Below are 69429 nucleotides of genomic sequence, written 5' to 3'. Positions count from 1 at the left end.
GAGGATCTTACTATCTTTAGATTGCTTTCCCAAGGCCGGGGTTGAAAAGGGAGGAAAAGGACTGATTCAAAGGTTCTTCCCTTGTTCTCCTACTTAAAAAAGGGAAAACTCAATGATCATAGAGGCAGCCAGCCTGCAGGGTCCAAAACTGGATCCAATGGGTTTTTTCCCAGATAGAAGAGGAGAAGAGGACAGACTGAGAAGGTGGAATAAGGATCACATGCTACAGGATGGTATAACGGGAGGGAAAGCACAAGAGCATTGACACAGGAACATTCACATTTAACCACAGAAGGAGAGGGCTAGCACACGAGCTTGAGAAAAAATGAAATCAGTCCCCTATAGCGAAAGCTAAATAAAACGTCGTTTACATAAAGAACACTTAGGGAAAGAAGAAAAGCCTTAAAAGGTGAGAAAGGCGGGAGGAATTGGGGTAAAGTGGAAAGGACAGACTGCCTCTGCCCAAGGAAATAGCTGTGTGTTGCAATTAGCTAAATGGTACACGACTCCAGTGCTGTGATTTTGTTCTGAACTGCTCATTAGTTTACTGCTGTTTCTAATGGCAGCAGTGCTGAATAATAAAAGCTGTACTCTGGACTGCCAACAGGAATTTCCTTTAGGTTTTGGTGCTGAAGCTATATTTTAAATGAAAACTGCTAGCTTTTATTTCTGGAACAACAGTAACAGATAACTATAGCACAACCATGGGTTTATAGCAATGCTTTATGCGTGGGGATTGATCTTTTAGGCAGGATTTGCTCTCCTCTCCACAACCCCTCCTTGCTCACAGGAACATGTTCAGCATAGGAAAGATAAGCTGGGGGCAGGCAGTTCTTATGCAACGAGGCTCGTCAAGCTGAAGACAATGATTAAAAATGCCATCTCCTCTTATGAATATTATGTAGATACAACATCTTGCCTCCAAACAAAACAAAAGCCCTTCCTTAATGCCAGGGCAGCAGGGAATCTCGGTGCCTTCCCCGAGCATTTCAGTGGCTATGAGTGCCTCCCCGCTCACCAGCACTCAGGCTGCCAGCAACCAGGAGACACAAATCGATAGGGTTAAGTGGATTCCCTCTGTGCTTGCCTGCATATACACATCCTAACCTCCCCCTGCCTCCCCACCTGCCCCTTCTCTCTCCGGGGAACCACCATTTGCCTGCTTGTCCAGACAAGCTCCAGGGCTTGAAGTTGCAAGGGGGTGAAGAGGGAAGCCTTCCTGTTGATGATGGCGGGGTGTGAAGGGAGGCTTGCACCACGCTAAATACAGGGAATAGGAAGCAACTAATGCAATGCCATCTTCTGCTAGATGAGGTGGGACTACTGGCACTGTCTGGTGAGAGATCGTAATGATTCTCCGTCTTCTTAACCCACAGCAAACAAGTCCTGGGCAGTGAATGCTTCATGTAAATGTCTATGGGCCTGGAGACAGTGCAAGTGTCACACAAGGGCCTCCCATCGAAGGAGAGGAAACACAGTGTCATTTGGAGCGTTGCTTCTTTGGAATTGCAACCACTCAGGAGCACAAAAGGAATGAAGAGTAGGATTAATTCGTTTAGCTATTGATCTCAGACACACACCTATTCATTTAACATTATTAGAACAGACAGAGTCTCATGGCTCATAGCTGGTGGGCAGTACAGCAGAGACAACATTTGCAAGCCTTTTTCATCTCTTGCTGATGAGGTAAATCTTAGCAGCAGATTCCTTATGGTGAACCCCTGGGGAAAAGTCTCCATCTATATAAAAATAGCCCAATGTCTGGACTGGTGACTCTGATCCTGTTCTCTACATAGACACTCTCAGCAACTAATTGGTGGCCCAAATAACACAGGGATATACCTGTAGAAATCCTATCTAGAAAGTTGTCAGGGAGGGAAGGAAGAAAAAAGAATGGGCTTGATATAATTAGGTTTGGACATACATGCACACCCATGCACACAGCGTCTCAGCTAACCAGGTGAAAAGTTAACCGTGGGAAAAGTTGAAATACATCCTCTCTGTATCTCCATAAACATGAAGATCTATGGCAGTGGGGGAAGACAGAATATGGTGCAGGGAGGCATTAAGACATTTTTCAGTAGTTTCAGCACATGGAACATGAAGTCTGTACAGGGTCCTGAATAACTTCTTTGCCAAATTAATCTGCAAAGGACTTTCTCATAACTAGCTCTTACAAAACCACCCGGCCCATAAGCAGGTGGACACAAGGGCCAAAAATAAGTGTCAAAGGTGATGAAGATCATGCTGGGGTCTGTGGAGTCACCAGGTGACACCAGTAGAGATGCTGGCACCTTAGATGATCCCAAACTGGGCCAGCTCATGCAGTTCCAGATGGCTGAAGGCTTCCCATGGGCAAATCACTGTGATATCTGCAAAAGAGAGAGAATGAGAAATGGTTCCTGGTCACTTCACTTCTTGAGTTTCTTTGATATTAATAGAAAGGCTGATTTACTCAGGAAACATTAGGAGATGGGAAAAGCAAGAAGAATGAGACTCCACTTGAAGATTAAATGAGCAGATGAACTCTTCAAATCTGGTACTATCTACCAGACCGAACCACATCACTGTATTTTCTCCTGTGCCATCTTTGTCTGTGAGCCAGAACAAATCAGCATTTCCTATAGTCTCTTCAGTGACTATGTAGCCTGGTGTAACAATTAATTCTGGTTATGTGGTTTCTCCTGTTCTTATAAACTGCCTGTAGCCAAACTGTGATCTCCTTGATGACATGTGCAATCTTAAAGCAGATGCTGAATAATTTGGTCTACAACATTCAGGATCTCTAACTCTTTGGTAGGTGCAGTTGTTATTGATACCTAAGAAGTTCTGGCTGGTTACAGCTCATCCAGTGCATGTTTCTCAATCCCAGACGGGTGCATAATATTCTTAAAATTAGGATTCTGCTGATACACAAATACTTAACCAGCTGGGATTTAGTTCCTGTGATTTTTGGTATTAATAGCTTAGCATTTGGCATGTCTTTGAGAACCTCATTCTGCTGAAATTCTTAGCCAGAGTATTAGCAGAAAACAAAGACAAACAAGCACATTTGCAGCCAAATGAAAGTATTCAGAAATTGATGCATGCCTAAATAGCCTTTCTATCTCGCAGTGTATGTAAGCACAAGAACGAGTGTGGCAGCTTGCAGAGGGAGTACTAGCCTTCTCTGGTGACCCTGAGAGCTGCAGAGAGGGCAGGGAGAAAAGGAGCCCACCCCAGACAGTCCTCTCCTGTGCTGAAGCACGACTGTGCTCGTGTTAAAGCAGAGCATGGCAACACCATCCTGCAGCGCTTACCTGTGCCCAGTCCCTCCATGCCTGGGATGTCATCTCCAAATCTAGGGGAGAAAAGAACAGGCGAGGGGTGAGTCTGGGACAGCAGTACCCAGGAAAGGGCACCTGCCCCACAACCCCAGCCAGGGAAGAAGTGTGGGCAGGCAGCAGACGAAGAGGAGCAGCTCCAGGTGGGAGAGGTGACGGCACCAGGGGGCAAGGGGGAAGCCTCCTGGCTCCTTGCCCAAGGGAAGATGGTACCACAGGAGCCCAGCTTAGCGGTGGGGAGCCACTTGACTAGCATGGTTTCTTTTCTTTCCAAAATGCCCTTACCCTTTTACTCCTTTTTTAGGAGGCTTGCTCTTGAACTGCCTTGTCTGTCTCTGCTTGAACTTGGGAGGCCCCTTGCGTGGTGTAGTGGGACCGGTTGGAGCATCTCCAGTGTTGAGGTTGGTGGCTGGGTTCTCACTCATCGCTGGGCTGCTGTCAGTGGCTGGTGCACGCCTCTCTCAGATCCCTCGGTCTGCAAGATAATGGCAAGGATTGACGCAACACCCTGCTTATCATTTCTAGGTATCGGTAGTCAGGCAACAGAATTATGGGAAGTATAATTGTGACAGGATTAAAGATAAAGATATTAAACATAAAGAAAGATTGTAATGCATACAAACTAAGCAGGATAGCACTGCCTTTCATCCGGCATGCATGAATTAAGATGCCAGACAAAGGACACGCGAGCTAAGGGCTGGTTCAGGATATGACTACAAGGAGCCACAAAGACACACTGTCTTAGGGCTCAGAAAAATATCCTATCCTTGGGAATCATCATGCTGTACTTCACCTGTTCTTCTACTTGTGCCTAAGCAGTTCCTTTTGGGTACTGATGGAGATGGGATGCTGAGCTTGATGGGCCCTTAGTCTGGGTGCAACCACAAATAGGGCCTCATGTTTGTCAACACCAATCTTAAGGGAAATAGCACAGTGTCTTTAAAAAATTGTAAAGAAGGCTAAGGCAAAGCATTGGAGACTGTCTTTTAGACAGAAGTTAATTTCTCAGGATTTAGGAGAGCAAGGCCTATAACTTTCCCCAGGATATGTCCATTTTGGTATTTTTGAACATTATATTACATGCATATATTACCTCCTCTGCACCGCATTGCACAAGAGCCAAGCTCCACTTCAGAGGGACTGAATAGTTATCAGAGAGCAATTCTTGTGCAGGAGACATCTGCCTCGGAGGGCAGAACCACTGCACTCAGAGTCTTTTGCTTCCTTCTCAGAGAGAACAGCAGTAATTCTCACCAGTGCCCAAGGGGGAGCTTCCAGCCCTTCATCAAATTTTGTGCTAATTAGTATGCTAGAATGATTCGACCAAGTGCATTTATGGACCATAAATAATTGCCAACTTTTTCTCCCCTCCTTGGAGTCACATTCTTCCCCATGACCATTACATAACTCGTAACTCCTGTCTCCAGGTGTTCATCCCTGTGCAGCCAGGCGGATGGAATCGCTGATGGAATTAACTTCGGGATTTGGTACTAAAGACTAATCCCATTATGTCACCATAGTGCTCTGGACTAATCCCCAACATCACCTGCAGTGACACTCTGGACTTTTAATCTCAGAACTAGAAATGCCATCAAAGATGGGTAATTTTTTTTTTCCTTAGTCTGAAGACAGTTCCTGTCTTTGACAGTCCTGACATAGCCAGAGTGCCAGAAAAAGCCTGAGATGCAAGGAGAAAGACCATCCAGGCAATCCTCCTCTGTCACTTCCACGTCAGTGCAAGGAGAAGAGCTGTGTTTCTGTGTCTGTGGCAGTCTGGAAACACTTCACCCCTGACTTCTTTCCATCTGTGCTGGCAGTAGGATGGATCCCAATGATAGTACCTAGAGGCATGCTAGTTCTTCTGTCGCTTGCGGTCAAACTCCTGTCTCAGCTGTAATATCCCAAGCAGGAGGCTGGACGGGTTCCAGCAGCCCCAAATGGAGCAGCAGATGGTTGTGTCTGCAGCTGAAGTGGGCACAGATGCTATTCCCCCGCCTGTAACACAACGCTTCCTAAGCACACACTGTGCCCACAAACACAGGGATCAGCTCAAATCGTAGAAGTTACTTATTTGGCTGCGATCTCTGAAGCACCTGAACAATTACCCGGTATTTACAGCTTTATCCCCACAGCATGGTGGCAGGACACGCAAACACTGTCACCTTCATATTTTACGGAATGGGAATGGAAGTGCAGTGATTGGTATGACCTGGACTGCACATCTGGGAGGAATGACAAAATCTTTTGACTTACAGATTTTTAGGGCCAAACTGAGAGATGAAGGCAATTTGGCTCCAAACCAAAGAGAGAATTTGGTGTCTCACTGTTACTTGGGACCAGTGAGGAATTCAGATGGTGCTGCCCTACAGCAAAATGCTTTGCATTGGAAAACTGCTCCATGGCATCTCTGCTATGCCCCAAAGTACAGTATTATGCCTCCACTGCAGGAGCAGTTCTCATCAGCAGGTGTCTGTCTCAGTGCGAGGTAGCCCTCCTGAACTACGAGAGACACACGTGCACTTCTAAGCACCTTCACTTCATCTGACATACGGAGATACTTGGCACCCCTCTCAAGGGCTGCTCCTGAAAGTACAACAGAAGAAACGCACAGGCTAACAGATTTCCAACCCTTTGGCTTGACATCCAAAACTTGTAAAAGGCAGCTGAGCTCAGTCCCCAAGTGAATTCCCAGCACAGTACCTTAACCACAAAAACGTCTTTGAGGGTCAACTCCTCTTGGTTCCTTGAGCCCATGCCTTGCCCCTGGCCTTCACTCAATAGAGAAATAGCTAATGGGAAGACTCAGTCCTTGGAGTTTTCCTTTCCCCCATCTGAGGTAGTCATGTCCACCTGCCAGCTACTTGATATCTGAAATTTGGTAGGAAAAAGAATCTGCCCAAATCACACTTCATCCTCTCTCTCACCTGCATGAATTCAAGAAAGGGCACTCAATGAAACTAAAAGGAACAATTCTAACCTCTTCCTTACCACCCTCCCCCTACCTATTCTCCCATGCATCACCAAAAGAAAGAGCAGAGGATGGAAAGCAACCTTAATGCCACAGAACAGCCTCCATCTCACAGCAAGAATCAAGCTGTCCTCCCACCAGTGAGTTGGTGGGACTCACCCGCCATCACACACAGGTCTCCATTCATGCTGGAGAGGGCCCTGCCCCATAGCAAGGGAGCTGCCCCAGTTCCCACACGTCGGGAACCAGCTGCCCCTGCACACAGCCAGACATGGGTGGGCAGGCAGCCCTGGGATCACAGTTACGAAAGAAACACCCACAGAAGCTTCCCAGGGGAATTTCCCAGCTTTTCACCTTTCCATACCTGGGTCCTTGGATAGTCCTTGGTACCACACCAAACAGACGGCTTGACAAATGCTCAACAAGCCTGGGTCTCCTTCTCTCACCCTCTGCAAGTGCTATGCTGCCTCACCCCAGTGCTTCCCAGGCTGCCAGAGCTCTTCCGCTGCCGTTGTCACTGGGATGCAGCTCCTGGGGGAGAGATGATGGCCGTGGATGCAAAGGCTGTTGAGGAACAAGATGTTCTCCTGCACACTTCCTCTGCTCCCTTCTCTGACAAGGTGTTACCTAATTGTCCCTGACAGCGTTTCTGCTCAGTCCAGGGTTTAATCCTCTGGGCAAGAGCTTTGCTTGAGTTCAAATGCTAATTATACCTAATACACGGTAATGGGCTTATCTCAGTTGCGTCAGATATCCCACCTCTGGGTTGCTGGCCAGGTTAATCATCCTTCTTTTAGTTTTCTTTGAACTTAAAGAGGCTTGAATACTACTGACAAATGCTGGCTCTTTAATCTGCCCCCTCCTTAATCTTGGCTTCTCTATGGAAAATTTCCCTGACAGATAATGCAGATGCCTCACTTGACCTTCTTCAGACAGATTCAGTGTAGGATCTCATCTTCCCCTGTCTGAAACCTCCAAAAATACAGACTTCTCCATCTGCACTTGTCTTCATGGTGCCTCAGGGGAGTCAGAAACAGAACCCCCATGGGCCATGGCCCTCCAGGCAGTATATCACTGGGAGAAGATAGCATACGGGAGGAAATAGCCTCGTTTTTACGTTCCTTTTGGTGGGGTTCTGGCATGCTCAGCTCTTGACCTCAGGAGAGACACTAGCATCATCCTTGTAGCAAGGCTTTCATCAGGGAATATTGTACCCAGTGTAAGATGCCTGTGAGGAGTCTCACAGCTCCAGTCTCGGTTGCTTGAGCTGGCTAATCATAACGATGGAAAAAGTCCATGCAGGTTCATCCCTTTCTGATCCTGCGTTTTTACACAGGATCTCAGACCCTCCGTTCTAGCAGCACTTTTAAGACCAAGAACAAATGAAAGAGGACGCATTCTAAAAGACAGAAACTCATTTCAATCAGAACTATATTCCCACAACTGCTTCCCGGGTGGGGATCATTGGAAAGATTCCCCCAGTTGAAAGAAGGGATTCAGTAACTCCGAGGGTACCGCATTGCACGCTATAAACTCCCCATCGATGTGCCCTGCATGTACGGCTGGGCACCGGGGCAAGAAGCACCAGCTGCCTGTCCCCACCGCTCCTCAGGATCCCCGCGGCACTGCCCACACGCAGGCTCACCCAATCGAGGACACGAACCAAGGGGTGCCGGGGAACCCCCCGACCAAAGGGTGCCTGGCATGAGAAACCGAGCAGCCCCGCGAAGGGCATCACTGCTCGCAGCGCCGGGGAGCTTTGAGACAAACCACGGCTGCAGCACTCACCCTAATGTTAGAGGAAACAGAAAACGACCACCCAAGAACCACAACTCCCTCTCTCAGCTACTGGGTCTGTTCACGCTCTGCAAGCACAAACATCCAAATTTTTCCCCCATGGTGTTTTATCAGGACTTTTCTCTCCTCAGGGTTTAGCAGACAGTTCCTCTTTCACCCCCCTGCCACCCTCGCTATTGCTTTGAGCTCCTGGGAAATACTTACAGTGCCAAGGGCTCCTCTTGCAAATCATCCAACTCCCGTCCTTCAGCCTGCGTCGAAAGGGTCTCGAGGTGTCCTTTCTCCTCCAGATATACCCTGCCACCAGGTGACATCAGGCCGCCAATCGTGGGCGGGCCCCCGCACGGTGCAGGGGGGGACAGACATGTGGGCAGTGCTGTGACCCCAGTGCTCCGCAGGCACAGCTCCAGCGAGGTTTGGGGGTGCAGCAGAACCTCGACACGCTCTTGAGGGGTGAAGTGCCCCTTTCTGCAAGAAGAGGTTGTGCCTTCTCTGGAGCTCCTTGGGGGGAGATCTCTGGAACCAAAGAGAAATAAGGAAATCACCTGCCTTTTGAGTGATGCTGCTGCTCGTGGACACACACACACACACACACACACACATATGCCTGCACATGCAGGGAAGGGAGGAGTGGTCTTAATCATCCCAGATCCCTCCCATCTGCTGGTGAACTTATGGAGGGGCTTCCAGCAAACTTCTCAGCGGTGCTGCAGGGGGCAAGACACACCTGACAGAGCAGTGCACTTGGTCAGCCCGCTGCCAAGAGGGTTGAGTCCACTCAACGGAGTCATAGGGAACACTGCTGAGATGCTGCGCGGTGCCCCGGTGGATATTTAGCTGCATCCAGGAGATAAGATGGCAGGGGAAGAAGGGGTAACCTTTGTGTTTCACGCCGGTGGCCAGCCAGTGGGGTGGCCTGTCACCTCTGAGACCTGAGGCACCGGACTGAGGGTAACAGCTAGGTCTCATCTAGGTACTGGTGGCATTGCTACTGTGAGGTGCTGTCTGAGAAAGGGAAGAGCTGGTGCCCTCAGCCCAAACTCCAACGCAACAAGACTCCATGGATAGTAATGCACACTATTTTATCAGGGGCTTTGTATCTCTGATGCGTTTTAATAGCCTGTTGCGATCACCTGGGAGATCAGTGTCAGGCGTGTGGAAAAAGTGGATGGAGACTCAGGATGAAAAGAGAAAGTCCAGGGCCCTGCTAGAAGGTGCTGGAAGATCATCCTCAGCTGCAGCAGCACTTCAGTCATGGACTGTAGCTGTCTGGCTTGAGGAATAACCACAGGTTTAACAATCCCGTGGGGTCCATTGGCTCTGGTGGAGCACCGCTCACTTACCCTTGTTGAGCATCCAACTCACAAGAGACCAGGGCTGGCAGAGCCAAAAACACTCCCAGAGAAACCAGCTTCACTAGGAGCATCAGAGCAGTGCAGGGGCAGAAGGAAACCGAGGTGTGGGTTCGTGCAGGGATGGACGGGCTTCATCTTTGGGTGAGGCTGGAGGAGAGGGTTTGGAGCAGCCATGCCAGCCAGGGGTGTGACTGCGTGTGACGGAGAAAGGACAGGCTCTTTCTGACGTGACAGACCCTGGCAGTGGGGACCAGTCTGGTTCTGAGCGAGCACCCCACAGCGGAAGCCTTTCAGATGGCTGAAGTTAGATGAGATAAATCCCTCAGCAAGACTCTTAGCTTACATTTAAAAGATCTATAAGGTCGCAGCCCTTGAGTGAGTACAGAGAAGCTGGGAAGTAAATCCTAGATGCAGACAAGGGGCTTTCAATCTAGCAGAGTAGCAGCAAGCACACTTAGTGTTCCCACATGTTTGAGGACAATCACACAGCTTTCGGAGGCTCATGCGATGATTTCTGGGCACAGGAAAGAGGACGGGGGCAGCATCGTGTTGGCACCGTCTCTTCCCTGTGACGGCTAGATCTTGTACACAAACGCACAGAGACTGATTGCGCTCAGCGGCTCCTGACAGCAGAAGTGATTACTGTGGGCAGGGACCTGCTTGTGTGGATATAAAGAGGTGCAGCCTGCTGGCAGCAAAATCCGCTCCCATCCCTGCTGCTCATTCCTATGCCTCCATCTGCTGCAGACAGGTTTCCGGGGGCTCCCCCTCCCCTTCTGCCTTCTTCTATGTAGGTAGAGTTGCTGGGGAAATCGGCTCTACAGCTCTCTACTCCTCTTTTCTGAACCTTAAAAATTTACACTTTTTCAGGCTGTTTGTTTTCAAAACACCCCCTTTGTTTTCCTGTTTCCCAGTGAAATCTGGCTCATTTCTCTTTAACAAAAGTGGACATGTAGGCAAAAAATTTCCATGGTGTCACATGAAGCTATTTTATGGCCACTGAGAAAACGTGGCAGAAACTCCCTAACTGGCCCTGCTTATCACATTCTTTCTTATCTCCCATTATTATCAGGCCATTTCCCCTCTCTTCCTTTTTCTTCGTCCATCTCCCTTTCAAAATGGGTGACATTTGCTTTGTGGAGGTGCAGGTGCACGGCTCTGCAAGCAACAGGCACTAGCTTTGTATCGGTGCCCGGCTGCCATCCTGGATGGATGATGAGTTCTGCCCAGGGACTGAGTGGGACTGCCCCAGGAAAGCCTTTTGGGCCACATCAGTTGCCACCAATCCAGATCAGAGCTGCACCAGAACCCATGGGGGCCAAGCGGTAGCAGGAGTGTGGTCCCTGTGGCCCCAAAGGAAAACCCATGAGCTTTGTTACCTCTGGCCGGATTATTCCCTATTCCAAGGAATCACTTAAAAAACATCTCCAAGGTTTCTGACCCTATTTACGAGCTGGTGTAGCCATGGTAACTGCAGTTATACCAGAAATAGCAGCTCACTTGAATGACAAAGAAAACACAAGTTTATAAGACACTGCCTTTTCCAGGGGCTGGCTGAGCTCATGGGACTGTGGGAGGAAATCCCAGCCGAGGCGCAGACTCGGGGATGCAGCGGCTGAGGGCTGTGGCTGGCATGGGCCACAATAACTCTTTTGAAACATATCTCTACAAGCTTGTGCCAGGTGCTTGGGAGACTTTGTACCGTATTGATAGGGTTTTGTTTCTTGCCACACAGGCATACCTGACTGGAAACAAGCAGGGAATTTTCCAGGCACCTGCGGTTAAACCTTGGTTTCCCTCCTGCAGACAGGCAGCCTACCAAGTGCCTCTGAATCCCTGGCGAGGGAAGGACAGTGGTAGGACCTGGATCTGGAATGAGATGGTCTATTGGTCTTGTAAGAAGGTCAGTGAGGTTGTCATGTCAACAGCATTTTGGTGAGAAACTCAGTGTACCAAGGTGCCTGAAAAAGAAGATTCACATGCTGTAACCTTCCTTCCCCAATGGCCATCATGTTCCTAAGGTGTCTATTGTTTTGTGCAAGTGAAAAAAGAGAAACAGATATAAAGGATTGGGCTTTGCCTGGCACCGATATTTAGCTGATTGAATATATGCGAATGAGTCCATCAAAGACTCAGAGAAGAAGGCATCCTCGTGGAGTTTTGTCACTCTTCCTTCAGGAAATCATGTACCACTACTCTGGTGTCAGGATTAAGCATCTATAGCAGCCTGCAATAAATCGGACTTTAGGAATCTGTGCCTGCTGCTGGATACAACAGTTATGTTAAGTATCTCTAAGCTCAGCTTGCAAAAGAGCCTGGTCTTGATTCTCATTTCCACTTGTGCCCTGGAGGCTGCTCTGGCAATGGGGCAGAGATTAAAGAGGCTGAGGTCTGGTCTTCCACTGCCAGGACTCTAGAGAGAGATTTCCATGGTCAGTCTGGAGAAAAGGGTCCTTTGAGGAAACATAAATCAAACCATAAGACAGCAATGACCCTGTCCGTGTTAGAAACTAGGTGGCACTGGGGACATGACCAAGTCCACGAGCCAAATGGCCATTGCCAAGGCTTCTTCAGGAAAAATGAAGCCCCTGCTTTTCACATTTAGTCAAGGGTGCTCGATTTGTGCATGTCAGAACGTCATTAGAGGCCCCAGGCTTTCAGGCACCAATGCTTTAGGACATGCTGGGGCTTTTTATAGCAGATGATATAAACCCCATGTAGCCTGTCATACACTTCATTAGTTACCAGAGAGTTACATTTTCTTCCGAGTAGTGAATCTGGCCTTTCTTGGAACAAATAACCAACTCTTACCATCTAATACCACAAGACTGCTACGTTAGTGTGATTTTATTAACTTACATGAACTTTTCCCTAATTGGCATAAATAAAAGGAAAAACGGAATGAATCCTCTCTTTTTTAGGTAGCACTTTCCCCCCACAGATCTCAAAGCACAGAGACAAATTTTCATCATCCCTTATTTGTAAATATGGAAACCGATGTACAGAGAGTTCACAGAGCTGCAGATGAGACCCGGTTGTCCAGATACGTGCTGTGGGGACCGAGGTGCTTGGCCATGCAGCACGAAAAGCTCAGTACTTTGTAACTGCATTGCGATTCATTATCAAGAGCATCCTCCTGCTCGTTGCAGAGTTGTCCCATGAGAAAGCAGTAACATTAGTGAGCGTCCTTTCCCTGCGCTATCTTTGCATAATGTCTGCAGCCAGGCTGTTGGTAGTGCTGCAATGGAATTGAATCTGCTAGATCATTTTAAAAAGCTTCCTCTCTTTCCTCCTTTCACACTCCCACAATTAAAATACCTGCTTTTTCTTTTATAAGATTATTTTTCTCCTGAATGCCATTTACAGAACATACTCAACATTAATATAATGAACCACAGTCTAACATTTTTTCCCTATTTTTTTGATCAATCCCAGCTAGTTAATCTTGTTATCTGTGTGACTGCCAGAAAGCAGAGCATGTGGCTGCTCTTAAAGTGTACCTGAATAACAGTTTCCACTGTCTCAAGGGTCTTCCTTAGATTTTTGTTTTTCCATAATTGATTCCTTCTCTACGAATTACACGCCATATGCCTGTGAACAGTGATTAAACGATCCACTAGCACTCAATAAAATGATCACACTTTGAACTAAACAGACAAGTAATACTGCCTTGTTTAAAAAAAAAAAAGCGACTGAAGAGGGTGTTTTTATTTAAATGGAAATCAGATAATTCCAGAGCTTTATTTGGTTTAAAACAGTGAAGCAAGTGATTCAGTGTCACCGGGCTAAGAAGAAGAAACTGTACACAAGTCAGCTCCAGATGTCTTCTTTCCTGACAGCTTCTTTTCTCATCTTTTTTTTTGGTAAACGATCAATTCTTTCTCCTTGGCAACCAGCAGCCCAATAAAGAAAGGCTCTTCTAAAACATTTTGGTAAAATGTTTCTTTTTTTCTTCTTAAGGGGACACATCTCTTCCTATGTCTCTCACACCATGCTACAGACATACTCTTCCTCCCTCCTCCTACCGGATAAAAGCACCGCTGTGCAATCTCATTCAGCTCTTTGCCACCATTATTGCGATTTTTTTTCACGTAACAGCTGAGGCTTTCAAACTGAAATGATTGCTTCTGGGGAGCATCTCACACTCTCCTTGGGAACATTCAACTAATGGGCAGAGGAGGCAGCTCTTCCTGCTCCATTATCTTGTCTCTTGGGTGGCTGCTCCCCTCCCAGACACACGGATGCTAAATGCTCTAGCTGCCATGCGATAGCAGATCCCTGGTGGAAATAACTGTGGAAGGGGAAAAGCCAGGGGATGAAAAGGTGAATACATATTTTTTTTTTTAAATTTATTTTCTCCTTTTATTGCTCAAGTATTTTGCCAAGTACTAAGCCTTCTGTTCTCCCCTCAGGATCTTGCAAATGTGTAGGGTTTAATGTTTTAATGTGGGTTTTTTTTGTTGTGTTTTTTTTTTTTTTTTTTTAATTCACTAGCAGATTCTAACCTTTCATTTAATTTACAGCCTCTACACTCTTGCTTTCCAGTGGAGGTAGACACCTCTATAAAGTGAATTAGAGCCTCTTATTGGGATGCCCTGAGGGCTATTTCTGTGCCAAGAACCTGGAACTGCAGCCCACTTCTGGCATCCAGTCAAGCATCATAAAGACATCCTTAGGCTAAGTGAATTGTTTAGGAGCCATCACTGCATGCTGGGCGAACAAAGGGTGTTCTGTCAGTTTCGTATATGCGAAGATTTATTTGTGGGGTCTATAGCTGATGGCATGCTTTGGTTGTAATAGTGAAAGTTATTTCTAGACAAAAAATGAAAATAAAGGAAGAGAAGAAAGAGAGAGAAAAAAGGGAAATTTTCCCCAGGGGCCAGCTGGGAAGGGCAATGATGGGGTCCCATAAGAGCATCCTCCTCTGAGGTCTCTCTCCAGTGCAGCAGGTGATGACAATAAAAATGATGAGGAGGATAATTTCTTGGTGTGCTTTCTCTTAGCATTATATACTTTTATTCAGGACCCACTTAAACTCTCTATGTTTATCCCTGGTTGTGATTCTGTTAGCTCTGGGAGGAAAACGCTCATCACGTGCAGATGTTGCACATTCATATTGCGTGTTAAGCTTCTGTGAATATATATTACTGGATAATATTTATTGAGAATTTAAATAGCTGTTAGCTGCTTTGTTGAGCACCACATATTTTTTTTTATATACTAAAGTCTACAAAACAAGAGATGAAGAAGGAGAGGGAGGAGGAACAATTCTCACGCTGGTGCTTTCCACGAGAATCCGCCGCAATAACGCTGTGGGGGTTTGCAGAGGCAGGGCCGGGAGAGCAGTAAGATGGGAACAGCACAAGTGCAATAAAGCAAAAATGTTGCCACAGAGACGCTGATAATTACTGCCTCATGGCTTCAGAAGGTGGTTATGTGGCTGCAAGCAGCACGCCCTGAGCACCGCTAAGGCTAAAGCACCAAGGCACATAAGACACCTACGAGTTAGCAGGAGCCTGGACACAGCCTGACAAGGAGCCATGAATTCCAGTATAAAATCAAGGTCTCTGTCGAGAGGAGCGTTTAGCACAGGCAAGGCAGGGTGCAGCTGGCAAGGGAGACTTTTGTAAGGCTGGCAGAGGAGGAGAGGATGGCACAGCTCTCCTCCTAATTTAGTCCCAGCTTCAGTTCTGGCTGCTTTGGAAGAAAGTCACAATGCAAGGAGGAGTGCTTGGATAAATGCCTCCTAACACCCTGCCTGGTGATCAGCTTAGGGCTGAGATTTGATTACACTTGCTGAGATTTGACCTTACATAACCACGTGTTTTCTGAGAGGTCCTAAAATAATCCAGTCCTCTTCCAAATCCAGCTCTGGTGGGTGACTTCTCTCGGACACCACCCCCTGCAAGACACCGGCTCCTGCCACGACATCCACTGAGGGACAGAGAGCAAAAGCTGCTTTCCTTCATGCTGGGCTCTGGAGCGCAGGGGGTGCAGAGAAGACACCCCTGCTCCCTAGTGGCATGGACCTTCTTCCCCTTGCCTAGCCCTGTCCTCTCACTCTCCCCTTTCCACCTGTTTTCCTCTCCCTCTCCTTTACTGGGCTGCTCTGTTCATCCTCAGCCTCTCTCAGGTTAGCCTCTGGAGGAAACTGGCTCTGTTTTGCCCCTACTCTCTCATCCCCAACCAAATCCTTTTCCTTTCTCTGTCTTGCTGTTTGCCTTGCTCCCCCAGAGGAGTTGAGTCATCCAGAAGTGACATGTGAAGTCTTTGCGCACCTTCAAGCTGGAGATGGGGGTTATGGGATTAGCACGTTAAACGGCCTGAAAGCTGCTTAGACAAGCATTAAATCTCCAATCTTCTCTCCATCTTTCAAGGAAATCTCTTCTGGAAGAGCCGTAGAGATGGAGCACCCAGTCACGTTTTCTGGCGTCAGCTCTTTATCCAGCTGAGAGCCCTCAAGTCCTGTGGCTGGGTGGTTTGAAGGGATTGCCATTGGATCTGGGGGTGGGAAAGACAGCTAAATCCTTACCAGGGGTTCTGTGGCTGCACCCCCAATGTGCCTTCTTCCTCCTTGCTCTCCATGCTGAATATTGTCTCCCTTGCTGGCATTGTGTCTAGTCCCCATCTCTTTCCACCCCATCGGCTGCACTCTCCCTTGCAGCGCTTTAGGAGGAGTGAGTGGCACTGAGTAGGAAGAAGACGGGCACCACGTGTGGTAGGCACAGCAGGACCAACCTCAGGATGCTGCCTTTTAAAGCAAATCCTGGGACACCTTGTGCCTGCTGTTTATTCACATGCTTCACAGCCTGCATCCCCCTGTTTATCTTGCTTAACTGCGAGGTGGAGGAGGCAGTTTTGGGTTTACCAAGGAGCTGGGTGGCACCTCATGATGCAGTGAATGCCCCCTCGTATGGCAGGGAAAGGCCTCGTGTCTGAGCTCCCTGACCTGTCACCTTCGCCCATGCTCATCACCTCGTGACTGCCTCAGGCTCGGATTACCTCCTCCCATCTCTGGAGGAGAAAGGATCTCGATACCCTAGTGAGGGACACCACCTGGGGACATCCACCTGAGGGACACCCACGGCCAAACTGGCGCTTACCTTGCAGCAGCTGTTGACATGAATTTGCTGCGCCACGAGGGCGTCTTCCCAGCGTATCGCCTGTGGTCTTCCCAGAGATTGCAAAAAGCTTGAGGGGGAGGCAAAGCTCGTGACAGTGACAGGATTCGGCAACATTAGAGACTAATGTGAGTTAGTAACATTATGTACGGAGTTCAGTGCACGTGCAAATGAGTAGCTCCAAAACAAACCACTTTACAAGAGCAGTAGAAAGAAAAATAATGACACTATTTGGCCTCTTACAATTACAAAAATGGATTCCCTGCAGGACTAAAATATCTCTTTATTTTTCCCTGCCAGAGCTTCCAGCCTGGGAAATTTCACCTCCAAATTAGAAAGTTTTGGAATTAAAGAGCAGGTGAATGTAAAGGATTCTAACAGGTGATGGTTTCCTGAATTAATCGCTTCTAAAGGCCATAAAATAGTTATTTTCCTCAGTTATAATAGTTCTCATAAAATAGTTCTTGTTCTGCAGCCTCTTATTCTGCAGAACATGGAGGTGGCATTTAGAAGCACACACCAGCAATGTACCACCAATCTAGAAAATTCAAACCCAGAAATGCTGGACAGCTTATGGCAGCAATCTGAAAGCAAATAGAAAAAAAAATGCCATGCCTAATTTTTCTAATCTTACAATTTTTAAGAAATCTCAAGAATTTTTGGGTCCAATAAGGTGCTGCAGAAGACACGCAATGGTTGAGAGTAAAGGTTGTGTGGTTGAATGATATGCATTTAAAAATTTGCGCAAGCTTTTTGGCTATTTACTTGAAATAAGTTTAGATACTAGTGGCTGATTGCATGAATTAATGTTGTCAACTAATTGTACGACAAGTTGTAATCAGTGGGGAAAAAGTAAATCAGACCTAATAATAATAATAGTTTAAGTAGAAAATATTGTTTTCCAACTAAGGACATATTCGAAATATTACCATTTCCTTTGCAATAAGGCAGGTAGCTGCTGTCCTTGCCTCCTCCTTGTCACAGACATGAGAATTGGCTGGGGTTGCACAACGTCTGCCAAGAGACGATCTTCATTGCATGGCATCATTTTGTCAGAGATGAAATCCTCATTGGTAGGCATTTGCCTTCAGTGACATGCTGTGGTTCAAAACCTGCCTTTCTTCCAGCAGATCAGTGACGTGGTTCCCCAGTGGGATGTTGGATACGCTGACCCAAAGGATGATGCCTGGCTTCTAAGCTCCCATCTGCTCGGCATGATGCATATCCAACGTCTGCAGCTCCTTCTCGCCCCTCTTACCAACAGGAAGACGAAGCATAGAGCAATAACGTGATTTGCCCATGATTACATACTGGCTAATTTCTAAACTAGGAGGAAAATCTGTTTCTCCTGCGTGCTAGGCTGACGTGCCCATATAGGCTGAGTGACACGTCATATACCTATGGTGGCACACAGCTACGCATCTCTACACTTCTGTGAACATTTGTGGCTATATACTGGTCTTGATGTGTGCTCACACATGTTTAGAAATAGCGTGCAAACAGCTACACAAAGACACAGGCAGTCTGGTATTTATCTCTGACTTAAAAAAAAACAAAAGAGGGAAAGCTAAACCATACTCTCCTCCAGCAAAAATGATCATAATAACGCTAGAATTATCATTGCACTCGTGTCTTTGCACACAGCCGCTAAAACCAAGGAAATCTCAAGCCAAGCCATGGGCGAACAGTAACCTCAACTCACACACCCTGCCAGCCAAAAGGGTGTTCTGGTCTCCCAGTACAAATTAGGAAGTTTACTGAAATCAGAGAGTTAGTCCAGGCAGCGCAGGAACCAAGAAAAGAAGTTGATGTACAAGATGCAGGGGTTGCTCAACAAGACTGTTTCCTCAAAGCTCCTCCTAATTAACACATCTAACTCTTCACATCTTTTGCAGGCCAGGACTGTTCACATGGACAATTTGAGCCACCATAACGTGGCACTGTCATTGAAAGAATTTGCTCTGCCTGTTCCCCATCCCTATCCCACACAGCTCCTTCCCTTGTGCTGGCACAAGGGTTTAGCCACATTTGGCCATCATGAACAACCATCAGGAAGCCTGTCTGGGTTTAAAACTCATTGGTATATACTTACGCATTTGCTTACGTATTTTTTGTCAGGTATGTTTTAAACTCAGCTCAGTGCTGTATTCAGCTCCGTTATGCTGGCCCACAGGGAGGTTTAGCGTAGGAGTGAAAAAGAGCAGCAGAGAATAAAATAATTTCTCTTGGTGGTGAAGCTAATTCGTGGAGGTTTAAAATGTTTTGGAGGCTACAGCCCTTGCTAAATGGAAATCCACTGCTGGCCAGCCATATGCTCTTGTTTGTCCCTTGAAATGCTTGAGGTCAGGTCCAAAGTGCCACCCATGGCCTAATGAAAGCAATGGTAAGCTGGGAAAATCAGTCCCCCTCTTCTGAAATCTGTCCATCCCTGAAGGAGAGCCCTCTTACTCAGCTGTTTGAAACCTTTAAAAATTTGTGAACGATAAATGTTTTCTAATGGACCTGTAGATCCAGGACAGTTAATTTAAGCCCATTGACAATAGATTTGCTTTGCTTATTTTGCTTCTGCAAAGGCATTAAGAACAGTCTATCAGTCATTGCGATCCAGATTTGTTGGTTGCAAACCAATGATCTAATTTGTTCTTAAATTCTGTGCTGAGGATTGTGTGTGTGAAGGATTTATGTGACTGAAGAACTAAGCGGGCACTCCGTGAGTGGAGAAGAAAGAGAAAATCTTCTGGTATTTCAGAGCGGAAGTGGTGTAAAATCTTTCTGATCACTTAAGCATCTCTGGGAACCGAGAGCTGGTTCTTCCTGAGGCAGCCGATCTTTGAAACTGTTTGTGTGAAAATGGCTGGGAGTCGGGAACAATTAGCTGATTACGTGCAGCAGGTAGCATGTATTAACCAGGAAAAATGAGGTTCGTCGGTAAAGATTGCCATTTGCACACCCCCATATCCCCCCACGTAGGCAGGAATGCACTCAACCTGATTCTCCGCTTATTTTAATCGGTAGAAATCGGGGGCCAGCTTCTGAAATCGACCTTAATTACACCAAAGAAACAAAAACAGAAAAGAAACAAAATAAAAGCCAGGGATGAAAAACAAAGACACACCACCCCACCCCCCCCACCACCACCACTCCCCCCCATCTCGCAGGGACCGAGAGCCCGGGGCCGCGCAAGGGCAGCCCTCCCGCGGCCCCGGCCGGCCTCAAGACGCGCAGACAAAGCCCCTGCGCACCCTCTGCGCAAAAAGCGCGCAGACAAAGCGGGGCCGGCAGCCGGCGGTGCGCTGCAGCATGCGGGGCCGCGCAGGGCTTCCGCTGACAGTGGGCTGCTGGTGGCGGCGGCGGCGGCTTGCCTTTTTTTTTTTTGCGCGCGTGAGTGTTATTTTTTTATTTATTTATTTTTTTCACCCCCGCTCTCTCTCTCTCTCTCTCTCTCTTCACCAACTTCCTTCCTGCTCCAACTGCCAAAGCTCAAAGCTGAGCGCTGAGAGCGCAGGAGGACCCCGGCCGCAGGCGCCGCTCAGCCGGTGAGTACGAGCCCGGGCGAGGGGAAGACGCGGCGGGGGCCGGGGGGGGGGACGACGGACCCCCGGCTCCCTCCACCCCCCAACCCCCCCGGCGCCGCGCAACTTTGCGCCTTTGTTCCCGCTGGCCGGCTCCGTTACCCAGCCTTGCCCGGGGAGACGGGCAGGGCCCTGCCTGCATTCCGGAGGCTCTGCGGCGTGATGGGGTGGAGGGGGCAGAGGAAGGGGGAGGCAGCCCCCGCGCCCCCGGGGTGGCGAGAGGGCCCCCGGGGTGGCGTGGGGGGGGGGGGGGGTGTGACGGCGGGTTTATGTATCCCTGCGGGGTGGTAATCGGCGGTCCCCGGGGGTGGCTGGGCAATGGGTTCCCTTTCAGCCCTCGCACCCCAGGGGGGGTGGGATGAGGAGGCCGGGGCCGGGGGCGCTGGTGGGGCCGGTGTGTTACCCCCCACCCCCCACCCCATCGCGGAAAATTGCTTCCTCCCTGCCAAACCCGCATCCTGGAGATAAGCCCTCGATCAAGGGGTGGTTTAGGGGAGTGAATTTTGATGCAGAGAGGGAGGGCAGATAAAATAATGACCCTGTGACATCGTTCTTTGTGCCCAGTGGTCGCATGGTGGGGGTGGGGGGAGGAGGCAAGGAGGTGCCCACCATCCACCATATCTCCTGCCCCTATACCCTCTCCTGCTGCAGGTGCGAGCGCAGCCACCCACCCCCGGCACAGGCAGAGCTCAGCTGAGTGACGCTGGCACCCCTCGGCAGGGCATGATTCCTCCTTCGCCTGCTGCAGCCATCTCTCTCTCTGTCTGGGGGTCCCTAGCACCGCCCCTGCCCCTCTGTCTGCTGCTTTGTGGGTGCTGCCAGGCCTCAGGGGTGCAGGTGATGCACGACTGCGGGTTGGGGCCGCAGGGAAGCGAGAAAAATGTGGTGGGGCGAGGCAGAAGTCACACAGATTTCTCCTTGCGTAGAGCATTTATAGGGTTAATTTTCTCGTTTTTAATGAGGCTTTCAGGCCATAGGGGGTCTCCATCTTATCTCAGCCCTTGGCCTGGGCAGTGACACAGGAACCCAGGGACCCCGACAGCTGGGCACCGACATGTTCCCTCTGAGGAAGCACTGGTGCCTGAGCCCAGCAGCGTGTCTTAGCTTGCAGAGGGGACCAGTCCCTCAGCTGGAATGAGTAGAGGCAGGGGCAGCTGAGATGTGACCTTTTCTCTTGGTCACCTCCTGCCTGGGAATTTGGCAGGAAGGCAGGGTCAGGCCCACAACTTGGGCAGAAATGCCAGAATTGGGTCTGATCGTTACCATCCTGAGACACATGTGACCCAGGGGTTGTTCATCCCAGACAGCCTGGCTGGTGCTGTTCCTTGCGGGATCTCACTGTTGGAAGAGCACAGGTTGTCTGTCCACCTCTCTGGGAGGTTTTCAGAGCCTAAAAGCATCCACCCTCAAGTGAGCCACCCCATGGCACGGAAAGTCTCTGTGGCGTGTGTGATGCAGAGAGGTCTAAGGGATGGGGAGCAACCAGATGGTGCAGCCCTGACTCTCTGTTTTTTTCTCTGCATGTGGCCCGACATCTCTCTCTCCATTGCGTGGGTCTCTCCCTCTCCCATGATAAACCACAAAACCCCCCATGGTGGATAGGGGCAGGCAGGCAGCTCTGCTCTGTGGTTGTAGTGGTGGCAGATGCAGCCTGGTATCGCGAGAGAGCTCAGGAGAGTGGAAATGACTCAGATCTGCAGCTGGTGTCCAAGTGGAAGGCAAGACCTGGTGATGGCTGCCACAGCTCATCATGTCCTCTTCCTGTGCCGAATGTGGGATGGCACTGAGGGGATCGCAAAGTTTTGTAAGGTGACTGTGCTGGGGCTACAGAGCAGTGGGACACGAGCAATCATTACTTTCATGAGGGAGCTTCTGGTCTCCTTCCTCATGAGGACAAGCTCAAGGGCCTTTCCCATGGGACGTAGGTCCTTCTCACTCCCAGGGCTGAGCGTGAGCTCAGCCAAGGTTATTCAGCTGCTGGGACGTGCTTTCTTTCCTGTCTATTTGAGTTGGGATTCCCTTTTATTTCCCAGCTGCCCGCTTTGCACTAGTTCCTGACTCACCACAAAATGCCATTGCAAAGTAGTCTTGCCTCAGGGCCATCACCCATTAGCATGCCCGACTGAGTCTTCTTGTTCCTGCGCTGCTTGGTCCTACTCTGTCCCCTTGTAACATGCCAATATACCCCTCACTGATTTTTTTTTTTTTTTTTTCCTACTGGAATTGCACTGGGAGGTCTGCATGTTACTCACTGCTGCCTGATTCCACTTGCTGATTCACCCTCAACTGTTGCATGCGGGTTTGTTTTTTTTGTATTTCCTTTCTGTTTTAATGAATGAGAAACTATCCTGCTAGCTCCTAATTTAGCTTTTGGGAGCAGGGGCAAATGTTAAGGCCACAGCTGCAGGAAGGATAAAGGGCTTGCTGGGGAAATTGCGAGTAAGCAGGCAAAAGGGAAATTTTTAGTAGGGACTTGAAGAAGGAGTTAATACAAGGATAAATGAAAAAGAACTGAATAATCTGTGTAGTTTGACCAAATCCCCTTGCTGCCAAACAGCAAGGAATGCCTTGGCCACTCATGACAGACACAGCTGCACCAGGGCACTGCTTTTTTTTTTTTTCCCCAGCCTTTCTCTGAAGAGTGGGAAGGTGGTTTAGGACCATGCGGCTGGCTCCGCGAGGCAGGCGGCTGACTAAGGGGGGGACCTGGCACCGCACTGCTCCCCTCTCCTGCCTGTCTCCTGTTCCCCCATCCCCTGCCTTGGCTGCCATCAGTTCATCCATCTCTCCCCACTGTGGCTCCCATTTGGGATGCCACCCAAGCAGCTTCGCTGCTGTCCTGCACTCAGTGCTGCGTGTCCCAGCCGTGCTGGCTGAGGGCTCCAGGCGTCCCGAGTCTCCTTTCTGAGAAGCCCCACTGGTGCAGCACAGGTACGCATGGCTGCTCTGCGGCCAGGCTGGATGCGGTCACCGTCGTGCTTCCTTCCTTCCTTCAGCAGGAAGGAGACCCAATCGATGCCTGCAGTAAGCTGTTCCTGGGAGCAAGCGCGGGGAACGCCGGCAGATAGACTGTAGTGGGTGCGTTTCCTTGAGGGCTTCAGCTAACTTGCTAATATAAGGGAGTTACCATCAGGTATTCGATCTTTGTATGAAATGCTGCCTGCCCGTGGCTTTTAACCCATTATGAGAGGGTGAATGAAACTTCTGGCCTTGGCTTTATTCATGTCTCTCTGTGCCCTGGTGCGTGGCAGGGGCTCTTTGTGTGAGATAGCTGGCGAGTGCTGAAGCCTTGTACGGTGGCTTGTAATTGCAGGGTTGCCGGCCAGCAACCGCGCTGCAGAGTGGCTGTAAATCACTCTGGTTTCAGCCTCTGCTCCCGCACCTCCTCCCCGGGAGGGAAGAATGGTGTAGGTCTGCGTGTGCGCATGGTGCCTGCAGGGAGAGGAGCGGGGGCAGAGGGGGATTGTGTTCGAGCCAGAATATCAGCACAGCCGAGTTGGGATTGCAGCCGATCACCGTCGCCATTTGCCTGTAACGATCCTGCAGCGTTCGGCGCTGGGCGGATGCTTGCCTGCCCGGGGGACTGAGCCACGCCGTGCCCAGAGTGAGTGCCCCTGGGGACCTTACCCCGCTCCGGAGCAATCCCATTGACTGTCCCCTCCTTTGTTACCCAGACCAAGCGACCATGACTGAGAAGACCCAAGAACCTCACGTGGAGGAAGATGATGATGAGCTGGATGGGAAACTCAACTACAAGCCTCCTCCCCAGAAAACACTGCAGGAGCTGCAAGAGTTGGACAAGGACGATGAAAGCCTCGCTAAGTACAAGAAGTCCCTGCTGGGAGATGGACCTGTGGTAGTAGGTAGGCTGAGGCACGCTGACAGGAAGGGATGGGGGAGATGCGTAGCAGCAGTGTGGGGATGGGGTGAGGTGGCCTCATAGAAGAGGGAGCTTGTTTGACCAGGCACATGCGCTGCTTTTGCTGGAGGACAGGGGATGGACAGGTGGAACGGTGCATGGAAAGGAGGCAGGGAAAATTCCCTAAGCATTAGGTGTAAGATTGCTAGGGAGTGCTGGCATCAGATAGGGACTTGTGGTGGGAGGTGTGTGGACCTTGGAGGACTTGTGAGGGGTTAGAAACATGAGGGTACGAGCTGATGCTGAAAGCGGGCCTTAATGCTCAGAATGATCTTGAGAGAGGCGCCTCCTGGAGTGGAAAGATCTCCTCCAGGTATTCATATGGAGGCTGGAGGGATCCATGTTGAGTGACTGGGGTAGATGCGTGGTCCCATTGTGCTAAGAGAAGCCTGGCGTTACTGGGTGTTTCATGAAGTGCAGTTTCTGTGTGCGAAAGCAACCGTGTTTCTTCAGTGTCATTCCCCTCCCCCTGCATTTAATTTTGCAAGCTGACAGCTTCCCCCTGACTTTCCTACCTGCAGACCCAACAGCTCCCAATGTGGTGGTCACCCGACTCACCCTGGTATGTGACTCTGCTCCAGGACCGATCACTATGGACCTTACAGGTAGGCACAGACTCTGTCCTTGGGCATGCAGGGGAACAAGCAAAGGTACCTGGGATGTTTCAAATTGAAAGGGGGTTTGTCCTCAGGATGCTACAAGGGGTTTCAGAGGGACTCTGAGAGCATCTTAGCCTTGTTTCTTATTTTAAGGTATACATGTATGAAAAAGGAGTTGTAACAGAGGAAAGTGTTGAGGGTCTCTTTCTTCATCTAGACTGCTCTAGGAGCTCCTGGGTTTCTCCTGCCTTCTCTTCTTACTTCCTTTCAATGAGACCTCATGAGCCCAAGGGTTGTGCATGCGTCGGGGTAATGGGCTGTTTTGAAACTTCAGAATCGAGCAATACTGCAGTTCCGGCTCCTGGGGACATGGGGAGAGAACCAGGCTTCACCTTATATGGGCTTTTCTGCAGAGAGAGGAAGCTGGGCCCGGAGGAGCAGAGAAGCTTCCTGTTCAACCAAAACCACGCAGAGCCTTGCGGAGCCCGGGCAGCCTCACAAACTGGGCAGGAGCTGTGAAACACGCTCCGCTCACCCGAGCCAGGGCTGGGCATGAGTCAAGTACGCACACGCTCCTGCAGATGCCTAACGATGAGTCTGTGCATAAATATCTTTGTGTATGTGTGCCTAGACCCGTGTACGTTTAGGCATTATCTTCATAGATGCGGACACAGAGACCCAGGCGTTTCTGTGTACGTGCTCTCACAGTGCAACTGCTTACACAGACCTCCGCGTACTCATTTTGCAGGTGTGCCGTCTGTCAAAGGGATGCGCGCCTCCAACACCAATCCCAGCCCCATCCCACCGCATGTGGTCTCTTCCTGCTGTGACACCTCTAGCTAATGGCTTGATCCTCTCCTTACAGGTGACCTTGAAGCTCTCAAGAAAGAGACCTTTGTATTAAAGGAAGGAGTGGAATACAGAGTTAAGATCCACTTCAGAGTGAGTTGTTTTCCTTCCTGTTACTTCTCATCAGTTGCCGAGACCGGTCACTGGCAGTCTGTCAAGATAACTAGAGACAGGCAGCATGCCTGCCCGAATTCTGGGCCCTTGTAAAGCTCCCCTAGCTTCAGGTGTCGTTCTACCCAACAAGGGACCAGGTCTTTCCAGGGAATTGCTTCTGCTTGCTCGCCCCTTGAAAGAAGTGGCATTCTGTCCGCTCACAATGGTGAACAACAGGTGGTTTGGAAGCCAGATGGGTAGTTTTGGCTGAGTTTGGCTTGACCTTTTTAGGCACGAGAAAATCTTTAATTCCCACAAAGTGGGAATGGACAGGGAGGAGAGGAAATAATGGCTTTCCATGAAGTACTGGTTCAGTCTGCATTGCTGGGCTTCACGTATGCACAAAAAAGATTTAATATTGTAGCAGTTGGCTGACGATACTTGAGTTTTTATGGATCATGGTATACCCAAATGGTCTCATTTCTCCCCCTCTCCTATTAACCATTGTGTCAGCCATTTCTTCTCTTTCCAGCTGAAAATGAAACTTGGCCACACTGCAGTGTGGCTTCCAGCACTGAAGTGATCATCTCCACAAAGCTGGCTTTGGCAGAGAAGGCAAAAAGGGGTGGAGGATAGTTCTCCTGAAACAGTGGAGGGAAAGTGTTAATGTTGTAGGTTTTGTAGGAAAGATTTCCCTTCTTGTCTGGGGATTGCTTGCTGTCTCAGAGATGACTTTGTCCCCAGAGACACCTCCAGCTCTCTTTTGTGCTACGAAATATTTCCATCTGTATCTGAGCCCCGTTGACAGGAGATGCCTGGAGCCAGACAAGTTTTTCTAACTCTCCCCCTCAGTCCCAAGCCTGGTAAGAGCTGGCACCATGTGAAATCTCCCTTGGGACGTAAAAGGATCTGTCCATCTTGTTTCCAGATTGAGTAGTGCTGCGGCGAGGCATGCTGGAGGGGGACAGCAGGGGATACATCCAAGCTATCCATGGGAGATTTGAGGAAAGATTATGAACAAAACTGTGTCCCTCTGTCTCTTGAGAAGAAACTTGCCAGCTCCCCGCAGAGCTCAGAGGGCAGCTGGGAGTTCTCAGCTAATCTTGCCCACCCGTTTGTGCTGGAGAGGTGACTCTAGTCACCCGTCTCTGGCTTTTAGTATGGAAACTATTAACTGGGAACTCCCTGCTTCACTTTGTCCTCATCAGCCCATCCTGGGAAGCTCACTGATGTGCTCCAGTCACCCTCAAAGTCAGGGAAAGGATGGGGAAGGGCAGGAGATGCACGCAGGGTGCTGTAGGTCTCTTGGCGCCTATGGAGAAGTCATGTTAGGACTCACCACAATGTGCTCTGTGCTGAGCGTTTGAGAACAGTGGTGTAAGGAGCCAGGATGGCTCTCTCGGAAGGGAAAAACAGCAGAAACAGAACCAAAACCCTTCCTATGACACTTACTTTTGGTCACTTCTTGCAGGTAAACAGGGACATTGTGTCGGGACTGAAATACGTGCAGCACACCTACCGGACAGGGGTGAAGGGTGAGTAAGAGACCTTTGTGCCCTGCACACCAGTGCTCCTGCCACTGTGTTCCCTCTGCTCAAAGAAGTGTTCCTGCAGTTCTGGGCTGGGACAGAGCCTCCTTTAGCCCGGACGACCCCCCTGCACCACCACACAGGAGGCGAGACTTCTCAGCAGAGTGCGTTAGCCTGCACTCTGCATCACCCAGGCCAACTGTTTCCTGTTCCTGAGTGAACTCAATACGAGCCGGCTCTGGTATCTGTATGCTACACCACTGTCTGCAGCAGCAAAGTCCCCAGAGACACTGTTTAGACGGTCCTTGCCACAGATTTCCTTTCTAGACAGAGCTCTTCACCTTCCCCCACTGCCCCCTGTAGAGTGGCTCAGCTTGTGTGGAGCTTCTCACCCCCTGAAAGCTCTTCCAGATGCATTTAGTAAAATTCAGAGCTGCTCCACAAAGCTTCCTGCTGTCTGTAGAGCCCTGTGTTTGCCCATGACCTCTCTTCTTTGTGCAGCGCTGCCCTGCCTGGACATGGCAGAGGAACACCCCATTTTGCATACACACATCCCAGGTGCATTTTTGCATGCAGCCACCTCTAAGGCTTCAGTGTCCCGTTCAGCACACGCGAGTGGTGTCTTCTCACCAGAAAAAGAGAAGTAGCAGGGGATCAAGAGACATCTTGAGCCATATGCTGGTTGCACCCACTCCTTTCCAGCAGCACACAGATGTGAGAGGGTACAGACTGAGTTGCCTGTCCATCTACTTGTCCATCCATTTATCCTTCCATCCCTGTGCTTCAGTAGGCCACTTTTTCCACTGATTCTGTTCCCTTTGCTGACACGGACCGTCCCTTTCTCTCACCACTATCTCCTTTCTGTCTGTCATTTGTGCTAATGCTTATGGCTTCTTCTCTCCTTTATCATTCCCCACCTGAGGGGCTCATCCCTTGTGGATTGTTTTCTCCTAGTGGACAAAGCCACATTCATGGTTGGCAGCTACGGGCCACGGCCAGAGGAGTACGAGTTCCTGACGCCTATTGAGGAGGCTCCCAAGGGTATGCTGGCTCGAGGCACCTATCACAACAAGTCCTTCTTCACGGATGATGACAAGCATGACCATCTCACCTGGGAGTGGAACCTGTCCATCAAGAAGGAATGGACAGAATGAGTTCACCCAGTTTGCCATCCCCCTTCCCATCCCCTTGCCTCCTGCACCAGTCTCCAGGTGGGCCATGCCCACCACGCTGCTCCTTCCTGCCACCACGGCCGGCCACAGCCCTGGCAGCCCTTCCCGTGGGAGCCGGGGCTCTGTGCCATCCGCGGTCGATGCACAGGCCTGCAGGCGGCCTTTGCTGCTTCTTCTGATACACTGAAAATAACCCGCCCGTTCTCACCACTGCCCCATCATGACACATAATGGGTTAAATTGGGAAGCATCTCCCTCTCTCTCTCCCAGTACTTCCTCCTGCTGCCTCCATCTCTCCTGTACCAACTCTGGTCCCGGAAGTGCCTTTTCTAGGAAACAAGATCACCTGGCAGGGCGGACTGGTCCCTGGAAAATCCCTATCCGAGTTACACTTGCCATGTGCTCTGACTCATTGTAAATGGTTACTTACCTCCCGTGATGGTCTCCTGGTCTGTATCTGGTGCCCTACCCCGTTAAAATCCATCCTTGTGCAAGCAAAACCAGTCAGGGGGAATGCAGCTAGATGCTGTAACAAGACTTCAGTGTCCCAAGAATAAAACCAGTTTCTTCTTTTCTGCATGAGTGTCACATTCTTTTCTGGAGTATGGCTCTGGAGTGTGTTTTTCAGTGAGGTGGATGTGAAGAATGTGTGATAGGAAGGCTTAAAAGCATGTTTCAGAAGGGAAATAGCCCTCCTCTTCAAAACATCAGCCTAACTATAGGCAAATTATTTCAGAGCTGCTTCCTTTCAGTGTTTCATGAATCCTTACTTGAAGCCCAAAGTCTGGCCTGTGATGGAAGTAGACTCCAGGGGTAGTCAGCCCCTGCCTCATCCCAGGTGGCACCTGAATGAGCCATGGGGACTATAACATGGCCTTTTCATGTTTAATGCTTACCATAGCAGCTGTTCCCCATAGCCAGAGCCAATATAAGAGCTGCACGTCCCAGTGGCTGCGCCGCTTGCCAAGCACCAGGGAACATCGGCCCCTCTGGGACCCAGCACTTGGAGAAGTGCAGTGGCTCCTTCTGTATGGAGTCATGTTCTTACCCACAGGTAAGTCACACAGGTGCAGGGTGGCTGAGATGTCCCGTGCTGTGGGTGAGGATGTGCTGGTGGCAGTGTTGGTGAGGATCTCCAAGGCTGGTGCCTGCAGAGCAGGCAGGGGCTCTCTCCTGGCCAGGTTGTTATCTCTGGAGCTTCGCCCTGGGCCAGCTGCTCCCTTCCCACTGTCCCGGGAGTGACTGTGGGCCCCTGCAGCAGCTGACGTGTCTTTCGCTGAAGAAAGGACCAGAGCAGGGTGGCACGGCAAGGAGAAGTCAAGCTGACACCATGGCGACCTCCGTCTTCCTGTGCCTCTTCATCGTCCTGCTCACCGGGGGCTTCCCAACAGGGTGTGCTGGAGACGGTGGCTCTGCATCCCACAGTAAGTGAGCTTTCCTCCTGGCTCAGGGAAAAGGATGTATCTGCTGTGGGGAGTCCTCCTTATGCCAGGTCTCCTTACCTAGAGCGTGCTGTGCAAGCATGTTGAGCTTGCAGGAGAGGCGTGTGGGTGGGCATGTGAGGGGTGGGATGCTTGCGTGCGTGTTTGGGGAGCCCCTTTGAGCTGCTCTTTGTGTACCCTCTACCCGACCCTGACATCTCCTCTCCAGGCTCAGCTGGCACTGCAGAGAAGCCTGTCCTGTTGAGCAGCACCGCAGACGCCGAAGCCTTCATTGGCGGTGCGGAGGTGGCTGTCATTGGATTCTTCCAGGTGTGTTCATAGCACCTCCCCTGCCCCAGCTGTGAGCCCTATCCCACCCTGACAGGAGCATGGGGCTGGACGTGGCTTAAACACCTTCCAAAGGCAGCTTCTGTCCTGAAAGGTGCTGGGGCTCTGACAGGCACGTGGAGGGATTTGGTGACAGGCCACAAGGAGAATGCCAGCGATCTGGTCTGTGTGTAGAAAGGGAGATGAAGCAAGGGAGGAAGGTGAAGGAGGTCGTAGGAGCCCTGGAGCAGGAAAGAGGGAAGTGCTGCAGGGGAAGCAAAACAGGAACATGGGTGGCAGAGAAATGGTGCTGGTAAGGGGTGAGTGGGACCGTCAGTTGTTTGCTTCAGTCAGCAAAGACAGAGCAAGGCACTGCCTGCACAACAGGGCTGAGGAAACTGCATTTTATGGAGCAGCATTGGTGTGGGTCCTCTGAAGTCCAAGAGGATTTGGGCTCAAGCCGCAGCCTCCTCCCAGGGAAGGTATAGGCATGATCTCTCTGTCTTGCTGCTTCGTTCCCTGGAGTTGATATCCTTGGGATCTCTGCTCACTGTCTCTAAATTCAGTTGAATTCAGCCAAAGGTATTAGAGTGACTGATGGGTGTGTGCCGCTTGCCCCCCAGGCATGAGTATTTTTCCTTTGGAAACAAGACAAGAATATTTATTGAGTTAGAGCACCATAAAACAGAGGCCTCTTTAACAGGATCCTCATAATTTTTAAGGTTCCTGAGGTGCACCTTTTTCCCCCCTTTTCCTTGAGCTCCACCCTGGGCTTCTGCTGCCCACGCACTACCTCATGGCTTCTGTCAGAGAAGATGTCATCCTTTCAAAAACAACTCCTTTCTGCAAGCTCCTTCCTCCTCCTGCCCCGTGCCTGGGGATGGAGGGCAACCTAGAGGGGGCTTGGTGTAGGACCATGGCACATCGCAGCCAGCACAGAGCGAGGACCGATTCTTCTGCCTCTGCAGCACAAGCAGCAACAAGTGTGTGAGCGCTGGAGGCTTCTGCCCTGGGGGGCTTTTGCTAAGCACTGATCACAGAGCAGCAGCGGCCTTGACTTCGGCGCCTGCAGGCGTTCAGAGCTCCTCCGGGGTTGCTTTTTTTGCAGTGCTGCAGTCCTGCAAACCAGCCAGGCAATCTGCACACGTAGAACGAAAGTGCACAGACCAGAAGCCTCCTTCCCCTGGGGCAGCTGGCCTGGGTTTTGGCAGGGCTGTCCCCAGGGGCGTGGAGCCTCCTGCCCAGCTACAGGCAGGGGACCGTGGCTTCTTGCCGGGGGAAACAAAGTGAGGCCATAACCACTGGTGTCTTGTGCCACCGTGGCCTCCCTCCGGCTGCAGGATTTCATTCATCGGAGTCGAGAGGACGCGGGGTCCCGGGGCAGGGAGGGATGGCTGTGCCATCCTGCAGCGTGGGGACAGCCCCGGCTGCCAGGAGCGCGGGGCAGCCGCCAGCGACGTGTCAGGCATTCAGTGCCTGAAGCACGACAGGGCTGCATTTAAACGGTGGATAAAGACGTATGTGTGCCATGAGGGCTTGTCTTGGCTCTCTGCCTGAGAGTATATTCATCCAAATAATGTCCGTGTTCTCTGTTCCCCATAAATTATTTCTCTGCTGCAGCCTTTCAATTCACTGCAGAGCGCAGCTCGGCAAGCTCCCCGTCTAATGAGCACGGCCTCCCTGACTGGGAACAGCATGCCATGATGGAAAAACAGCACGCTGCTCCAGAAACCCTGTGTGTCTGCGAGAAAGGGCCATGCTTGGCCTGATTAAACCCCAGCTTTCCCAGGAATGCTCCAAAACTCAGTGAGGTTATTCCCACCGCAGGCTTTAGCGCTCTCACCAGAGCCATGTCAGTGTGCTGGCATTTCCAAAACAAGTCACAAGAGTTGTTTTTCTTTGAATGCAGGAAGAATTTTGTTTTCCATTCTCTCTGGGCTGAGCTGACGGTTCAAACCAAAAAGAAAAACAAACCAATTTCCAAGCAGAGACTGTGTCTTGAGAATTTAAACCCAATAAGTAGAAGCATCGAAAATACATCACTCAAAAGAAAAGTTGGGAATGGGAATTGCAAGGGAGGCTTTGGCACATGCTAGGGCTGTAGCTAATGCTCGCACTGCAAAAAAGAGAATGAACCTCAAATTACTGAGAAACTGCACATTTCTATCCTTCAATGTAGCTGCATTAGCTATTTTTCAAAGGATGTTTTAAGAAACCTTTTTAAAAGGAACGGGGATACTGTTAATGCAAGGTGTTTAAAAATTAGAAAGCCCTGACTCCAGAACCAGGGTTATTCTAAAAATTATGGGTTTATATATTTATTATACAGACAGAGACACGCATATATATGTGTGTGTATGTGTGTGTGTATACATGTATATATATTTAAGTGTGCTATGTGCGGATGCTGGGTTTCTCCCCTCTCTTTTAAGATCTCTAGGGCTTCGCATCATCACCTGCGTTACCTGTGAGCGTGGGGGCGAGAAGCGAGGCTTGGGAGAAATGGAAGGCGCGATTCCTGCCACAGCTACGTCGGCATCGCCGCCGGCTGACTCCCCCGATTTAGGGAGGAGAGCTGGTTGCGGGGCAGGGGGGCGAGGGCTGGGGCGGGGCGGGGGGGGAATCTCTGCAGCATCCCTCCACGCAGGCATGGTGACAACGGGGAGGGAAACACGCTTACCCCGGCGCCCCCATCCCCCCACCTCGGGCTCCCCCTCCCTTTGGCTGCCCCCGCGATCTCCCTGCCCTCCCCCCGCTCGCCCGCCGGGCCGCGGCGGGCGGGGGGGGAGTGGGGGCGGCTCCGCTGGGCGGCCGCTAGGTGTCGCCCTCGCACCACCTGCGGGCGGGCGGCGGCGGCGGGGGACGACGGGGGTGCCCGGGGGAGGCTCCGCTCCTCACCCCCCCTTCGCCCCCCTCCCCCCCCCATTTTTCTCTCCCTCCGCAGGAACCGGAGGGCCCCGAAGCGTCCCAGTTTCGCCTGGCGGCCGGCCGCATCCCGGAGGTGCCGTTCGGCCTCAGCAGCAGCCCCGCCGTCCTGTCCCACTACGGCGTGGCGGCCAACACCGTCACCATCTTCCGCAGGGTGCGTGGGGCCGCGGCCGTGGGAAGGGGGGTAGTGGGGGTGGTGGGGGTGCTGAGGGGGCTGGGGGTGCCGTGGGATCCGGGGAGCAGGTCCCTCCCCGGGAAACACGACGCCGTGCAGCAAAAGGCTGCGTCTGTAAAAATTAACGCGCTGGTTTAGGGGTTCCCCTGCCCCCTGGTTTTGGGGGAGGGGGGCTCTAGGGCAAGCGCTTAAAAACTGCCCACCGTCACAGTACAGAAGCGATGCAATCTCTGGGCAGTGGTGATAAAGAAGAAGATTAAAGCTGCTCATCTCACCTCAGAGCAAGCCACAAAAAAAAAAAAAAAGGCTTGTCATTGACAGTCACTCCGCCTGCCCACCTAAAGAACATGTCCTGCCCCAGAGATGTCTTTTGCTTTTCACTTGCAAAGTGCCCATCACTGTGACACGCAACACATATTACACCTGATAAGATTCTCCATTTTAAGATCTCCTGCGGATCTGGTCCAGCCCCCAGTGTTTTGCAAAAAAATGATGTTTGTGTTTCTGAGTGACCTGCCCGGAGCTCAGTGTTGCTTGGATGGGGTTTCCGTGGTTTTGGGAAGGCCCCTGAGACACATGAAAAGCATCTAAAGGCCACGTTACAATGGATCAACCCAGCAGGCTTGATACTGAATCTTGCCAAGTGTCACTTCAGGCAGGCAAAGCTGTCTCCCTGGGTGCACAGCTTTTCCATTGTGACTGAAACCAGATCCAGGCTGGGTCTCTGCAGTTACAGATGCTCTGCCAGCAAAAGAAATCCTAAACACTCTTTTCTGACTCCTATACCTTGGTGTTTAGAGTTATTCCCTAAATACGCTTTGGGCATGGGCCCATTAAAAATGTTACTTTGCAGTTTCTTGCGGACGAATGCCGTGCAAGATCAAATCTTTGTTGACTCCAGCCGTAAGTGCTGGTGCCTCACTGAATTTGAAGGTATATTGGGAAGGGCTGTGCAGTTGGCTCAAGAGTACCGACAAAAGCTAAGAGCAAGTATTCTACTGGTTATATCAAATTTCCTTGTGTTGCCCCTTCTCACACAAGTGTGGCACTCGAAAACCGGAGAGTGGGGTGTGTCTGAGGAGGAGAGGGGCCCTAGGTAGCACAAGATGTCCTAAAAGCCCATGAAGTGTTGTGTCGCCAGAGCTCTAAGCACACAGGGTGGGTGGGCAGGATGGAGACACACTAGGGAAACGAAAGGTGGCAGCTTGGCCAAGTTCTACATCCGGGTTGTACGAAGGTTGGACAAAGTCAGTTTGTTCCCCTTTCTCATCATTTCCTGCACCATGTTTACCACTGGCATTATCCAAATAATTCAAAGAGAATGATCTAAGAGTGAGCAATAGGTAGGCAGGTCCTTTTAGTTAACCTTTTATTTGCTATGTGCAGATGTTGCAATCTGAAGCAACACCCATCTCAGTTTTGGTTCTTAGTCATGGTGGTTTTCTTCCAAAAATGTTGAAAAGATCCTTTGTTTTTGCGCTGTGGCAGATAGTGAGGATGACTGCATTGGGAGGCTGCTTGATAAAAGAAAGTGTCTGGATTGTTCGAAGTTGGATTATATTGAATATTCTTTGTTCATAGTCCTGTTTTTGCAGCTGAACTCTTGTTTAATAGGAAAAAAAAAACGACCAAGAAACTAACACACTAGTCAGGTTCAAATGTGGTTGACAATTCACTTGTCTAATTGTCAGTTTTTCTTAAATTAAGTTATTCAGACACATTATTTTTCCTTTTATTCTGTGCTGAATACTGTGTAGGAGTAAGGGGTCAGAGATTAAAAGGAAAAGAAAAAAGAACTGACAGAGGAACTTGGAGTAAAATACCCATTTGAAGAATACAAAGATGCGTGACCAGGATAGCAGTGAATCAGAGGCATAAACTCATTTCTTCTTTGCTTTTGCAGAGTATGAAACATGTATAATGCTTAGATGTTTAAAAGATAATTACAGTAGTAGGAGGAGCTGCTGTCAACTGGTGAGACTTCTTTGCATATAGCAGAGGGAAACTGGTTTATTCTAGTGAGGAATCTGTCCTGATAGACCTAAAAAGAACATAATTAACAGATGCTAATAAGCTGATTATATAGTGTGATGAAGACATTTTGATCAGAGCTTCAACTATTAGATGTAGAATATTTTCCAGCCTTATTTTCTTGAAATCATAAAAGTTGAGCGCAGATTTAGGATATTATTATCTCAAAACGGATATCAAGTGTTTCCAAAAAGCCCATGAAAGTCAAGGAAAGACTTTCTGTGGAGTCTGGGGTGCTTTAGATTGGTTCCCAAGGCCTGTCTGATCTCACCCACCAAGGTGTTGCACTGCCCTGATCCCATTTACTTGAGCAGAGCTGCCCTTTCATTTTATGCAGGAGCAAATCCGTGAGAGGAATCAGGCAGCACAGTCCGAAAAGCACCAGTTTGGATTGCCACACAGGGCGCTGTGACCCCCTACCAGATCAAAGACCTTGCCCATGACCACAGAACAGCAAAAAGGGCTTCAGATGTCTGCACACCACTGGAAAAACTAACACAAGATCTTTCAGAGGTCGTACAGATGCAGAGAATAAAATCTAGGGTGTGCACGTGGACTTTTCCTCAGCCCCAAGAACCCATTCAACACGTGCATCAAAGGCCTTCAAATCTCAGACTTTGATCCTGTCGCTTGTCAGAGCCCAGCATCCCCATGGCTCAACTCAGTCATGTCCCATGGTGTCGCTGCACGGCAGCTCTGCTCCATCGGGTGGTTTAGCTACCATTCAATGGTGGCCTGCTTTTTCTCTGTTTCCCAGGTCAAGCAAACCTCAATAAAATCACATCGTTTAGGCAAGGGGGTGAAGTGTGGGGAGATGTGTGGCAGGATGGATTTTCCTCTAAAGCTAAAACGTGCTGGGATTGACTTTTTTTTTCTTTTTTTTTTTTTTCTGCTGTACTGAGAAAAAAATTACTCTTTTTATTGGAGAGATTTCCTGCTTGCACAATGTTTCCAGGAAATCCATACACGCCTATGCCAATGTTTATTACTTGTAGAAGAAATAGAACAAGCAGATGAAGATTTAAAAAAGCGATGTAAAGCCAAAATCGATGTGATGCAAAAGTTAGGCTATTTAATGATCTCTCCCCACAACGCCTAGAATAGTTTATCAGCTAATCCTCCCTGTCTCCAGTGCATCAGGAGCTGATACTGTAAGGATGTCTGGAGTCCTCAGTGATTTCTATTATGCCATGAGTTTGCCTTGTCCTTAGGAGACTGAAGGAGTGCGGAAGATCCTTATCTTGAAATGCAGGCTGATCTCTGTAGGTCGAATTGTTCTGGACGTCTAGAAATGGGAATTATGTGGTGAGAGGAAGGTGGTGTCCCAAGGGGTGGGTGTCTCCATGAGTGACTACCGTCAGCGCCTCTGGAGAAGTTGCTGAGAGGAGAGGACAGCTGTGACTGTAGGTGTCTTTGCATGTCTTCAGGTGGACAATGACCGGAGGGATATGGATATGAACGACAAAGATGTTGATGCTGAGAAGATGACTCGTTTCGTTCGGATGAATGAGCTCCGCCTGGTGACAGAGTACAACCCTGTGGTAATTACCAGCTCCCCACAGCCCTCACCCTGGCCCTTGACCTCCTCCTCATGGGTGTCCTCTGGACCAAAAGTTTGCATGCCCAGATGTGTGCAAGGGTTGTGGCAATGGTGTGGATGTGTTTGGGGAAGCCACACAACTCTTTGCTGCTACTCCATGTGTGAAGTGGGAGCAGATGTTGTGCTGGGGCATGCGAGTGGGGCATGGCAGTTGGGGGCGTAGGGAATGGAGGCATGGCGGTTCCTTTACACTTCCAATAAATCTGGGGTGTTGATGGGCAGAGAGTTCCACTTCTTACCACTCCTGATGGCAGCGTTACTTCCTCCCATGGGCATTTGCCATGTCATGGCGTGCCTGCAGACCCTGCTCAGACATGGTACCCTCTCTTTGGCTGAGAAACCTTGAGAAACATGGAAACTTGAGTGACCTACTCCCAGAAGGCAGGTTTTTATCACCCAGCACATAGGGCTCGACATAAGCCTGGCTATTTGAAGGCATATTCAAGAGACGGTTGGAAACTTCCCAAGCAAAATTTTTCCCATCGCCTCTATCCCTTACTCTAGAATTCATCAGTTCAACAACAACAACAACAACAACAAAAATCAGACATAGGATACTTCCATGTTGGCCATCTTCATTAGCTCACCCACCTGACTAGCAGTCACTAGGTGCCAGTGACTCTCCCCTGTAGAGGACGACCAAGGATTTAGTCTCCTGTGAAATCTCAGCAGTTCACTGGGCTCATTGCTGTGGAGCCAAAAGGTCTTAGAAGCTCAGATGGCCACAAGTCTGGGACTTTATCATGGCTGATGGGGTCTTTTGTGGAATTCTGAGTAGTTGCAGCAGTGCTGAACAAGCTCAATTTCATCAAACAAGAATGGCCCAACCTGTTTCAAAGCTATACTTTTTTAAAACGGTGCCAAGGATCAGCTAAGGGGGCGGCCACATTCCCCAGCTCAGGTGCAGCATGCCAGTTGAGAGAGCATTTTGTTGTGGAAGTGCAACATTTTGTTTCCAGAATGAAATACTGTAGGAGTTCTGTTTTTTTCTTTTTTCTTTGAAAAAAAAAAAGTGGATTTGTTTTTTTGTCTCGATAAGGGATGTGAAAAAAACATTTCAAAATCACGGAATATTTCTGGGGACAGAAAAGCTATATCCTGCCCCGTTGTCTTTACAGCCCTTTGAGAACACCCAAGTCATGTCAGCGGGGATGTTCTTGTTATCTTTATAGACGCCCAGGCCTTCTGAACCCTTGGAGCCTCCACTGCATTTTTTGGCAATTCGTTAGATCACGGCACTTTATTCTTGTATTTCTGCTGATGCTTTGGGCTCTCCCTCTATGGTGTCCTGTTCAGCAGCCAGGCTGTCTCCCTGACCGAGAAGTCCTGAGCTGTTCAGCTGGTCCCCTCCACCCTGACTATCAGTACACATGTTCCAGTTTTTTTCCCTGACACTCTGGAGTCCTATCAAGGTGCTGGAATTAACAGTGCCTCCTGCAGTCCCCAGCCTTCCCAGTTCCTCTAATAGAGCTTGGTTTTCCATAAATATTTATTCCCGGTGCATATGCTGTTTACATCTAAGCATGCTGCAGAGGCTGGGGTCACGCAGATCACATGGAGTGCTGCCAAGAGTTTTTCTCCCTGTCCTGGGGCCCTTACTGTTTCGCCCACATACTTTAGGCATTTTTAGGCAATGCTTTCCCTGTGTGCTTTCCAGGAGAGTCAGATGTGACCTAGCCGTGTTGATGAGTTCTGCTGATGGCTCTTGCACAAGGTTGCGTGGACAGGCACACCTTTGTGCGGAGCTGCTGGAGGAACTGTGGCTCCAGCCCTGCCTGCTCTCAGCCCAGCCTTGTTGTGGCCCTTGGTGCTGGCTGTCTTCACCCTCACCTTCAGCCCCGTCCTCTCCCATGAGGTCTTCTAATGCTCTACAGCCTTGGTTTGCACGCCCTCTACTTCCCTCTGCCCCCTCTGCCCACCAGAGCACTGCCCCACTTTCTCACCAGAGCAGCGAAGGGATGCAAAATGGCTGATAAACATTAGGCTAACGGCAGAGTCCCCGCTGCCAAAAATTAGATGCTTTGCAGTGCCTGGCTCTTGCCAACACGCACTCCCTGACCCCTTCCTTATTGCTCCTAGAGCGTGTGGAAACTTTCTTCTCCCGCTTGGCGGGGAGCTGCCCCGTCTGTGCCTCCGTGGTTTCGGTGGCAGAGGGGAGGCAGCAGGTCTGGCCCGGCTGCTGTTTGGTTTGAGGGAGAGGCTGCAGGAAGCGGGCAGGAGGAGAAGTGAGATGACGAGCGAGTGAGTGAGTGAGTGAGTGAGTGAGAGCCTGGAGATGGTGCGGCAGCTCCTTGGGCAGTGCCAGCCCCGTCTCCTCACAGAGGGGCCAGTGTGTGCTGCCTGCTTGGCCCTTGCTCAGGGGACGAGGGACAGCCACGTCCTCTCCCACTGCAGAGGCAGTTTTTACGCTCGGCACTCCGGAATGTCCAGGCCTTGGGGTTGCTGAAACTCATCCCCATCCTACACACAGCTAAATGCTAAAGAAAGGAAACAAGGGGAGACACCAACCCTAACACTATAAATCCTTCCCACTTTCTTGCTCCTATTTTGGCCGGGTGCTGGACCTCAGAAGGTCACCCTTACGTTCGGTGTTTGCTGGCTTTCCCTGTCCGTTTCCTTGCCCTCTAGACTTCTGCTTGCTGTATCCAGGCAGTCCACCTACCTGGACACTGACCGTCCCGAGGCAGGTGATGAACCTTTGTGGTCTTCAGACTCTTGTCTTGGAAGTAAGAAAACCAGGAGGTTAAATGCTTCCACAAAGAACCCAGATTGAATCAATCCTGCATTAAAGAAAGCTGTTCTGCTTGTGAGGCTGATTTGCAAAGAAATCTCAGCTGAAGCACGAGGATTGATGTCCCTCTGGCAGTGCATCCAATGCAGATGGAATGTTCTCAGACTCCTTGTCTCTGTGTGTTTCTCTCTCTGTCTGTGCTGGCCATGTTTTCGGCAGACGGCAATAGGTGTGATGCAGAGTTCACTCCAGCTTCACCTCCTCCTGATCACAGACAAGATGTCCCCAAAGCACCCTGAACGAATGCGCAAATATCGGGCTGCAGCGGAGCTCTTCAAGGGGAAGGTAAGTCCAAACAGAGAGGAAGGGGAGCCATTAGGGAGAAAAAAGGGAGAACACGATTTATGCCGTGGATGGGGAGGACAGAATCTCCTTCTCTGTGCATTAGGGGAGCAAAGGCCAAGTGCCAGGAAAAGAGGATCAGCTGCATAATTAAGTGGAGGGGTTGGATCTGTTCACCTTTTGCCAGTTTGCCTCCTCGTGGGGAAAATATCCTCTGTATCCCTGGAAGCGTTCAAGACAAGGCTGGATGGGGCTTTGAGCAACCTGGTCTAATGGGAGGTGTCCCTGCCCATGCCAAGAGGGTTAGAACTAGATGATCTTTAAGGTCGCTTCCAACCCAAACCACTCTGTGATTCTGTGAGTCTATGGTTCTATGATCCTGCTCCTCTGCACCCTCAGTGGGACATTATGTGCTTCCTTGCTTCTGGTCCAGAAGCACTGGGAGATGACAAGCAGCTGCTGCACTTCAATCTGGCGATGGTTGCCTTCCACTGGTGTGAGAGGTGATTTTGTATATACAGCCTGCAATATGCCAAGGAGCATTATATAAGTGACCAGACGGCAATTACTGTCATGGTGCTTCTTAACCCGTTGCCTTCTGGTTGGATCCTGGGGAAACAGCTATTTTAAAGGAGTCGCAAATGGGTTTGTCGGATTTTCCGCACTAAGGTGATGGGACAGATGGAGTCTTTCAGAGAAATTTCGCCTGGCTCCCACCCCTCTATGGGCAGGGCTCCCCAGATAATAAATCTTCCCATGGCTGATTCTCTGCCAGCAGCTGGATTACAGGGGAATTTGTGTCCAGGGAATAGAGGAAGGAACTGCCAAGCACAGGAGGATTGTGAACAACAGGAAGGCATTTGGGACAAGGGAGAAGAGCAGATGGGAGGGGGCAGAAGATCATAGCAGCGGGGAAGGCTGAGCTGAGAGGCAGTGGAAGAGATCTTCCTGGCAGAAGAGTGGAGCTGGAAAGAGTTGGGGTTTGAGAACAAGAACGTCCGCGTGCATCTGTTTGTGGTACTGAAGCGGCAGATTAAATGTCAACTATATCCTCATCTTCAAATGGAGGGGCCTCCTCAGATCCGTGCACCCTCAAAAGTCTTGAGACTTGTTTATGGCAGGACCACTTTGGACCTTGCCATCTTTCCCTCCCAGGCAGAAACCATGCATCAAAGTCAAAAGGTCTCTTCAAAAGTATTTTGCTTTGATGAATACATGAAGATAAAAGAAGACTCATTTATCTGAAAAATTCTAGCCCTCTCATGTGAGATGTGTGTTATAGTGACGCCATTACCACTGTCCTCCATGAGCAGCAGAGTCTGATTCACCTGAGCAGCTAACTATTCTAACACAGCACATTGCTGTTTAGCATCACTATCCTTTGCTGATGCAGCTGCAGTGAGTTTTTTCTTCATGTGACATGCCTAGATCTGTCAAAATGTGAATAATTTTCCTAGAAATACTTCACAAAACATTGGATAAAATGTTGTACTGAAGTCCAGACAATTTATGAATTGCCAGCAAGCCAAATCTAACTTTTTTTCATTTGTGCAGGCAAGTTTCCCACTGAATCAGTCTAGAGGTTTGCCAGAGTAAAATATAGAGATTAAAGATGTGGGATTTAACTAATTTTTTCCACTTTACTGGAGTGGTACTGCAGGACATGTAGGTGAAGGGACTTCAAAAAGGAGTCTAATAAATTGTTTTTCCCAAAGGAGTGGCACTCTGTGGAGTAAATCGTGATTTGGACTGCCCTCTTACAAAGCAGTAAGAGAGAGCTTGGATCCCTCTGTTTGGGTCTTAGATCTGGAGTAAGAAGAGCAATAAGACCACTTAGGTTTATCTCCATTGCTCTGTCATGTAGAAAGACATGAATTAGTTTGGGTATCAGAAGCAGCCACCGCACTATACCATGGAAATCTCTGCTGGCTCGTTTTCCTAAGAGGAGTTGTCTGTTGTCAGGACTACCGAGTTAACTAAGGTTTTCTTCAAAACAAGTAAAGTAATGAGTAGATTTTGCCTTTTTGTGGCCCGCAAATTGTCTGTGAATAAATGCAAGATTCTTGACGTGAGTTTTTTTCAGGATTACCAGCGAATAATTCACAACCTCTGGGCTGGTGATGAAAGGCTTGTTTGTACTGTGGGGTGAGGGCTGTCAGTGTTTTGAGCAAGGAATCATTGCTGTGCAGTGGAGAGGTGTTCAGGCTCCCTGAGAGCATGTACCACTGCGTCCAGCAGCGCTTCACAATGACTGCAGCATGCTGGAACAGTGTGGGGAGACTCAGCGTGTGTTGCATCTTCTCCACGATGCCAGTGCAGAACACAGACAGAGCCTCGAGAGCGTTCCCAAGCAGGAGAAGGGGTACTGATCCTTTCACATATCTCTGCTGCACTCTGAGGGAAGAGGAGTCCTTGTTATTGTCGTCACCAGGTGGAAGGAGAAGAAAAACTTGTTGCTTGGATTGATAGAGAGATGAAGGGGAACGGCTGCCGCTGAGCGACTGACCCCAAGAGTGAAGAAAATCATAGAATCATAGAATCATGTAAGTTGGAAAACACAACCTTAAGATCATCAAGTCCAACCATTAATGGATCATGAGGAGATTTCAGTTCCTGGATTATGGTCCATTCATCTCTGGTTTATGATCTTTTCATTTTTGCCCAAGAGGAAGCTGAGACTTTCAGCTGGAGGATCCATGAGGCTGTGTGGAGAGGACCATTATTTGAAAATGGCTTGAACTGCACCCTGAGCCGCAGTGAGTGTCTGAAGACAGTCTAGATTCCTCTAGATTTTATCGTGGAACCTGGGGGCTATAAAATGCTGGAGAAGAAAGTATGAATGTTAGATGATGCTAAGCCAGCAAGAGCTGACAAGAATAAGAAGAAATATGGTACTTTTACAGCAGACTTTAAGAAACAATTGTGGGTGGGTAACAGTGAACAGACAGGGCTCAGAGCACTGCAGCTGCAGGAGTGAATCCACCAGCCTTCTTGGAAGGATCCCACTGCAATCAAAGATGTGCTTATGTGAGAAAGCACTGCCAAGAGTCCAGGCTTTCTGCTGGAAAGGAAATGTCAGGGTTTGCGTTGCTGAGCCAAAATAGCATCAGCATCTTCAGTTTTCTTTCCACAGTATCAGAGCATAACATGACACACAGAGCTGGTGTACCTCCTGAGTGTTTGCTCAGGTTTCAAGAAGGTGATGCTGGGAATAACAAAAGCAGCTTTTGCTGCAACTGATATAACTGGTTTACAATGTCAAAATGATTTGGGTGGAGATATTTGGAAAGTCCCTTTTAATTCATATGTAGGCCCATTTAGAAATGGGTTCTGAGAAACTCCTGAGAGTCCTTCAGGAGTTCTTCCATGGAAATGAAAGGTGCACTTTCTCTTGCAGACAGTCATTCATACACTTTTTATTTTTCTTGTCAGGCATTAATGGCTCTAGAACTGAGAGAGGTAATATTTAGAGATGCCTCTTTTAGCCATAAACAGGGGAACCTGTAAATAAGGGTTGTCTACGTCACTTAACAGATATCTACAGTAAAATTGTTTTTGTAGCTTGCTTTTTTTTTTTAAATTCATGACTCATGTTTCCATTTTGCTTTGAGGTACTATGTAAGCTGTGTAAGAAATTACTCAAACTTCAGAATTTCATCTTTTTGCTTATACAGTCTCCTCAAAGAATGAAGGTTGCAGCTCCATGAAGTTCAAAGTCAAATGTTGGACATGAGGCTTGATCATCCTTCCTGTTTGTCTTCCTTAGAGGAGAAACTACGCAACATCAAGTTGGTTTCTACCACTGCAGTACTATTTTCAATTAACTTTAATTCCTTGGGCAATAACATCATTCCTTATCTTAGTATTTACTGGGAACTCGATGTTCTAAAAGCACTGGGCTAGGAATCAAGTTGTCAAGACACCAAGACAGCACCAGTGTAGAAAATTTTCTGAAAGAGAGCTTATTGCAGGTGACAGTGCACAAATGATATCACACTGGGTTCTGTGTTCTTGGACTATCATATGTGCTGGGAGTTCCTCATCCATGCAGCAAATCCGTCACTGGCTCTAGCAGCAGACCTCTGAAGGCAAGAAGATTGATACAAAATGAAAAGAATCGTTTCAGAAATGAAACAAACAGCTATCGTACAGCATAGTATAAAATAAAAATGAACTTTCTGTTTTGGATGGAACTTCCTGGTTTCCAGCAGTGGAAGAGTTGTCATCATAAGTGGGAGTTGTTTTGGTGAATTATAGCTTTGGTAAGTTGTCTGAGCTAAGGCTTTAGGCTCTTTTTAGTACTGGTAGAGAAGGACAGACATGTCCTTCCTCCTTTTGTAAAATAAGTGGAATCAAGTGCCATTTAGTGTACCAGTTATTGTAGAGGTTGCTTAGATGACTGGCTGAGAAAAGACTTAAGATCTAGATGGCAGAAATTAAGCAAGGCGAATCTTGTCTCGTGGTCAGTATAATTTTCCATGGTCACTGCATTCATTCTTTATGATTAGAGCTGTCTGGGAATCTCTGAACAAAATAAATTCTTTAGAAGAAAATGCCAGTTCCACTAGGTGGCACCTATCATGGAAATGTTCCTATTGAGAAACCTGCTTGGTTTCCAGCTGCTGAGGAGACCAGGCTTCCAGTGCTTGTGCTCTCAGTACTCTGTACCTTACAGACTGCCTCACAGGCGTGACTTTGAGGCCACACAAGCCTTGGGGGGGACCGCTGAAGCACATCCAGCATAGGATACATGGCCTGTCCTTTTGCTGAAGGAAGATTCATAGAATCATAGAATGGTTTGGGTTAGAAGGGAACTAAAAGATCATCAAGTTCCAACCTCCCTGCCATGGTCAGGGACACCTTCCACTAGACCAGGCTGCTCAAAGGCCCATCCAACTTGGTCTTGAACACTTCCAGGGATGGGGCAGCCACAACTTCTCTGGCACAACTTACTCTTTTATTCTTACCCTGTTCTTTGTATTAATGGATAAAATATGCACAGCTTTTTAGTTTCGGGAATTTTAACAAAGGCTGGAAGCTTGGTACATTGAAGAATGTTGACTAACGTTTATTTATATTACCATTTTAAAATGCTATTTATCTTTTTTAAAGGTGGAGGAGATTTTGTATAGAAAGTGACAACATTTAACAACCTAGGTATTCTAAATGCTTTGGTTTTTTTATTAATTTCTTGTTTAACTCTTGTTTAATAAAACATTTTTGTCTAATGAATCTTTCATAGAGAAAACCAAAAGCTGGTGAATGAACTGGTGAAAATGTAATACCATTTCCTGTACCAGTCCTTTGAAAGTGCTTCCCTCCAAACTGGCCTCTGTTTCCAGCTTGCTTGTTGGAAGGAGAGCCCTAAAATATAAATATTGCTGCTCCAGCTGAAAGCCTCTTAGATCAGGTCCTTAGACCTGTGACCCTTCTCTTGCTTGGTGTTTTATCCCGCAAAAGGATGAATTTAGCATTCTGGAAGGAGTTTCCCCCAATCTGCTCACTAGCGTGTTGCCCTTGGAGCACAGTTGACTTTCGGAAGAGAAATTGCAAGTGGTAAATATCACATATCCCGTGAAAGTGTTGTTCCTGTCTCTGTATCAAAGTGATTATCTGCAATTAAACCTTACACTAACCTAACTATCCCTCTGTCCCGTAGGCTGTTGCCTAGGAAAGTTTCCAGATATATTTCGGTTTTTTATAGAACATAAATTTAATAAAGAATTTGAGATTTACCAAGTTTATTTTTGGAGAAGAAAAAAGTTTTGAACTAACTTGAGTGTTCTTGATTGAAAAGGAAGAAAAACATGAGTCACAGCCTGGGAACTGGGCACATCATCTTCACATTGCATTACTTTTTTTAAACTCTTCTTTTTTCTTCTATATGTTAAGTCATATCCATGTCCATAGGTACATTGAATATGCTAAGCCCGGTAGACTTCATAGGATAAAGAAAAGCTAAAATGATGCATGTTAGCTGGATGTTTGTTTCATTGACTTGGATGTCACCTGCCAAGGGATTCTATTTAATCGGATTAAATTTTCAATTGCTGCATTTATTTTCTTTTATAAAATTTATGTGTAATATTTGTATCTAGTATTAATAGATAATTTAACAAATATTTTTGAGATAAATGTATATTTTATTGATAATATTTCAGATTCAAACATTTTAAATTTATACCAATTCCCACTGCACCTATAAGATCTCAGTTGAAACTTACCCTTAAAATAAAATCATGGAGTTGGTCACCAATTCTGATAAAGCCGTACTATTGAATCATCCCAGCAGAATCCTAATCCTTGGCTTGATCTTGCTGTCCAAGACTATTCGGGATCCCAGAAAACTGTAGGTTATTCTCATCCTGACTTATTAATTGTTGGGCTTGTCTCCCCAGGTATGAACAACCCTCCACTGAGCTGGGCTGTATGGACATTGGTGTCTTGCCAACAACTGTTTCCTAAATGATTGCATCTTCATTTCTATTCACTTAAGCTCACTTAAATACATCCTTTGTGTTTGGTACTCTCATGTTCTTATCCTTGCAGGCTCCTGCTGCCCTATACTTCACTCCCACAATCTTGCAATTGAGTTTGATTCTCCACACACCAAAAATTCTTTTCACTCTGCCACTCTAGGTCTTGCATGGATGCGAATACCTGATCCAAATATCATGCAAGTAGAGGAGTTAGATTCTTTTACATGTGCCACTAGGATAAAAGACATCTTGTTTCTTCATCTATTAAGAGAATAGAAGCGGAGACTGCCTTCCTGCCATACTGTAGATATATTTTTAAAGAGGGTGAAAGCAGACACTTTGTTTGGTCGTGTAAGTCTGGACTTGATAAAATACAGAAAAATGCACTGCACGGAGCAGTTAGATAATGGCAGAGGGAAGTGTTGTCCTAACAGAGTACGGTAGGTTTTCTTTAACTTTTTATAAAAATATCACTGTTAATCTTCATATGATCACGGTTTGGGGATCTGCTCTCTCTCTGTTTCTGTTTTGTTCACCTTTCCTCTCCCATTTCCATCACAGATTCTCTTTATCCTGTTAGACAGCAATTTGAAGAGCAATGAACGAATAGTGTCATTCTTCAAACTGAAGAAGTCCCAGCTGCCAGCTCTGGCTTTATTCCATGCACCAGATGAGGCGCAGGATGTGTTGACTCTGGATGAAGTCTCCGTTGAGCGTATACAGGACTTCTGTAATCGTTTCTTACAAAGAATGCAGAAGGTAAAGGGGGACTCCTGTACAGTCCACAGGAAGTGGGGGTCTTGTAGGACGATGCTGTTTCTCACAGGGCTCTTGAAGATGACTTCAGTTCCTTGAATTCCTCCCCACCCCTTCCACCTCTTTCATTTTCATTTGCACCTGAATATCAGAAAAGCATTAGATCTAGAGCAGAGCAGAGATGGATGTCTTTGCAGAGTCTCTTTCTTCATTGACCTCTGCCTTCTAGTCTACAGAAAGAAGACTTCACTGACCTCTGCAAATGTGTGAAGGTCTTGGTGAGGCATCTTTTTTCTGGGATGGGGAGACAGTGTAAAGGGTGCTTTTGGACACTGGGAACGGGCGTGGTGGATGGCAGCACATAAGAGAGGATCAGAGAGACAGTGGCATGGATAGGAAGGAAATCTATCAAGAAGGCGACAGAACAGACTACACAGACGAGGGCTCAGGACTCTACCAGAGGTCTCTGCTGGGAGAGGGACAATTTAATCTCCATGTTCATTCAGTGTTAAGAGTTCTCTCTCTGTCAAAGCTCATCCTACTATAGCACAGGGGCTTTGTGTGTCAGGACCCCGTGTTGTGCAACTGCAATGGAATAGGCAAGGCAGTGGCATAGACAGCAGAAGGAGGCGTTTAAGTGGGTTTATTTCCTTTTATTGCTGTGCTGAGAAACCGAGCAACGTCAAAACTGATTTCATGCCTCTAATGTGTTTTAGAAAGAAGACGAACGTGAGGAGAAGAATGAGGAGCTCTGATTCTTTCTCAGCCAACAGAATGACTGTGCCCAGAGTTATCTGTTTCTGGTGTATGAGGAGTTTTCTGAGCTCCGCAGCTCAAGAATTCCTGAGATAGTAGGATTAAAGGGCCAAATCAGTCACAGATTTCCATCTCCATGCTATGTACATATATGCTGTCTGTCCTCTCTAGGAATCTCTTCTCCCTTCTCATTTGCTGGCTTCATCTCTCTTTCTCAGTACTCCAGGAGATCTGATATTGCCCTACACTGTGTCCTTCCATGTCACCTCTGATGGAGCAAAGTGTGATATAGGAAAAGGGCAATATCAGAGATAAAGCTTGTAGTTCCCAGGTATCTGTTTCCCTCATTTTCTCTGCTTTTGGTGCCATGCTGGGATCCACTAACATTAGGAACAGACTGGTTGCTTGTCGTCACACGAACTTTTCCATTTATTTTACTAAATAAAGCAGAAAGTGTATAGCCTGAATTTTTATGCAAATATGTGATTTCCCACTCCCCATGTCTTTCACTTAAGGACAAAGCCTGTGCATTTCTGAGTGAGCAAGCTCAAAAATCTCCTTTCTCTGAATTAAACCAGGCTTGCAATGCCTAACCAGTCAGACTGGTTGCTAAGAATCATTCCTCATGGAACTGGAGCCATCATCAACAGATATTTCCACCAGGATGAGAGATTTCTGTGAAGGTTTGGGATCGGAACAGCACTGGGTACAGCAGATCTGAGCTGGTGCAGCAAAAATGAATGAGCCTAAGATGCAGATTGAGGCTAAGAGGAATGGGAACTGTGGCAGAAGAGCAGTGTGAAGTTGCATTGCAAGATAAGGGGTAACTCCACACTGCATTAGAGGGAAGGGCTAATGTCTGTGTATTGACCTTGGATATCCCTCAGAGGTCCCAGGGCTAGTGTACAGGGGATGGGGACTTTGCAGGCGTGGCGTATGAGCCATCCCTGTTCTGCTGTACGAGATGCATGCAGTAGGGTTGCCTCATACTTGGCTCAGCATCCTTTGGCATGAAGTATGGATGCTCCTGTCAAACAGTGACTGCATTGTCTCTCAGGGCTTGAGAAACTTGGCTTGGGATAGGGAGCCTAAGAGGCATAGAGCTGAGAAACCTCAGCCCTTTCTCAGAGATTAGCTCAAGGCAAAGAACCAGGAATAGAAAGAAGTTGTTCTTGGTGATGAGGCAAACACAGCTTCCCACCACAGAGGGAGAAGTCAGGAGCTGGAAGGGTTGCAACATAACTGCCAGCCACCATGATGAGGGCCACAGCAGGGAGGCTCTCAGTACAATAGAGAGGCAGGCGCCAGCCCTGCATTAGCTTTTGCCTTACATGTGGATCAAGCTGATGTCTTTCATCTTCCTAAGGCTCTGTCTCCCATGCAGCTGGACTTATCTCGTTTAGTGCTCTACCCTCCCTTCTCCTCCGCTTACCTAAAGCAAGCCCAATGCTTTAACAGTTGTTACGGGGAATCAAAATTGCTGCACATTTCCAAGGAAAACTGATGTGACCAAAACAGCATTCAGGATTGTGCCTTTTGTTGGCAATGCTGGGAAACTGTCTACCTGAATAGGGAGCTCTCCCCTAAGAGGCAGGGTGGTGGGCAATATGGGGTCTCAGAAGCTCCATGGTCAACGCAATATCCAATATTTGTTTCCTAAATGAGGCAGTTCAGAAAAGAGCAGGAAAAGAGGGAGGAGAGGAGAGAGAGGCAAACCACCTCTGTCTGTTCAGTTCTCCCTTGCCACAGCTGAGTGCTCCTCTGGTTTGTGTCTGGCCTATGAGAACCTGTAGTATTGCTTCTGGACACAGCTAGATAATAACACTGAAGACATCAAAGAAGGGGTGAGTTTGGGGCATTACGTGCTGCATATTTCTTTATTTAGGCTGGTAAGTGTGTAGGCACCTGCTCTCAGGCCATAAAACTGTTTTACTTGGGTGTCCTCTCTTCTGAGCAGCCATTTCACAGTGACCTTCTGCTACTAGCATGTGGTCCCAGCGGTGGAGATGTCACTGTCATCAGCTGGAACCTAACGGCCATAAGGTTTGGCCCATGGCTCGCCAGGCCTGTGTGTTCCCTCTGTGAGGGGCAGGGTGGAGGGACGATCAGTTGTCTCTGACCCTGGGGCTGTGTGGAGGTGTAAGCACAGGGCTCAGCCCTTCCGAAGCACGGGGGAGCCTCAGGATTTCGTCCCAGACTCTGTCACACACTACATCTTTGGGGATCAGAGATGTCTCACCTCACACTGGCCCAGAGCGCAGGCAGAGCAGACAGACACTTGCCTTCCAACATCCCCATCTCAGTGGTGTGCGATGGTTTTGAACTCCTGGTTTTATTCCAGTCCTCAAACATGCAGGGCTGTATCTCCTAGCAAAAGCCCTGCTTGCTTTCCCTCAGAGGGAAAATTGCTCCTTTTTATGGCTGTAGCTCGTTTCTCCCTAGGAAGGGTTGTACTGCTTTCTCTGCAGTAAGGTGGGAAGGTCTTTTGTGGAGACATCTGCAAGGAGCCTTGGCGTCGTAGATGTTTCCAGTGTCACGCACCTCTGTGGTCCAGACCAAACAGTGTGAGGGGATCCAGCCAGCTGCATGGGTGTCTGAGGTTCGTGTCTTGGCCCTGTGCGGACACAGCTGCAGGAATGGGGCACAGCGACGTGACTCTTCCTCAGTGCTGGAGGGAAACAAATCAGGACATGAATGAAGCTCTGGTTCTGCAAACACGCCTGGGAGCAAAAGCAGTGCCCCTGGTGTCTGTGTTCGCTGTGTACACAGCTAATTATAGGGACAGCTTTTCAGGAGCTTCATTATGTACACTGGGGAGTTTAATTCCCTCTGCACCTTCCAGAGCTCTGCACCTAACCAACGACTTTGGGAGCCACAAGGCAGCCACAGGGAAAGCTTCCTCCTCCTTCACCTCCTCCTCCTCCTCCTCCTCCTCCTCCTCCTCCTCCTCCAGCTGCTCTGCATTACTCTCCAGCAGCATGGACAGCCCTGGAGAGCTGCACTCAGGATGCCCTGGGCACAGATGGCAGGGGAGCCAGGGAGTCTGTGCTCAAAGGCTTCTGCAATGCAGCTTTGGTGGGCCTAGCCAAGGCTGTGGGAATCCGAGGTAGAAACCAGAGGCAGTCTTGTGGAGGGGCAACCTCTTGTTTCTTGTTTTATTTCGGGTCTTGTTCCCCATTGTGTTGTCTCTGAATTGAGTTTGTGACGTACTCAGCCCAGATGTTTTGAGCTGGCTGGGGGAGGCTGGGCTTGTTTTCAAGGGGAGCTGACAAGAGGGCAGGATGAGGGGGTTCCCTTTCCCCTCAGTGTTGTGGAGATACCGTGGCGTGAGACCCCCTGCTCTGCAGGAGAGCCTAAACTCAAGGGACATTCAAAATGGCTAAGCTGGCAGCTGAGCCTGCCTGACAGCAAAGTGGCGCTGCAGAGGTGTGTGAGAGCTGCCATCTTTACTCCAGGGAGCAGCAAATTGGGTTGCACAGTGGGAGATGCAACTTTGCATTCATCCTTGGCGAGAAAGGATTTGAATGCCTCTAGGAGCCGAACTGCTGCATGTGGCATAAAATAAGTAAACGTTCCTTAGAGGTGAGGACGGAGTCCTGGGAGCACTCTTCACGTACCCTGCTCAGGCAGAAACCAGCTGCCAAGTCCTGGTGGCACCTTTCAGCTCTCTTGGGTACTTCCCTTTGGTACTTTCAAGTGCCCTGGGGATGCAGAGGTTTATGTTACAGCCCTTTGCTCGGCATTTCCTACTCATTGGCAAGGTGTTTCCCCATGCAGTGTTCAGCTTTCATCAGTGCCTCTCCTGAGTACACACATCCCTCAGGGCTCTGACTCTGGGTTAGGGATGCCACCGGGCAGCAAGAGACTTGAGGGATGAGTTGGTGCTGAGAGTTGCTGCTCTTCTCTCCAGAAGTCTACAGGTCAAGGCTCTCTGTTGCTTTTTTTCCTCCTCTTTTCCAGCAGCTGCTACAGTGCTATCTTAATGTAAATTATACTGAATATCAACTTGGGCAAGGCTGTTTGGCAAAGGGGGAGTTCAACATGGTACGTGTGGTGCATCAACTGTTGGGGTTGCCATCTCTGCTTACTTCTGTTCTTGAGTACAGAATTTGTTTCCTCCTTTTTGTTTAGTGTGGGCCCAAAACCAAAGTCTGAATGCAAGGATGGAATGGATGCAAGGGAATTAGACTTCCGAATGAGCCCCCATCTGCTGCAGGTTGAACCAAGACTTTCAATATGAACATTTCTGTGCCTCGGCTTTGTCTCTCCAGTTTGCCTGCACACAGAGGACTGGGTCTAGCCATGAGTGGCTGCCGAGCTGCAGAGGGTCTGGCTGGCAGGAGAATGACCAGAACAATCTTTGCACCTACCCTGAAGAAGAAGAGCGGGTCCTGGCTCCTGCACGTGAGTCTGCCTGCTCAGGATTGCTCCTCCTCTTGGCCGTGCTTGGGAGATACTGGGAGGCCTCTGACTGCCAGCATGAAGGGAAGCGATACCTCCCAGGGCATGTGGCCCCAGTGCCTTATGCGTGCACAGGACAACCACCAACACAGCGAGGCTGCCTGGCTTGCTTCCCAGGCAGGACTGAAGATCCTGCCTTTGTTCTAGGGACCGTGCTAGGCACCAGGGCCCTGCCCACTTTGAATAAAAATTTTAAAAATGTCTCTGTTACATACCAGAATACCAATCACAGCATGAACTTTATGGTGCTCAAGTCAGATCCCATCTCACGCACAGAAGTCCAGCACTGAGCTGGGCCTGGATTCCCAGGAGGGGGAAAGAGATAGTGAAGATTTAGAGTAAGATACGGTAGGAACTGTTGTCCTCCTTATAATAAAAGGAGGAAGGTCATGGCTGTCTGACACCTCTGTTCATCTGGAAGGACGCTGAATCAATAAATCTGGGCAGCAATAGTAGAAGCAAACCCTCTCTTGCAGGTGGACAGACCGCAGGGCTTAGTCAGTCTGCACCTCCACACAGGATGGCTTCCCCTCAGTACCACCAACGGCAGCCCACGGGCTGGTGAAGAGGTGGGGGCAGTTGACACAGGATGGGGAGATGTTGTCTGAAGGATGCGACTGGGGAAGTGGTTTGCAGGAGCGTGAAGGAGGAGGGCAGGGAAGAGCCAGAGGCTGATCTGGGAGGAGGAAAGGACTCGCTGAGGGAGTGATGTGGCCAGGGGGCAGGCAAAGGGTCAGTGAGGGAAGGTGCTGGGTGGGTACCACAGGGAACTGATAATGATGGAGAGGAAAACATAGCAGTGTTTTTTCTAGGGCTGCAAATCAAGTACCTCTTTGACCCATTTTGGCTCAGTCACTAAGGAAACTTCAGAGGAATATTCTCAGTGGAAAAACCTGTGAAGCCACAAGATGCACATTGAAGAAGAAAGTACTTGTTCTCCCCTTTGAATTTCTCCCTTCTCTGCTAATGTACCTATGAATCCAGGCAGGCAGGCTAGTCCCATGAGCTGCAAAGCAGCACATTTCTTCAGGCTAGAGAAAAGGCTCATAGATAACAGCCTCCCTGCCTGTACCAGGTCTCCACATACGTCAGCTGCGCAGAGTTGCCTTTTGTATCATGGCTGCGACCAGCACTGTGTCTTCCTCCCCATGTGCTCACCAGGTCTCAAGCCTGTGATTACTCCAAGCATCACAGCATTCCCCGGAACCCCCCACATTCTGTCCATGTACAGGGTAAAAAGTCAGACCCGTCCACTTTCCAGCCTAAACTCATGGGCTGTGTGTGCCCTTGTGTTATATACCCTCCATGTCTCCCACCTCCCTCTCTTCCTAGGACAGAACCCACATTTCATCATCTTGTTAGGGGCTTTGTGCAACTCTATGCCACCCGTGTCATGTGGTTTGTATAATGTCCACATCACCGGCATCATTTCTTGCAGCTAGCAACAATCTAGCAGCTGAAGCATTTGTAGTATTGCTATTTGTAACTTTCTCAGAGAGGACTGAGATAGCGTGTCATTGCTTCCATAGGTACCAGAAGACATAGTTAGCATTGGTGCAGTCCACTTCTGGTTCCTTGATCTGTGGGCAACTACAAAGAAATGTCAAGTCCTTGAGTCTGCTAATCATCTCTTGGGGAGAAGGATAGGATCTTGCAGTTTTCCTGGGTTTTGTTTTGTAGCTATTAATCACTAAAATCAATGGAATAATCACCCCAAGAAAGACTCTTCATCTGTTCTTTTTTGTCCACTGAATAATACAGGGCTGTATGCCCAAAAGATTGTGTTTTAAAATAAAGATGGGATACTTTCATTATGAATTTGTTGTGCTCTGAGTTCTTTGGCATTTTGGAATTCAATGTGGGTGTTGACCCTAGGCTATTTCATGACTTCCCATTGTAATCAAGACCTTATTTTCCTTGGCCAATTATTTCTATTCTTTGGCTGAGAAACAGAAGAGACAGACAGTAACTTTCCCCAGATTGTTGAGGAAGCCTGTGGGCAGAGCTGGAGAGAACCCAGATCTCCTGCATGCAGATCTCCTGAGCCTGAGCCACATGGCCACAATTTCTCTTCGCCCTCCATCTCCCTGTGACTCCCAATGGCTATTTTTTAAGTTGAAATGGCGGTTTTTCACCATGAATCAAAGGCTGCGTTTTTTTGTTGCTCTGGTTTGGACAGCTGAAGCTGAACAGTTCTGGATCACTGCTTGCTCTCTCTATCTCTCCCTCCTTGCCAGTGAGAGCTTTCCTCCTGGAGCAACTGCCTTGTCCTTGTGGAGGCCAATGGGTAATGTACTCCCTTGCCATGTGACTTTCCCAATGCAGTTGTAGTGCTCTCTCGGATCCCTGGGCATCCTGGATTTCAGACCCCATCTGGCAGCAATATGTTCAGGCTTTCTCCCCTGTTGAGATTCTGTCAGTAAAGAACATATTTTATTAAGAAGATATATTTGCATATTAAATATTTTAATATTATTTTTAAAGAATAAATAAGTCTTTAAATATTGTTTTATTTAAAATATTTTATTAAGAAGATATCTTTGCATATTAAGAAAAGATCTATGGCAGGTTAGAGGAAAATGTAAATGAATCCCTGCTTGGTACATTTTTGTTTTGGGAAGCCAGTAGCATTGCAGAGAGGAAGGGAGTCTTAATGTGAAAGGTAAATAGATTATGGCTATTTTTGATGCTATAACTGACATAGCGATGCTTGTATCAAAGGATCATCCATCTCAAATGGTCATTAGTCTTCTTTTCACATATCTGTTCTGTCCTCCAGGAGTCTGGATGCTCAAGCAGATAATGTATCTTCCAACCGCTTCCATCTTGCAGTTCCCTGGCATGGAAGCAGCATGTCTTTGGTGTCTCTCCTGTGACCTGATAACTCACTGCCATTGCACAGAGATACAAGGCACTCTAGAAAGATGCACTCCTACCACAGAGAAGCAGGCAGGAGCAGGGTGACCTAAGAATCATCCCATTGGGGTTGTCCTCAGTATCCCAAACCAGGGTCTCTCTGCCTTGCTGTCTGTTAAGCAGTGTGGAGACTTTCAAGGGTACAAACCGCTCCACATGGCCCCTCTCAGTCACCAGAACAGGGCTGGCTGTAACCGGACCCTCCTCCTCCCTGCTGACTCCTTGTCTCTGTGCTAGTGACAGGCCCTCTGACCCTTGCTATGATTTTATTTCTCTTTTTGCTCACTCCATGCTCTGGAGGCAGCTCTGTCCCAAGAATAGCCTTGCTGCTCCCAAGGGAAGGTGTCTGCCATGTTTCACGTGCCCCAGGCACTCCCTTTTAAAAAGAACAAATATCCCCCACAAAGGGAGAACAAAGAGACCCCACCAGGTACCCTCCATCAGAGTGGTGATGAAGCAAGACTTTAACACCACAAGGGACTGGACTAGCTGCTTTGCCCTGGAGGCCCTTGTTCACCCACAGGATTCTGTTTGGTCTCTGAGTCCTGCAACTGATGTTTCAGTGGAGTCCTTGGCAGGTCTGGCTCTGTGATCTAGGCCAATAAAACCCTCCTTCTTTTAATAATAAAGATAACTGTATCCAGGATATTTAGAACCTGACAAACTGGTTTACCAGCATTTCCCATGATAGGGCGGCATTATTTCTGTGGCTGTTCCTATGGAAAAGGGGTCTGTGTGTCTGCTTGTCCTGTCCCCTCTTCCAAATGCTCAGACACACATGGAAGAAGGGCAGTAGTCTCTAAGGTATTATGGTGCTATTGGTTTTGTGAGACTAGGTGTTCAGCAGAGGAAAGTCCCAAAAGCTGCATCGTCAGCTTTGTTGTGACAGGTACCATGGTCCTGCTCATAACACGGCCTCACACCCCTGCTGGGACCTTCAATCCCCCCCGCCCCAAGATGTGCTGCCTGGGAGCTGCTCCTTGCTCCTTGCCCATTGCCTTGAATGGCACTGATGTTCTCTGACTCATCTCCATGCCCCTTCTTGAAAATCCAGGCAGGAGTGTTTACTTTGATTTGGGCTTGGGTTAGCTGAACATCTGTCCTTGTGATGGGAATCCATCAAGTGTGCAAACCCGAAGCCCCTGAAGTGGCTGGCTTCTATTTCTAGCCGTGACGATCAGCCAAAGGCTTGGCGCAGGTTTGTTTATGTTTAATACATTAAATCTGTCTCTGCAAATTTCGCTGTGACAGACAGACATGCCATGGGTGGGCAGTGTGAGTGGGAGGGGTCTCCATTTCTGGATGAGCACCCTCCTCCTCTGCTTCTCCTCGAGCCCCACCACCCACTTGGTGAATTCCCAGGGAGCCCGTTCCCCAGATCACTGCCAAAAGCAGCAAAAGCTCCCACTAACAGCAAGGAGGAGGAGGAGGGGGCTGGGAGGAATGACACAGTTATCTGCCCCCAAACGCTCCCAAATGAAAAGTGGAGATGACAGAGTCCTGAGATGAGCCCCAGGGTATCGAGACCTCAGTTTGCTTCCTCGTTGGTTATGCAGCTGCTATTGGCCTCTGCTTTGCTCTGTCATTTGGGCTTGGTTGTTCATGGTCCCCCTGCCCCACTCCCCAGCAGCCGTGGCCCCTCTCCGTCACACTCCCCTGGCTGTGGCACCCTCCTGCAGGCTCTTCTCCAGGGCCTGGAGCAAGTGAGAGGTGGCAGTGCCATATCTGTGGTGGAGGGGACAGACAGCCTGGAGAAGGGGACGGGGCTGGTGCCATGGTGTGTCCCACTGGCCAAGTGGGGCGAGGATGGAGAGGAGAGGAAGCAGAGAAGGATGGGGGGAGCTGAGGCTGGCTGTGGACTATGTTTTATAGCTGCTGTTGTTCAGCTCCATGGCTGGATCGTGGTGGGCAGGTGCCGAGTGAGGAGCCTGACCCCCTCTCTTGCTCAGGGCTGCTGTTCTCGTGTTACACTGAGTCTCCCTGCAGCAGTGGGAACCCAGTCCTGGAGCCAGCACAGTCGTAGGCTCAACTTCACCATGGTCATCGGCAACCCTAAAGACAGAAAAGGGCTGGAGGTGGACCCTGGGTGTCCCTCTGCCTTTTGGTTCAGATTCTGGACAGCAAGGCAGATAAGGTAAAAGAAATGCAGGCTCAGGAGGACACATAGACATGCAGCTATTGCTGGAGAAGCTGTGGTGCTGGAGTGAGTTGTGAGGGGAGGCACAGGGGACCCGTGATGTGACAGTTGGGGCAGGTCCCCTCACACCCTGCAGCTGAAGGCAGGTCATGGACCCATCCATTCTGCAGGCTGGGGCAGGCAAGCTGGTCCCTGTGGCTGGTGTTAACGTCCTTGCCTCGCCCAGAGTTGCTCATCTGGGCAGTCACCTTGTTTTGCATTTGCTGTAAGCACAAGGTCACTGCTGGGTCTGTCCTTCTTCCTTCCACCCTGGGAACACAGCTGACCTTAGCCTGGGGAATGGCCCTGCTGCTGTGTGCAGCCCTCAGTGTCCTGCTCGCACCTCCTTTTCCTCTGATACCTTGGGAGACCTTGATACGGGGGTTTAGGTCTAGCTAGTCAGCTGGAATCCACGTCTTCTGCTACCTGTTCAGGCCCACGAAGATATTTTATTACTTCCTTCCCATTTAGCAACTTAATTTCCCAACAAAATCAAAGCCTGCTGAAAGCAAGTGGAGCTCAGAGACACAGGTGTGAGTTACCTTATGGTGGTCATCCCAACCTGGTGGCTGTAAAGAAAGTCCCTGTGTCCTTTTCCCTCCTCTCCTGAGCCACTTTTCTCCACTGCAACTGCTGGACATCAGCTCAGGTGCTGGGTTTTCGTGTCACCACAGGAACAGCTGCAGGATAGCAGCACAGAAGAACCTCTTCCTGGGGCCCAGCATCTACTCAGGGAGCTCACACGATTCAGCAGACTGCAGGAATGAAGGATAGCAGCCATTGGGCAACGCGAGATGGGCAGGAAACAGCTTAAGCAACAAGCCAGCAGGAGCCTTTTCCTCAGGAGCAGGTTAAGGTCAGCCTTGTGCCACAGTGCTAAGTGTTGCATGGAGGAGGCAGAAACTTGACCAAAGCAATCCCAGGTGCTTGCTTTTGCACAGGGGAGAAGGAGCTAAAGCCAAGCTCTCAGCTGTCACTCCAGCCTTGCAGATCTCACTCTTCAGTGGCCCTACAGAGCTCCTTGTAACACTCCTGTGTTGCAGTTTTACTGATGGTGCCCCTCTCTGGAAGCGCAAACCCACTGTGATAAATTATTTTCTTATGTTCTTACTATCTCATGATCTCCCCAGCTAAGGTATAATGACAGCAGGCTTCTGTTTAGCAGCCCAGTACCTGTGATAGTTTCTGGGGGACAGCAAAAAGTTCTCATCATCATTAGAGCGATAGTGCAGAGGGGGCCAGAGAGACCAGATAACGCAGAAGAGCTCCAGGGACTGAAAAAGAGGGTGAACTTGACATCTGAGCCTTTGGGATGCCTGTGTATCATCTGTCAACACCAAGCCCCAGGCTGGGGAAGGCCAAGCAGTGATAAGGGGGTCCTTGGCTGAGGAAGGTGCTCCTGCCAGAGAGGGCTCTTCTATGGATGGGTGAGGACAGGCACGTAACCACACATCTCTCCCTTCTGGGGTTTGTACAGCACTTACTCTTAATGAGGTCCCCGGGGGACTATAATGAAATGACTGTCCTGACTGCAGTCCTTACCGGAGTTAGTTGTTCATTTCAGGTATACACTCAGGTCTCAAAATAGACAAGGGTCTTTTTAGGAGCTAGTGAGTATGTTTTATTTATTGGGTGGTATTGCTATTTTATTTATTGTGTCCTCCAACAGGTTCACTAGTGAAATGACCGTCAAGAAAGGCAGGCACCTACCTCAAAGTGCTAAAGTAGTAGCTGTCTGGCTAAGTAACATGGGGGAAGGCTTGATCTACAGATGTGTACAGATGTTTGGTAAATAATATGTGCACAGCAGAGATTCTCATACAATGTCTGCTTTAGGAAAAGGTATGGTACTAAACAATGTCCTCATTATTCTTAGGCTTAGCCAGCCAGCAGCGTTGCAAATGCTTGTGTACCCAAGATGTGACTCATGCGGTGTATTTTGCTGATAAATGCACAACAACATTTTCCAGTGCAGGAATGGTTGTAAATGGGAGACAGTGGGAAGAGAAATCCCAAATAATACAGCCCAGTTGGTGCCAGAAAGCATTGTAAACATGTCCTATTACTGGAACAGAGGGGAAAAAGCATCAGTTAAAGCCCATGAAATACAAGAATGTCTTTGTTGGCATGAGCCTTTAAGGAAAAGTCCTGCTATGGAAAAAGCTCTATGCAATTTCTAGGACTGATATTTGCTATAAGTCATATGTGTGATTTTATGTGATTTTTGGCAACTGTATTGAGTGTTAAAATGACATACTTTATCATGTACGGAGAGAAAAAAGGGCAGATAGTTTCAGCACAGGAAACTCCAATCAACATTGACCAAACCAAGTGAGGGAGAACGTTGAATCCAAGAATGTCACCTCATGCCTACAGCACTGGTGTCTTCCTCTTTTTCTTGTGCATCTGTCCCAGGTTTCCTCCTGGTGTCTGGTTAGAAGGACCACAAGGCTAAGTGGAAAGAGCTCTGAAAGAAGCTTCTTACCACACACACCACTGCCAAAGCTGCAGAATGTTGTGAGATGTTTTTTGGATGAAGACTTTTTCATACCGAGAACATCATAAAAGGTCTTCTTGTTACCTTTTGGTACTTCATTTTGTAGTAAACACTGTTGCAATATTGGAGTAACAGAGGTCAATGTGATACACTATAGAAAGGGAAGTGTTTTTTATTTTAAGCCACAATGATTTCACTCACTCAGGCTGACACTCTCATAACCACATATTCACAAGCATCAAGATGCATTTGTTCATACTATTTGGTTTTCTTGCAATCACACAGAAGATTCAAGGCACAGGCTCTGGAGTCCTCATCATGTCTCCTGGGTTTCTCTTAGTTTGACCACCCTATGCTCATTTTAGATACATCTTTTGCATCCTTCAGGAACGGGCAGGGACTGTGGTCTTTTGTCTCTCCATCTTTTCCCACCTCCAAGTATCGTTAGGTCTCATTGTCTTTTGTCTCCTCATCTAAGTATCTTATGGTTCAGTTCTTGTTCTTTAGCACCATCATCTCTAGTGGTTTGAATTTTTCCTTTTATTAAGTCTTAGGTGTACTCTGTCCCTTGTTTTAGGTCATACATTGTTTTAAAGTGTGCTTTGTTTTTCCCGGTCTGGATGTCCAGAGGATCTGTGTGTCAATATGCTGGGATCATAATGATCTGCTTCTCTAGGTGCCATCAATTTGTGCTGTTTCTGTAGCCCTTCGTATGCCTTTCTTCCCAGTGCTTCCACACCCAAACCTCTCCTTTGTTCTTTATTTATACTATTCTTATTGTTTCTTTTATAATTTACAGAAAATTATGACCACTAGTGACAAAGACATCGCTGATAAAATTGTGACTCCTGGAGTACAGTGCCATTTTAGGAAAAAGGAAAAACTAATTGAAAAGCAATAAAAATTTATCTGATTTGTCTTTCCTTCTCCTTTGAAAATTCTTTCCTGCTTTATAAGAACACTAAATTTGTTGATAAAAATAATAAATTGTCAATTTTAATACAAATAAACAATAAATATCTATCCAAAGAGCATACAATTAGTGTGTGAAATTCATTACTAAGGAAGGTCATCAAGTCAAATGACTTGGCTAGCATATGATGTTAGGAACATTAATATAATTTGTAGTTATGTACAGGAAGATAAGAGTAATCAGATTTCATGCTTCAAGGAATAAGAATGTCTTTCTTCTTGCCACAAACAGCATTTCACAATTAGCTGGGTATCGTGCATTTCCACCCCCTGCTCCAAGACATCCTTTGAACTTTATCAGATATTGACAACAGAGGCCAAGACCAGGGGCTTGGTGTGCCACAGAAAAAGTTATTTACTTACCACAGACAAAATTTATGATACTATAGATACTGAACCCGAGATAGAACAAAGAAAGATATATAACATTACAGGGATGCTTGTAAATATTTCAGTGGCCTCCTGCCTTCATGACAGACAGAACAGAAATGTTTTAGTCCAATCTTGGCTTCACAAGGACTGGCAGATTTTGGATCTAAGATGCTATCTAAGTTCGTTGTTGAAAAAAGAGGCATTATTGTTATTTTTTATTTACCAGGATGAGAAGAGTGAAACCACAGCTGCTTTCTTATCATTCGGCATGTCTGGACAGGAAATAAGGGGGGGTAAATCTCATCTGATCCCAAAGAATGAATCAGGTCAGGACATTTTTGTGCTCATGTGGTGAAGTGAGGGGGATGGGGGTGGAAAAGGAAGAGAGATTTCTGCTCCCTTTTCCCACAAGACTGCAACCCAGAAGCATGCTCTATTTTTATAGCCAAACTTTTTCCTTGCTCAGTTTTTCATAGGATACTTGAAGTGCAAACAATTCCAGTTACTTATATGGATTATTTAGTGCCTACACAGCAGCCTCTGCCAATTTTTTCAACATCCAAATGATATTAACTTTATCCTCTCCCTTCCTTCCCAGACAACAGGAGAAACAGGCTGATCAGTGTATGTGGACATGTGTGGGTGTCGGGGGGGTGAAGCCAAAGGAAGCAACAGAGTTAGCTCTTAGCTCTGAATGCTTTGGTTGCTTTATTCAGTGAATTAAATAACCTTGGTCTGGCTTCTGTGAAATTTTAGTCTTCTGTGCTCATGAACTTCCCGTTACCAGTAATCTTTTTTTCATTGTTTCAGCCAAACACAGCTGTTCTGGGAAGTGCTGGCCAAAGAGAGAGAGTCGGTCTTTAAAGTAACCCAGTGATATCCCATGGAGCGTGCTGAGTATTGAAGTCAAAGCCTTGAGCCACGCTCACTTTTTGCAGCAAGCAGAAATGGAGAGCAATGAGTTCCCATTGAACTGTACTGCTGACCCCAAATGCTCTTGTGTTTATACCCAGACAGAGATTTTTCCAGGACACTGGGCTTCATTTTGAAATCTGATGGATTACAAAGAATAACTTCGAGGATCACAACTCCATAGGCTGTGGCTGTGAGGTTGTGTCTGGCCACTAATCTCTGAATTTAAATAGTTTAAAGATTGTCCAGCAACAACAGAATACAGTGGCTAAAAAAACCCCCAACCTACCAACCAACCAGGCAAACAAACCCCACAGCTCACCAATTAGAGACCTCTTCTTATGGCAGTGGCTAATGTGGAATCAGGACCACATTCTGTAGGTCAATACAGGTGAAAGAAGAATTATCATCTCACCCTCTGGATTTGGTCAGGGAGGCAGGATCACAAGATCACAGGCCTTTTCACAGCATTTAATTTCAGTCCTGCTCCTTGGCACTGGGATACTGAGCAACCAGTTGTCCCAGAGTCCAGAGTGACACCCCTCAGGTTGAATGTGCAGGTGTGCTCCACATCCAGAGGCAGGAGAAAGTCGATGGAAGTCATCGTGTGGGATGGAAAGGGCAGTTTCTAAAATGCACCCTGGCCCAAAACATTGGAGGAAGCATGAAAGAAAATAGCCGTGAGCCGGCATGGGAACCTTCCTCCCCAGTAGGAGACTGACACTGTCTATAAGCTTCAGCTGGTGATTGCCACAATGCTCCTAAGACTATACGTAGATTCACTTTGTTAGAAGAAGTTTCAATCAGAAACAATTCATATTTTTGCGTTAGAAACTTTTATTTTTGCACAAAGTTGTAGTGCTGGGGGCAAAATCATTCTCAGGGGAAAGGTGGAAACAGATTTCAAAGATATGTGTTTAAATATTATTGGGAAAAACCCTCTACTTATTTGTTATGAAATTACTCTTTTCTCCCCACCCCACCACTGAAGTGGAAATGAATAACTTCAGTTATTTTGAAAAAAAGTGTTTGATTGCTGTGAAACTAGATTTCTCCTGTTTATGTACTGCAACTTTCTTTTAATCTTTGGAACTTTTTAAATCTAGTCTTGAAATGTTTAAATCTGTGTTTTTCCCAGGTTGAACTAGCTTTTGAACTAGCTTTAGGGTTAATTTCGGGTAGCTGAGCGAGTTTGCTGCCAGAGCTAACACACATTTAGATATGTATATCAAGTTCTTTAAATGTCTGAAATGTGTTCCGTTTATTTTTATTTCATAGTCTTTTGACTAACTCCTGTGTTTAAAAAACATCTCCCTTTCTAAAGCTTAGTGTCAGTATGCTAGTTTTCAGCACGATTTATTCCATGAGGTTGTTGACTTTAATTATATTGTGGATACTCGGACACTGTTACTTAGTGGCTCAATTATACTTGCTTCTTGGATCAGTTCCTAGGTATTACTTAGGACTAAATGAAAAAGTAAAAATAAAGTCTTGTTTTCTCATGTGCTGTAGAACTAGTTGTTCCAAAAAGCACTTGTTTATCATGTTGAGAAATCACTTCCTAAGCCATAGACCATGTGGTGGTTGACTAATTTACATCCTGAAACACAGGAGCAAGCTTGGAAAGGGCTGTCCAGATCGGTGAGTCCAGCTACTTGATACTCTGGGTAACCTGGGTTTGGAAACCCTGCTCTGTCGCAGAAGTGACGGGGTTTATTCCCTTGCTGAAGTGCTCAGTGGTTCTGCTGAAGCCTTCCTGGCATGAGTTAGGCACTTGGTGAGGGACACGTGGATATGGATTATGGCCCTAAAGACACGGAGGCTGGAAATGGGACTTCTCCTAATCATGAAAGCTATGGGTTGTGAAGCAGCCCCTGGAGGAGTGCTGGAAACAAAACCTAATTGCTTGTCCACTGTCTTGCTGGAGAAGCCTCATGGACAGCACAGGGAAGGAAAAGATGGTGACTCCCACAGGCTATGGTGAAAAGGTCTGTCATTTTGGAGGTGACTGCAAATCACCTTGCCTTGTTAGTCCTCATCTACACCACTTCCCACAGGAGTTCTTCTTCTTCCATGAACATGGGTGGCCTAGGCCACACAGAGGACTCCTGTTGACATCTCACTGGTATCTTATCCAGTGGCACTAATAGGTGCCCATCTCTGCTGCCACAATATCACTAGACATCTCAGAATCAGTATTCTGTGATGACCTTTATGATTGTTGATTCTTAGTTGTTCTTTTTGTTCCCCATTTAATTCCAGTTTTTGAGCTCTTAATTTACAGCAGGATAGTTACTGCTAATCCCTATGGAAGACCTTGCCTTTGCACTATTGCATATTACTCTGTTTCTGTCATTCCAGCTTTCAAGGTCATTCTTTTCCTCCTGTATGAGCTCTCAGGCCTCCTTTACACTAATGCTGCTTTCTTGCTTTATGTTATCAACAAACCTCCTCAACAAGTATTCCCTTTTTAAGCCAGTCATTAATGGAAGCATTCAGTAAAACTAGTCCCAAGAGAAATTAAATTAGTAATTTCTCAACATTTCTCCTTTACACTGCTTAAGCTTCTACCCCGTTTGTCTGGTTCCTTACCATCTCACAATTTTGGCTTTAACGCCCATTTTCTCCAACTTAACTAAAAACTTGCCAGATGGCACCGGGGCCAAAGCTTTTACAATATCTGGGTAGATGAGGATGACCAGATCTTCTGGGTCCTGATTTATTTCAGGGTTCAGAATGTCACAGAGCTGAATATTCATCTGTCCCTGAAGGGTGGTAGAAGAGAGCAAGAAGTGTCCTCCTCTTTGCCCTGCTTTTCAAAGGTGCCTCATGACTGTGTGCCCTATACTTGGTTAGTGAATAGATGTGAAGGGTTTTCTTTCTTAACCTTCTGAAGCACTGATTCTGCAGCTGGTCTTCCCCTCCATCTCACCTCTGCTGGGCTCAGTCCCTCAGGCTGTGCCTACCCTTACTTAAGGACCCATGCTGAGCATGTACCAGGCGTGGACCTCTGCTGGGTGAGGGAATGCTGCTGAGGGTTACTACTTGCATGGGTTCAGCATCCCAACGTGGTAAATGTGTTCTCTTGGCTCGGGTGCAGGCAGGGCCAGAAGCCCAACAGCCCAGTCCAGCCAGCATGTGTCCTGGGTTGTCTGACGTGTTGTCCAGCACTGTCGTGGGCCTGGTGTGAGCAGCGAGGTTGCATCTCAGGGGCTTGGGTTTGTGTAAGGCAGCTCTTTGCCTCATAGGGTTTGTCACTTTTGGAGTTTTCAGAGCTGCCTCCAAAAGCAGACACCTTTGTTATGTGAGTTTTCAGTCTGACATTAGCCTGCCATTAGGAGGGGGGATCAGAGAGTTGCAAAAGGTGCATGAAAGGAGATGGGAGAAGGCTTCCGGCCTCCTGCTCCCCGTGGAAGAACAGGTGCCCTGGCCAACAGCGCGTCCCTAGTTAGAGCACAGCTGGGAAAGGAGGGTGTGTGTGTGTGTGGGTCTTACTGCAAAGAGGGAGACTGGAGCTTGTGCTCAGACCTCTACCCACTCACTGCTCCTGGGCACAGAAAGGCAGCCAGGACGTGGCTGTGCCCCGACTAGCCCCTGGTGTCTGCTGTGGCTCTCTCTCCCTCCTGGCTCAGTTCCTTGGGGTTGTTGGTTTCCTGGCTCTGGGCAGAAGGTGTTTTTTGACGGAGAAGGTGGTAGCCTGGGGGTGGATCGTGAGTGGGAGACAGAAGAGGGGAGGAGTCACCGAATCAATGCTAATAAATAAAAGGCCCCTCTTCTTCAGTCCAGGGTCCAGGACGCCGGGAGAGCTGCCCCCTCAGACAGGAGCTGCAGGCTGGCGGGGAAGTGACGGCTTAGTGAGTATGCGGAGACCGCTTTGCTTTTCCTGGACGGCTGCTCGCTATTAATGCCTTGCTGGTGCTTCACAGCTGCAAAATGTTAGGAGTGGTTGCTATGGCGTGTGTAACGTTGTGGTTCTCCACTCCAGCAGGAGAGGCAGGTCAGAGGGCTGTTTTTCTGGTCTCCCCTTTTTTTGGGGGATTTCGGAGATTTCCTTGGCATTTGCAGGCAATTCATCTTAGCTCCTCTTTCTGTGTTTCTAACCAGTGGATGCTGCTAGAAAGCAAGGGGATTGGGGCTCACTGTGCTGTAGTGTGTTACCTCTGGGGCAGCCCACTGATTCTGGGGAGGGGAGATGTGTGCTGGAGAAGTACGGAGTGCAGGGGGAGTAGAAAGGAGATGTACTTTTGCAAGGGAAAGTGTTCCCCAAAGGAGATTTGTTGGTATAGGGCTGTGTAGCCGGTGTGTTCTTTCATCCCTTGGAAAATGCATTGCCTCTGTGGTGAAAAATGAAACGTTTGGGTTAAAGTGGTGTTTGTGGCTCTTCTGTGGTTGATGGCAGGGGATGCTCCAGGCATTCTGGGATCAGAGTGCTCTGAAATGGGAGCAGAGTCTTCCAGGGAGCAGAGAGCACTGCCCGGAGTGAATATAGATAAATAAAGAGGGTTTGGCTGTAAAGTGTGTTGGAGTTTCCTGCTGTGCAGCCTTACCTTCATTCCAAAGTACTCACAGCATCTTCCTCTCTGTGCCCCACTGCTTTCCCTCTGGGCTCTCTCTCTCCTCCAGCCTCTCCCTCAGGCCTCCCTGTCTTGGCAGCTCCCAGAGTGTACAAAACATTCAGGAAACCTATGAAATCCACATTCAATACTAACTCCAAAACTGTGGGCTCTAAGGAATGCAAGCAATCCCAGAGCAGAGAATTCCCTTAGAGAGCCTGGAGTGGCGGGGCACAGGCACAGAGGGACAGCAGAAAAGTCTCATTTCTTCTCTGCCCTTGTGTCAACAGCAGACTTCTGGCTTTTGCCCCAGCACAACCTCCTCACCTCAGGCTGAGCACTGAACAGGCAGGACGTGGATGGTATGGGGGGCATTGATGGTGCAGGACTGAGCTGCTCTCAGCATGTGGTGGGATAATGGGGAAGAAAAACAATTCTTTCTCTTTGGTCTGAAGTTGAAGGCCCTGCTCAGTTTCTTTTCCAGAGACCACAGGCTTCAGGCAAGGGCCATGAGTTTGTCATTGAAAGGGTAAGTTGTAAAGCCCAGAATAATCTTGTTCCACTGAAGTTTCACTCTCCGCTGGGAAAGTGTTAGGCTCTGGCTAGCTGTCCCTGTAGTTCTTGGCTGTGTCACCTGCAGCATGGCTTCCCAGACTGGCCCCTGCAGGTGCCAGCAGTGACAACACCTCACTGGCTTGGGGGCAATGGTCTGCACCCAGAGTGCATTCAGCCTGCACCCGGTTAGTGAGAAATCCTGATGCCTGCATGTATGCATGGACAAAACAGTCCCAAAAAAGGCGGTCACCACAGCTTGAATCAGACATAACAATGATTACTGTGCCCTAGGCTCATCCCCAGGCAGCGTGCATGGTCCCAGCCCCACCACTGCCATGAGAGAGGTCTGGCAGGCACCAGCACCTTCCCTCCCTGCCTTGCCTCTAGCAAACTACTTCCCTTTGCTTTTCACCCAGCAGGTGTACCACAGAACTGGAGAGGGGAACGCCCCATCTTTTGTCCATCACTGCTGTCCATGACATTGGTCCCAGACAAGCTCTTTGGGTGCTAGGAGGTGAGGCTCCTAGAGACTGGTCTGGGAGATGCATCTCAGCTGAAAAGCCTTGCATTGACATCTGACTTTGGTGCCCAGTGAGGCCAGGACCAAAGAGGCAGCAGTCCTGAAATATACGGTTACCTCTTCCCCCACCAAGATGTTGTTCCTTGGGCTGGAAGAGTAGTGTAGGGGCAGGACCACAGTGAGGACCTGCAGGGATAGCATTCTGGGTGGTGCTGTCATCTCAAGGCAAAAATTGTGATCCCTCCAGCAGAAGGAATCCTTCTAGGTTGCTGCTTGTCACTCCTGGAGCAGTAAAAAGGAGAGGGGAAGGGGCAGTAGGGTTGAATTCCTCCTCTGATGACTGTCCAGCTGGAGGGAGGGGGGTCAAGTGGAGAGGGACTATTTGAAGCCTCATTCTCCATGTCTCCATCGGCAAAGCTTACAGAACCGTCTGGGCTGGGTGTATCCAGACAGAGGATGGTGAGGGCAAAGAGGGCAGATCAGAAGAAAAATTAGAAAGGCAAACATTTACATTTGGGATCAGCACACACCTCTCCCTCCGGGCCCGTGGCAGCCCCTGAAATTCCTTCCACTTGTGCAGGCCAGCTTTTCTGAGCATGGAGTGCTAGTGACATGCTTGCCTGTGAATTATGGCCCCCAGCCCTGAACTGGGAGAGGAAGGGGGCATGCCCCCTCCTTCCCGAAACTTGGCTCAATCTGCTAATAGAGGATGTTTTGTAATGGCTCCATAAAGAGTGTGTACCAGCCAGCCGTCGCCTTCCCCAGGCTCTTTCATGGGCCCCCTCCTGGCTCTGTTTTCATAACAAACATTCCACTGCTAATTTTGCAGGCAGCCCAGGCTCTCCAGCTGCCCTCAGTGGGAAGAGAACAAGACACTGCGAGAGAGACAGAGTGAGAGATTCCTCCCTGCGCTGGCACCATGCGCACTCTCATCATCCTGACGCTCCTGGCTGTCTTGGTGATGGCTGCTACTTGCTATGGTAGGTGACCTTTTTTACCGGGCAGAGTGATAACTCCAAACCTGCAGACATCTTTGGGTCTGTTCAGATGTTTTTTATTCAACTTTGTGTCTTCTTTCCCCTTAATTTGACCTCTTGCCTGCTTTCCTGCCCGTGTGTCAGGTCCTCCTAGCCCTGCTCCAGGGCTGTCAGCTTCAGTCATTGTAGTTTGTGGCCCAGGGTGCTTCAGCCCCTTCCTCTCTGTTCCAGCTCACCTCACAGACTGCTTCTCTTTCTGCCCCTCTGTTATCTGCACTACGAGTTCGTATTCTTAATTCTTCCTTGTTAATGGGGAGGTTTCCCTTTCTCCTTTTGTAATATCAGCCCCCTTTTCCTGTGAGGCACACGGTTCCGTAGTGATGGAATTAAGATGCTGTTTCCTGCAAGAGTCAAGCACATCTCACTGTGCTAATCCATCCCCTGAGCACACACGCAGGCTTTGAAGGTAAGCAGGTACCATATCCACTGTAGTGTCAGGAACATGAAGGTGAGAATCACACACTGGAAGACCAAGCACGAGCCTGGAAGTCCTGGCTAAGACATGGGGTAGCTCCGTTCTAAACTCCTGAACACCCTAAACTCCATATAAATGCTAGGTCACACCACTGATGCCTTTCTCTTCCTTTTAAACGAGTGCCTTAAAACCTGGCTTCT

At 48.5% G+C, this 69429-nt stretch overlaps 4 protein-coding genes across 6 annotated transcripts in view; 3 read left to right on the top strand and 1 right to left on the bottom strand.

Annotated features, from left to right (window-relative positions):
* Positions 1 to 2218: 2218 nt before the first annotated feature.
* On the bottom strand, positions 2219 to 3748 carry PDE6H (phosphodiesterase 6H). Its single transcript, XM_054205307.1, has 3 exons — positions 3609 to 3748; positions 3300 to 3340; positions 2219 to 2372 (listed from the first exon to the last, which is right to left on the bottom strand). Exons 1-3 carry the CDS (start codon positions 3746 to 3748, stop codon positions 2296 to 2298), a joined length of 258 nt encoding a protein of 85 aa, XP_054061282.1. The 3' UTR covers positions 2219 to 2295.
* Positions 3749 to 19968: 16220 nt separating this feature from the next.
* Positions 19969 to 28876, top strand: ARHGDIB (Rho GDP dissociation inhibitor beta). The gene is made up of 6 exons (XM_054205282.1): positions 19969 to 20100; positions 23811 to 23999; positions 24577 to 24660; positions 25520 to 25596; positions 27068 to 27131; positions 28080 to 28876. The coding sequence occupies exons 2-6, from the start codon at positions 23822 to 23824 to the stop codon at positions 28277 to 28279; spliced, it is 603 nt and encodes a 200-aa protein (XP_054061257.1). The 5' UTR covers positions 19969 to 20100; positions 23811 to 23821; the 3' UTR covers positions 28280 to 28876.
* Positions 28877 to 29335: 459 nt separating this feature from the next.
* On the top strand, positions 29336 to 48764 carry ERP27 (endoplasmic reticulum protein 27). The gene is made up of 8 exons (XM_054198832.1): positions 29336 to 29351; positions 29479 to 29721; positions 29948 to 30048; positions 32990 to 33127; positions 36607 to 36720; positions 39730 to 39855; positions 46893 to 47090; positions 47804 to 48764. Exons 1-8 carry the CDS (start codon positions 29336 to 29338, stop codon positions 47840 to 47842), a joined length of 975 nt encoding a protein of 324 aa, XP_054054807.1. The 3' UTR covers positions 47843 to 48764.
* A 17160-nt stretch (positions 48765 to 65924) lies between these two features.
* The window catches only part of MGP (matrix Gla protein), a 6235-nt gene continuing 2730 nt past the window's right edge, over positions 65925 to 69429 (top strand). For 2 of the 3 annotated variants that reach the window (XM_054189315.1, XM_054189313.1), the window contains exons 1-2: positions 65925 to 66003; positions 68607 to 68757. In XM_054189315.1, the coding sequence (XP_054045290.1) occupies positions 68697 to 68757 (61 nt within the window). In that variant the 5' untranslated portion in view covers positions 65925 to 66003; positions 68607 to 68696. Of the gene's footprint in view, positions 66004 to 67674; positions 67772 to 68606; positions 68758 to 69429 lie in introns of those variants that run through there. The other variant, XM_054189314.1, reaches the window with a different exon arrangement.

The sequence above is a fragment of the Rissa tridactyla genome, chromosome 1, assembly GCF_028500815.1.
Source record: "Rissa tridactyla isolate bRisTri1 chromosome 1, bRisTri1.patW.cur.20221130, whole genome shotgun sequence".
NCBI classification, from domain to species: Eukaryota; Metazoa; Chordata; class Aves; order Charadriiformes; family Laridae; genus Rissa; species Rissa tridactyla.
This window is presented reverse-complemented; position numbering and strand designations above follow the sequence as displayed.

What these genes read in the sequence shown, in the direction of transcription:
- ARHGDIB (XM_054205282.1), top strand. Translation starts at nt 23,822, where the DNA reads ATGACTGAGAAGACCCAAGAACCTCACGTGGAGGAAGATGATGATGAG. An exon ending in AGATGGACCTGTGGTAGTAG is followed by an intron (nt 24,000 to 24,576) that starts GTAGGCTGAGGC and finishes TCCTACCTGCAG; the next exon opens with ACCCAACAGCTCCCAATGTG. An exon ending in CTACCGGACAGGGGTGAAGG is followed by an intron (nt 27,132 to 28,079) that starts GTGAGTAAGAGA and finishes GTTTTCTCCTAG; the next exon opens with TGGACAAAGCCACATTCATG.
- PDE6H (XM_054205307.1), bottom strand. Translation starts at nt 3,748, where the DNA reads ATGAGTGAGAACCCAGCCACCAACCTCAACACTGGAGATGCTCCAACC. An exon ending in CCTAAAAAAGGAGTAAAAGG is followed by an intron (nt 3,341 to 3,608) that starts GTAAGGGCATTT and finishes TTTCTCCCCTAG; the next exon opens with ATTTGGAGATGACATCCCAG. An exon ending in CATGGAGGGACTGGGCACAG is followed by an intron (nt 2,373 to 3,299) that starts GTAAGCGCTGCA and finishes TCTCTTTTGCAG; the next exon opens with ATATCACAGTGATTTGCCCA.
- ERP27 (XM_054198832.1), top strand. An exon ending in CGGTGGCTCTGCATCCCACA is followed by an intron (nt 29,722 to 29,947) that starts GTAAGTGAGCTT and finishes TCTCCTCTCCAG; the next exon opens with GCTCAGCTGGCACTGCAGAG. An exon ending in TGACAGAGTACAACCCTGTG is followed by an intron (nt 36,721 to 39,729) that starts GTAATTACCAGC and finishes TGTTTTCGGCAG; the next exon opens with ACGGCAATAGGTGTGATGCA.